Genomic DNA, 72,089 nt, shown 5'->3' on the forward strand with positions numbered 1-72,089 from the left:
AATTTGTATAGGATTTACATGTTATTTCCCCCTGTGAGGTGTCTGCTGTCATGCTTCTATGGCTCTATTATGCCAGAAAATGATTCCACATTGCTTTCAATTGCTTTAATATAAAAATCAATAAAATGAATCATACGGGGGATGTTCTTATAACAGATAATATGTAATAAACAAGAATATAAGAAAAAAATGAAGAAAAATCTTGACCGAATTTAATCAAGCATTTTTCCTCTTCTTTTACATTTCTTCTTAAAAATAAGTGCTACCTTTTATACGTCTCAGGGGCACAACTGTGTTACCTGTGTGACACTGCTTTGTCATCTGTAGTGGTCACTGTGTGACAGTGATTTGCACATGTGGGGCAGGGAAAGGACCCATCAGAGAGAGCCCATAGCATAATTAAGAAACATTCTGTTCATTCCACTGGTCTCTATTACCCTTTATTCTCACCTTGCCCTGTGTTTTTCTTCTTCATGAAATGGGAGTAGTTTTCAATCTTGGTGAGAAAATAACAATTCAGGTAACAGTAAATGACAGAAAAACCTGTGCACTGAGTCATGGGTACATGGCTCATGTAAGGGATCAAGCTTAGCCATTTTCAGGCCAAATTTGAGAGATAAAGCAAAAATAGAAATATGGCACAGATCAGAAGTTGCTACCTGCATTTGTGAAAGAAATTGGATGCTGTGGCTAGTTGGAGATTTTTAAGTTCAAAAGATTGTTTTGACTGTCATAGAAATTTTGTCTGCATAAACCACATTTTTGTTAATTGATTTTGAGTGGGGCATTTTTGGAGGGGTAATTTCCACAACAAACAGGCATGACTCAAAGTGGGAACTGGCCTTACCCAAGTGCACTTTTCTTTAAGTTCTTCATCCTAGCAATCATTCAGATTACCACCAGATGACAAGTACTTCATTGCTTAGAGGATGATGATAATGATAGGTAGATAGGTAGATAGATAGATAGATAGATAGATAGATAGATAGATAGATAGATAAATAAAACTGGTTTGGAAAATTGCTTCATAAGTATGACTTCATGTCATAGAAATGTTTTATAATGGAATAACAAGCATGCACACACTATCAAAATATTTTTCTATTTGGATTCTAGATTCTGTAGAAAATCTACGTATATATGTGTTATGGATTCTTAAGACTGATGTAATGATTAATAAAGTGATGATTATAAAATAAAATCAGATATAGGGACTAAAATTATATAAATGATAATGTAGAGAGAATATAAAGAATTAACAAAATATTTTAAAGTTTTCAACAGAACATACATTTCTGGTGTTTTTTTCTCTTAAACTCCATTTATTAAATTGGGCTCTTTTTGTTCTTCATAGTGTATAATGGATATGATTTTTTCAAAACATAGATTTGAGAGAAGGCAGAAGAAAAATTTAATCATTCTGTAAATAAAGGTAAAATTCATGTTTATTAAAAAACAGGTTAACTAAAAAAGAAGAAATGGAGGGAGCGTCTGCTAAGGCCATTGGAGAGGCATTTATGTGGGTGGTGGCCTTTTACTCTTCAATAAAACATGACTACTTACCATAGCAACCAGAGTGTTGAATAACACATGTGCTGCCTGAGATGCAGTACTTTAATAAAGAAATACTTGCAGTGAAGAATGAGCAAATGCATGGACACTTTTTTCAATCTCATAATAGAAAACAATATCTTTTTTGAAAGCATTTATATTCCCCCCCCCCTTTTTTTTTTTTTTTGGTACTGGGGATCGAACTCCAGTCCTTGTGCTTGCAAGGCAGGTGGTGGAACCACTGCACTAAATCCCCGGCCCTTATTTCCCTCATTTTTAATACCAGCTACTGTGTAATAATCAATACAATATGCTACAAGCCGTTTGTCTTCCTTTGTGACTGGCTTGCCTTTGAAAGTGATGACTTTTATTTGGGTGTTTGTTTCACCAGGATAAGTGTTGCATTTTGGAAGACACCAAGCTGCCATGTGGGGAAGGTTACTTCTCCTTTTCTAGAAAAGGGAGAGAAAAATGACTCAGGTTCCTGCTGTGGAACACATAGTCCAGATGACTTCCTGTGGTCTACCCAGGTATATTCTTGGATCATCTTCTAATTTCTTTCAAGTTTTATCCAGGAAGCAGGAGTTTAATGGGTTTACCGAATGTGTAAGCTAAATGACCTAAGTGGCAATGGTCAGCGGAGGACACTGCTCTCTGCTTTCAGCTGTAATTGGATCCCCCATGCTCTTTTGCTAAGCTCTTTTATACTTTGGTAGAAAGTTTAGAGTTTACAGCCCTCTGCTTTGCATCTGAGAGTCCTGAATTATCATGTTATGATACTACTCTCTATGAATGGTTTCAAAATTTTACATATTTTACAATAACGCATGGGATTATTCATGTATAATTACTACAAGTAGGTATATTCCACATGTTATAAAAGTTAAATTTTTACTCGGAAATCATAGCCAAGGAGTACTTTTTTTCCAATGAAAGTAATTTAAATTGAAGTAAGACCCTCTAATACCACCATCTGTACAAGTAAATTTCTTTCTGACTAATTAAATATGCATATCAGAGCCATGTACTGTACAGATGAACCAAGTTTTATTGAAGCAATATGCTTATAAATCCCCTAGGTATTAAAGATTAAGAACTAATGGTATTTTATATTCATGTAGATATAAATAAGCACAAAGAAAGATATTTGAGTAGTTTCATCTCTTTTGAAGTACGTTTTATCACCTTTTCCTAGTTAATTAATATTTTTCACCCCAAACTATGATGAACACTTTTATTGGTCTACCATTCTACATGGATTTAAAGCTTCCCTCACTATTCACATGTACCATGCATGTCTGGATTTATGAGAGGTGCCCACTCACTTATCTCCTTAGATTCCCAGGGAGCAGAGCAATGCAGTGAAACTGAAATCATTAAGTTGTCTGAATTCCTAACAGTTGGACTTGCCTCTCCATGAAATCACACTGCACAGCCAAGTGGAATTCATGGCCACAGCCCTTTATTGCATCATTATGGTTTATAGTCCATAGCAAATACAAATACAAACACAGAAAGGAGTCATAACAGTAGGATGCATCTGACCTACCGGCCCACCTTCTGGGGCTTTGCTTGAGTCTGCACATTCACTGCATGGAACAGAAGCAAAGGGAACACTCTGTAGTTACCCCTTGAAAGGCCTGACTGCAAGTCCCTAGTCCATGTCTTTGAACTAGTCATCACCACAGTAGGCAGCCCATCTCAACTGGGAAAAGCAGTCATTTATGTGAGTTCTCCCAGGAACAAGGCTTGGTGAGGGCTTGTTGATGTCAGCTTAAAAGTGATTTCCCACTGTGGGTGAGATACCCCAGTTGCTTTTATAAAACATTACTCTCTTCCTTACTGGAGCCAACCAGTGAGGTAGGCTCTTGATATGGTCTGATAAATTGAAGGCTACCAAAGTAAAACTCATTGTCAGGGACTTTTGCATCCCAGATCTGTAAAAATGGAACGTCTTTCTCTCAGATTGTTTGTAATCCTGAGGAATTTGGTAATCAATTTTCATTTCCTTCACATCAATAATTCCCATTAAAGTCAAATTAAATGCTTATTGGAACCCATTGGTTTTTTTGTCTTATTTCTAGTATTTTCTCATCTTTACAACCATATTCAAAGTTAACCAAATGTGCAAAGGGTATAGAACACTTTGTTTTATAATTTATTCTTTCTTGTCTTTTAGCAAACAAACAAAGCAAACAAATGAATATTTTCTTAAAAAAAGAAAATTCCAAACTACTTTTGGAACAGAAGTAACAAGGAATCTACTATGTATCTTACTACGTTATCTTTTACTTTGGGACATTTTACTTGTTTTCCTTATAAGTTAAAAGGGGCACAAAATGCAATAACTTTAAGAGTCAGTTTAAGATTTCCTACAATTGAAAATACACTTCAAGGTATAATATAAGAAGGGTGCATTGTCCTTTACACGCAAGCTGATTTCTTCTTGTCTTATTGTGTCCTCATTGGAACAATCGTGTTCTGAGTGACTTTCCATTACTGGTCATGACCTTGGTCCCGAAATTTTACCACTCTGCCACTAAAAGAAAAAAAAAAGAACAATGTAATAAGATTTTACTGAAGTTGAATTTATGAAAATTGTCTTTCATTTTGTCATGAAGAATATGAATTTTAGTCCCAGATTGTCAGAATTTGAATCCAGATTGCACCACTGGTGAGCTATGAAACAAGAGCAAGTTAATGATCTCTCTGTGTCTTCATTTCTGGACCTTAAAATAAGGATAATAAAATTACTCACTTCCTAGAACTCTGTGTGAATTAAATAATGTTATGCATAAAACATGCCCAGAACATTACCTGACATATTGTAAGTACTCAATTACTGTTGGTCATAAGCATGATGACCATGTCTTTCCTTCATAATTTCTGTAAAAATGGCCAAATTGACACCTTTTATGCATGTATATATTCTTTACAGCACCGATCACACTTACAGGTTTGTGTTTGTTTGTGTTTTTGGTTAACACCAATCCCCAAACCATAAAGTCATAAGGATAGGGATTCGTCATTGCAGCCACTGATTTTAGCATAAGTCTTGATTGAGAGTAGACTTTCAATAAGTATGTTTTAAATCCATAAATTTGTTTTCATTTAAAATACTTGCTTGGAAAACACAGGAGTTAACAACCCTATTCCAGCCCCCATATTTTTAAAAGATTTCTATTCATTGAAGTCTGAATAGTTTTGGAAACTTCATCACATAAGAAGCTTCCTCCACTGCTTTAGGGAGTCCATTTTCCTGTTGCATTCCTTGATCAAATTTTTTTTCTAATTTAACCCCTTTTCTGTTTCAAAACAGGTCTATTACTGTTCCTGTACAGAAAAGAAAAGCTGCTTACCATACGTCACAGGTCACAGTAATTTCTAACAGAGTTAAATAGGTGATTATTTGCTCTTTGCAAATATACTGAAATGTGCTCTTACAAAATGACTATAGATTCCAAAGTCCATTGGTTTAAAAAAAGCAAACTTCAGTATATCTAGGAAAATTTTAATCTTATAAAAAATGTCCAATCACTTTTCTACCATCACGTAATCTGGATAAACAGATTCTCTCTCTCTCTCTCTCTCTCTCTCTCTCTCTCTCTCTCTCTCTCCCTCTCCCTCTCCACTTAAGGTTCCAGAATCTGTTTGCTGTAGGTGAGGTTTTATTAGAGACTGCCAACAAGGCTCCAGTTTCACTCAGTCTGAAGTTCTAAAGTCTCTCAGATCTATTAAATAATATATTGAGCACAGACCCTAAAATCTAAGACTCTACGATTAGTCTGTATACTGTCTGCCTTATCCAAAAAAGTTGGTTATATGGGACAGGAAGAGGTGATCATGGATTTTCATGTTTGCTTCATTTTCTTCAGTGATTAAATCTGGCCTTTCTTAAGTAAAAACAATTCATAGTTGTTAAAACACTTGATGTTGGCTTTGGGCTTACTGAGTATTGTACAATCTTAGAGCTCTTAGATTCACCATATACAGTCAACTCTTCCTGATCCTCTTAAATGCATCGCGTGATCCCAGTGGCATTCATTTTAATTACGTATATAGTGAGTAGGGCTTCACACAGAGTTGATGTTGTGAGCTGTCCAGCTATCCAGGACTAGGAAGATTAATAAGAACTAGTGAGGAGATTGGGAGGGAGTATCTGCTAGAAGAGATTAAAAGGCAAACTATTACAGGAGAGTCAAAGTAGTTGAAAGAAGCAGCAGATAAGTTGCTCTCTTAAAAATATTTACTTTCCGCAGGCCTTTCAACAAAGTATGAAAGCAGCTCATACTACCTTTAGCCTCTAAATATAAAGTAGTAAGAGAATGAACATATCTCTAGTTTGCACATTTTCTGCCATCAAGTTTCAAAATGCCTCTCATGAAAATCTGAGTAGTAGAAACTTGAAAACTTGTCTTCTTCATAAAGTACATATTTTCCTCTCATGGATTTCAAATGCACGGTTTTGAATACCTGCTGAAGTAATGTTCAAACTCTTTAGCTACTCTAAATTAATGGTCTTCCATCACAATGCACTTTTTTATATTCACAGATATAAACCAGTATTTGTTTAGAACACTCCGCTCATTCGCTACTATCTTCCAAAATCATAGATCAAGTCAGAAACTCATTAGTAATCAACATTACTGTAGATCTTTAAACATTTACCATAGGAGAGAAACAAAAGTATGATTTAATGTGGAAATTATTTCAAATTTCTGGAATACTCACTTTTCACTGTATTTTCTGTGCTAGGTTTGTGTTTATTTTTGTTATTGCAGTGTTTCTTTTCTTTCTTTTTTTGGTACCAGGGATTGAACTCGGGACCTTGCGCTTGTGAGGCAGGTGCCGGAACCACTGAGCTAAATCCCCGGCCCTGCAATGTTTCATTTTTGTTTGTTTTGTTTTATTGATGATGACGACTGATGAAGAAGAAGAAGATGATGATGATGATGATGATGATGATGATGCTTTTACTGAGCTCTTTCTGGACTACAGCTTGTTGTTACCAAAAGGATCCGAGAGCCTGAATCTAAATGAAAATCCACTTGCTTACTAAACGTGGACTTACGGGATCAAAGCCAAGAAGCACACTGCAGCATTTGCCTTTGTCCTCCAACATGAATCAGGTTTTACCACTTCACTTTTTTTTTTTGGTACCGGGGATCGAACTCGGGTCCTTGCGCTTCCGCAGCAGGCAGCGGCGGAAACCACTGAGCTAAATCCCCGGTCACCACTTCACTTTGAACACTCTTAATGTAATATGTATATTTTGTTTAACTTCAGGAAATGAGCAACTATCTTCAAATTTAGATATGTTTTCGTTTTCAGCCTTGGAGGAAGATGGTGAGGTATGGGAGAAACTAAAAGCTTTGGCTTGTACTAAAATGGGTATATTTGTACTTACTCATGACCTTTGCAAGCAAAACTATGTACACTTTATAAAATTATTTCAGGACCTAAAATAAAGTAAGTCTCCAAAGAAGTACTTTCTAAATGCCAAGAAAAATAACAGAATGTTTGTGTTTACAATTCTTCTTCAACTGTTTTATATATAGAATTTTAAAATAGATTTTGTTTATGAAAAATAGCCATTTAAATTGTATGAGGATCAAAATGTATAATAGATAATGTGAAATAGGGAAAAGAAATCTGAAGGGGAAAGGGAAGGGGAAAAAAGGGAGGGGTTGGGGAAAGGAAAAAAAGGGAAAGGAATAAATATGAGAAAATGAAAAAAATGGAAACAAAGTCTTTGTAAATAGGGGGAGGTGGAGGCGTTGAAGGGAGGTCAGGGGAATGGTCAAAAAAATAGGAACCAAGATATATTATGTAAAGATACAAATTCCCAATGATGAATGTGATCATATGTACACCTAAAATGTACCAATAAAGTTAACGTATAAAATAAATAAATAAATAAATAAATAATAAAAATAATAAGGCTTGAGGGGAAAATAAATAAAGTGCACTAGCATGAGATGCTGCCACATAATTCTGTCTTCTATTTAAAAGTGTTATTTTGTCTCCTAGAAATTTTATTTGAAGCAGTTATACTACATTAAATTTTCTACTAGGAAAGGATTGAAATTCCCGAATTTTAAAAAAAATCAACATTCTACAAGCCTAAGAAAGCTTATACATTTGGGAAATAACAGAGGCATCATTTCCTTGCGAGACTGAGATATCATTTAGTGCTTACATTCTAGTTCCAGCTATGTAGTTGTAACTTCATTTCCTTTCAGAATGCTAGAAGAATATAATGAAGGCTAAATCTAAAATAATATCTCACCTTATCCTCAGTTTTTCATTCTAGAGGTTAAGAAACAGGGCAAAAACTATTTATATGACAACATATAGGCATTCAATTAATGGAGAAGCATGGCCATCAGGTAACATATCCCCCCCAAATAAATACTATTTCACTTCTCTAGAGAGCAAGACCTTGTTAGGCTTAATTACAAATCCACTCAGAAAAAAATATTCTGATTGAAACAGATTAGGATTTTCTAGCTGAAACTAATTTCTTGTTTTAAGGATTAATATCCAGATTATGGCTATTTTTAAACTGTTCATGAGAGCAACATCGGTAAAAACAATACAGATTAATTTAAAATCATAAAAGATGTCTCCTATTTCTGGCCAGGAACAAGCATTGGTCCAAACTTAACTTCTCATTATAAACAACTAAAAAATGGAACATAATATATACAATAACACATCTTATGAACTGGACATTCTGTATTACAGGGCTATGATTTCTGAAAAGAAAAAAATAAATAAAAAAGCCTTGTAATCACTAAAAGTTTCTGCATAAAAGCAGTTTCTGACCAGGGTACTGAGAGAAAAACCCAAACAGACTACCGAGGTCTCATCAAAATAAGTCAAAGATTAGCTTTCCAAGAGGACAACAATGCTAGAATTTTCAAGGCAAAATACACGAAAAGCGAGAGATACAGAAAGAGCTTCAGAAGTCTGTATAAAGACTCAATATTTTAATAAAAAAATACCAAAAAAAGTTTTGAAAAGAAGTATCTCAGTAGCCTATGAGATAGTACGAAGTGTTCTAGCATATGTATAAATGTGACTGAAGTGAAAGCAAAGGTGTGGGAACAGAAAAAAAGTACATGAAGAGATAATAACTAAAAAGATAAACCTGCAGAGAAAGATAAACCTCCAGCTCCAAGAAGCATATTAAACTCCCAGAAAGATGGACACTTAACAAAAACAGACTAAAGCACGTAGAATCAAATTCCTGAAAATTGTTGTCATGGAGCAATTCTTAAAAATGGTGAATATATATATATTATAGAGGGAAAAAGATAAAAATAACAGGCTCCTTGTCATAATAGCAACAGTACAGAAGACAGTGATGACATCTTTAAAGTGCTGGAGAAAAGATATAGCTCGGCAATCCAATATTCAGTATCAATTTAAATATGTCAGAAATAAAGAAGTAATAAGGATATTCTTTGGGCAAATATACTCGAAAGAACTTATTGCCAGTAAGTCTTTACTTCAAGAAGTTACAGGAGCTTCTCCAGAGAAAGAAAATATTGTAGATGGAAATGTGAACCTACATAGTAGAAGAAAGCTGCCTGAAATGGAAAAGATGTGAGTAAACATCCACATTTTAACCATTTATTCAAAAGAATAATTTATTTAAAGGTCAAACTATATTTGGGGGAATTTGTAACATGTAGGAAAAAATGTGTGTCAATACCAACATACAGGATGTGCTGCTGTAACTTAACTTTAAGATTCTTACAAGCTGAGTAATAAAGTATAATGTTATCTGAAGGAAGCCTATACAAATTAAATATGCACCTTTTACAGTTAAGAGAAGCAGTAAATGTATAAAACAAATACAGACAACTTATAATTCAATAGAGGAAATAAAAGGCATTTAGAAAAATACTCAAAACAAGACAAAAGGCAGGAAAAGATAAAAATATAGCTAGAAGAAATGAGAAAATAGTAAGATTACAGATTTAAACTCTGCCATCCCCATCATATTTCTACTAAATGAAAGAAGACAAAAGAGTTCAATTAAAGAGATTCTCAAACTATATAAAAAGAAAGCAAAATTCAGCTATATGTTTTCTATAGGAAATATACTTAAAATATAGAAAGACATCGACATAGATGCTAAAAGCTTGATACTGTGGAAGTCCTCATATTGAGACATCTAAAATGACTATGCAGTATTAGTATCAGACACTGTAGTCTTCAACATGAGAAATAGTATTAGAGATAAAGGGAGATATTTCATAATGACAAAGAAGATATCACAATCCTAAATACATGGGCAACAAGAAACAGAGCTTCAAACACCAGAAGTAGCTTTTTTCAGCAGCTTTTTCAAATACATACTAAATAGTCTTGGGGATAAGACATTGATGGACCATAAAACTGGTCTCTAGCTTTAGAGGAGTAAAATAAGACAGAGTATGTTCTTTTATCACAATGGAATTAATTTAGAAATTATACCTGTAACAAAAGCTTACTTCTAAAATCACTAAATACTTGGAAATTAAATACCACAATTGGATACTGCACTGGAAATCCTAGTTAGAACAATGAAATAAGACAAATAGATAATACATGTACAGTCAAACAGAAAAAATCAAATTGCTGTTGCTTATAAGTAACAGCACCACTCACTCAGGATTTTAGATGAATTAATAATTAGATTAATAGGAAAGCTTGCATAGGTTCTGCATATGAAGTCAATACACCAAATTCAAAGTTGCTCCTGTACATGGTCACAACAAGTAACAAAAATGTATTGAAAGAATGGCTGCTATCAAGAAATCAACCAATAATAAATGCTGGCAGGGTTGTGGAGAGAAAGGAACCCTTCTCCATTGTTGGTGGGAGTGCAGACTGGTGCAACCACTGTGGAAATCAATAAGGAGATACCTCAAAGAACTGGGATTAGAGGTCCCATTTGACCCAGCTATTCCTCTTCTGGGTATCTTTCCAAAAGAATTAAAAGTATCATACCACAGCGATATATGTGCACCCATGTTTATAGTGGCACAGTTTTTAATAGCTAAAACTTGGAAACACCCCAATTGCCCATCAACTACAGACTGGATAAAGAAGATGTGTTCTTTTTTTATAAAATGGAGTACTACTCAGCCATAAAGAATGAGAAACTAGAGACATTTATAGCTAAGTGGAATCACATTGAGGCCATACTTTTAAGTGAAATAGGACACACATGTGTAAATACCGAACAGTTTCTCTTGTGTGAAAAACTAAAAGTGTAAATAAGGATCAAAATGTATAATTGATATTGTGAAATAGGAAGAAAAGTTCTAAAGGAGTAGGGAAAGTAGGAGGGGTAGGGAAGAGGAAAGAAGGGAAAAGAAAAATATGAGAAAAGGAAAAAAATGGAAACAAAGTTTTTGTAAATAGGGAAGGGTGGAGGGGGTGAAGAGAGGGCTGGGAATGGGGAAAAAATAAGAACCAAGATACATCATGTACAGGTACAAGATCCCAGTGATGAATGTAACTGTATTGTATACCTAAAATGTACCAATAAGCTTAATGGAAAAAATGTATTAGAAATAAAAATTTATTTTTAATTATAACAAAAATTATGGAATAAGTAAAGATAATTGTAGTCAATTATGTACATGACTTTATGGCAAAGAACAATACATTATTGAAAAATACAATAGCCTGGAAGAAACAGATATCAACAAAGTTTATGACTAAGATGGCCCAGTAAAATAAAGATGTTAATCTACTCTAAGTGTTTCTAGAAGGAAAAAGAGAAAGGGAAGCCAAAGAGGAAGTCATTAGTGCATTTCAAATTAATTTCCTAACCACAAATCTTATGCAATTTGACAAACTGATCATAATTTAAAGAACCAAGATTAATCAATATAACTTTGAAGAACAGAAGTTCTTATACTTCTATAATAATTAAGGAATTAGAATAGTGATGCAGAGATAGACAAGTGGTTAAATTAAAAAGAACAGAAAGCCCAGAAACAGATTTGTAACTATGCAAAATTTAATATATATCTGTGGCAAATTTATAAATAAATAAGACAATAGTCTATTACATGAGTAATACAGGAAAATTTGGGAAGATATCCAAAGAATAAAATTTGGATCTCTGCCACATATTATACACAAAAATATAAGCAGAAACTAATCTTTTAAAAATTTGCATTTGAGTCAGTAGGATATTACATATTTAGAAGGTAAAATTGAGTATAATTTCTTAAAAATGGAGCCAAGTAATACAAACCGCAAAGAAAAATAGTAAATACTATCACATTAATTTTAAATGCTTATAATAAAATCTATAATTAAAGTTAAAAAAGACAGTAAAAGTTAAAGCTGGAACAATTTGAGCAACAAAATAAATAAAGAAGTATTGGGGGACCAGGGATTTAGCTCAGTGGTTTCCCCGCCTGCCTCTCAAACGCAAGGTCCCAAGTTTGATCCCCCGTACCAAAAAAAAAAAAAAAAAGCAATACTGGGTTACAATCCAGAACATAACATAAATATTTTTTATTCCATACTGATATACTTCAATGATGGAGCAAACAAGTACATGAGGAAGAATAGACACCTCTCCTTTGCAAAAGAATTTCAAAGGAGTTGAAACATAAATTTGTAGTACTGCTTATAGTGAATTCTTTCCAAAGAAAACAATATGGAAGGGGAGGAATAATTATCCTACCTCAATAGTGATAATTCTAGTTGATATTTTGTACCCTCCTTTTTATTTCATTAGTACGTGCTTCCAGTATATGCAGTTTACAATCATCTTGGGGAGAAGGTATGTATACATAATACAGCTTGGTTCTTTTTTTTTAACTCCCCTTCCCCTGCCCTTCCACCTCTCCTCCTCCTCTGAGTCTCCTTTCTCCATTTTTGTTCCTGTTGATATTATTAATCTTATCACATGTTTATGACATATAAAGTCTACATTCATTGAGGTTATTAGGTTCCTATACATGGCATATCTTTATTCTACTATTCCATCTTTATTCCCCCACCTTTTCCTCTCACCCACAGTCTCTTGGACCTCTTATTTGCAAGAGATTCATCCACTTGTCTCCTTCTACTCATTCTTTATTGTTCTCTTTATTTGTATTTTGCCTTACTCAAATGACAGATACCATATGGTATTTTAGCTTGTGCATCTGATTTATTTTATTCAACATTATATTTTCCAGGTGCATCTATTTTCCTAAAAATGTCTCAAATTTGTCCCTCCTTATGGCCAAGCATTATTCCATTGTTTATAGATACCACATTTTCTTTATCCAATTGTCTGTTGATGGATGTACAGGCTTCCTGAATTTAGCTATTATGAATTGTGCTGTTATAAAAAATTGATATGAATGTATCCATGAATATATATGGCTATAGTATGATGTCATTAGCTCTTTGGGGAAGACACCTGGAAGGGGGATAGCTGAGTCATATGGAGTTTCTAATTTTAGTTTTTTGAGGAATTTATATATTGATAATGGTTGTACTAGTCTACATTACAACCAACGATGCAAGAGAGTTCCTTTTTCACCATAGCCACACCAGCATTTGTTATTTCTTTTATTTCTTAATGATTGCCATTCTTCTTGGAGCCTTCTTAAGATTTTATAAGAATGGTATTTGTCATCCCTGGTTTTCCTCCCCCAAAGCTATAACCAAGTTTCCCCATGAGAAAAACATTATATAGAAAGGTTCTCTCCAAAATATTTGACCAATTCATCTCAAAAATTTTAAGGGCGTCAAGCAGGTAAACAAACAAAAAGTCAGAAATGTCACGGATAAGATGCGCCTAAGGGACATAATGACCTAGTGTAATGTAATACCCTGATACCCTGGGTGAGACTGTGCTGCAGAAAAGGAACACGAGGCAAGAGAGTTGGAATAAAATGTGGACTTTCCCTAATAAAACAATATGAGTTCATTTGCCTGTGGTAAGTATATCAAACTAATGTAAACTATTCACAATAGAAAGAACTACGAATAGTGTATACAGGAATTGTAGTACAATTGTCTTAATCTGTTCATACCTCTTTGACAAAGTACCATAAGCTGGTGTCTTATAACACTAGAAATTTATTTCTCACGGTTGTAGAGGCTAAAAATTCCAAGATCAAGATGGTGATGGATTCAATGCTTGGCACGGGCCTGTTTCCTGGTTCACAGACAGCACCTTCTTGCTGTGTCCTCCCATGATGAGAAAGGGACCAGAAAGCTCCCTGGAGCCTTTATCTTTTTGTAAGGTGTTAATGGCACTCATGAGGTCTCTGTCTTCACTACCTAATCAACTCTCAAACTTGGCCTCCTAATACCCTCACAGCAGTGACTAGGTTTTAACATAGGAATTTTTTTTTGTCAAATGGAGGGTGTTAGGGTTTGCATCTGGAAGTCTCCAAGTCCCTCATGTGTTTGAAGACAGAGCTTTTGGAAGGTTATTAGACTAAGTGGATTATAGCTGATTTGCTATTAGGAGGTGGGGCCTGCTCAGGAGAGGCAAGTCACTAGGGTAATGATGATGTATCTTTTAGAGAAGATCCCCAAATTGCAACCCCAAACCCACTTATTTATCCCAAAGTGCAACACTGCAATTAAACCTGAATACTGAAGTTCTAGTTTAGAAAAAGTAACTTGTACATTAACATCTTTTGTCTCAAAAGAAAAAGAATGCCTGAGTCATAGGTTCTGTCACCACTGCCCTAGGGAATGACCTAGCGGGGTTTATCTCCTTCCCCAGCTCCTCCCTTTACTCTCTCTGCTTCCTGGACACTATGGATTAAGCAGCTCTTCCTCTACCATGCTCTCTGCCGCGCCATTCTGTTGTTGAAACAGGAGCCAAAATAAATCTTTCCTCACTTGAATGGTGGATGTCAGGTATTTTGTTCCAGCAATAAGGAAAGTAACTAAGACAGAGAGCCTCACAAAATCAGACCATAGTAGCAAACTCTACTTAAAAAAAAAAAAAAAAATCTGAAACTGTTTTACCATAAAAGCTTTACTTAAAAAGAGAAGACAGTCATAGTCTTGGAGAAAAAAATTGCAATATGTGTGACAGATACAGTTTAGCATCCAGGATATACAAGACATTACAGCAAATCAATAAGTAAAAAGTATATAATCTAAAAGAAAAAATGGCAAGGAACCATGAATTAACAGAATAGACAACCCTACTGACCATAAACATGAAAAGAAATTCAATCTCATATTCATGAGGGGAGTGAAAATTTACAATGTAATAGAATGGTGCACATGCATCATATGGTTAATTTTTTTTTTAATGTGTCCATGTAAAGGGATATGGAACAATGGCAACACATGATCTAATTGTACAATAAAAACTGGGTCAAACATTCTGGAAAGCTGCTTAATATTTAATAGAGTTCTGACTGCACCATACTTTCAACCCAAGAATTCAACCTCAAAGTATGTGCAATACAGTCATTTTCTTCCAGGCATAGTTTTAAGGAAATTATCTTTTAGATCTTCAACTTTTGTAGTAGTTTTATTGGAGTTGTGAGTCCTTAGGAGACAGCTTGGCTTATTCTCTTTTCTTACCCATGCATAGCTTCACAGTCTTTCTTTTCAAAAAGAAAGGACCATCCTTCCCTCTTTTGAAAGTACTGTGATGGATTGCCCTAGGTCTTAAAAATCTCTGAGTGCCTAGGAGACATTTCAGGAATGCAGAGCTCATGAAGAGTCCAAGGACTAAGCACTAAGCTAGGTAAAGAAACATTGACGGGGAAGCAGTTCCTGGTTTCTTCCAAGTGACAAAACAAGACAAAGCTGTGTGTTTGTATCTATCTTTTCATCTATCCTTCTTTCACTTTATCTATCTTAGAAACAGAATTCAAAAGTGAGAAGGTTGTCATGGAGATAGGAATGAAAGCACATTTACTTGAATTGAAAAATGAAGTCATATATTTCTGACAGAAAGTAAGTCTGATAGCTGTTTGTTTTGACAATGAAGACTGGATATGACATTTAAGTTAAATGATAGACATTTTTCACAAATTAGATTAGCCAAATCTACTTCAAGGTTTTGACCAAAATATATTTAAACTATGAGTACAAAATATAATAGGCTGAACATGATCCTTTATAATTCTTAAATCTGGACTTTAAAAGCTAGATGTTAACTTTAAAATGTGTAGGGGGATACATAGTTTTCAAATAAGCCTAATATATAACAATAGAAAACCAAACTAAGGAATTCTGGTATAGTCTTATAATATGATAACACACGGTCAGTCAGAATGAATAGATTTACATGTATATTTAAGAGCCTTAAAAATATTGGGTTGAAGGAACAACGCAAACTATGGAATACGTTCTTTGAGAATCTTGTCAACTCGTATTTATTGACCAGCTACTTAGTAGCAAGTATATTTTAGGTGCTTGGGAAGTACTAATCAAAAGACAAAAACCTCTCCTCTTAGGAGGCTCTGTTTCTCCTGTAGGTGAGAAACAACTCATCAACAAATACGTGATTCTGGAATTGTTTATCAAATGATGGTAAGGATGTGGAGAAGGATAGGGTGTGCCATCGTTTTAGGTAGAAGGGGAGGAAGGCCCTTGGGAGTTACAATCTTCAATAGCTTAGAGTTGGCCTCACTCAGATGGTGGCAGTTGAGAAAAGACGTGAAGTACGTGAGTTCATGAGTGATGCGGTGAATTGAGGGAAGCAAGCTATAGGGAAAAGGAACCAGAAGCGGAAAGGCCAGGAGAACATTTAAAGACCATGTGGCTTAGGCGGGGTAAGCAACAGGAGGAATTTAATCCATTTGCTCATGGAGGTAAGAGGTTCTAGATTATGAATGAGTTAAAAGAGTCATTGGAAGGTCAGGAAACTATCTAATTCCACTTGTAAGAGGCCCACTAAATAGAAGTTAAAGAAAAAAAGCTATAAAGGTAGCAGACAGGAGTTCAGTTCTGTGGTTTGAATATGTCTAGGGTGTAATACTGGCCAAAACCCTCCTCCATGCTCAAGACCCATTTATATTCATGGATTTTGACTAGGCTAGAGAGCAAATCTTCAGGTGAGAGTGGGAGGAGGATACACCACATCGACTATGTCAACACTGAAGTCTGTAATGGTACCAGCTCATGCATGTGGGTGCCAAGGGCAAAAGAAGACAGCTTTTAACAAGACTAGTAAATAGCATAGCCTTGGACAAACTCTTTCAGAAAACAAAACTTCACAGGTCTTTTTATGGAACCAGATGACCTTCATAACAAAATCTGACAATGATACTGCAAGAACAGAAAATACAGGCCAATTTCTCTAACAACATACCTGAAAAAAAATCCTTAATCAAATTATTAGCAAATTGAATCCAATAATATATATAAAGGATCATAACATCACAGCTCAGCATTTGAGTGTGGATTTAATTTTTTAAATCTATAAATACAATTCACCTTAAAAAACAGGAAAAAGTTAGAAAATTATGAACATCATGATAGATGTAGAGTGATATTTTTATAAGATTGAACACTTACTTGTGGTGAAAAAATAACAACTTTGCAAATTATAAACAGAATGAACACTTAATTTAATAAATAGTATTTATTTTAAAAATCTATAGAAAACATGCCCGATGAATTTTTGAAAAGTTTTCACTGGGAGTATTCTAAGACAAAGATGGGTGTTTACTCTTTTTTAGAATTCATCGAGCTGCATGCTTATGATCTCTGCTCTTTTCTATACATGTACAGTACTTGTAATTATGAAAAAAATACCTGTTCCTGAGGAAACTGAAAAAAACACTAGATTTTAGTTTATTTGAAACTTCAATAGATTAAAAGTAAAAATGTTAAACAAAATTTAACCACACATTTCCAAACATAAAATTCATCACGAAGAGAAAATCAGTAAGATAAGTTAGGGCAAATCCTGACTGTGAGCTGGGGATAAAACCTGAGTAGCGAACATAAAGCCACCTGTTCTAGATTCCCTCCCTGGAGTAAAATACCGCTTGTATTAGTCTGTTCTGCTCACTATGACAAAATACTACACACTAGGTGTCTTAAACAACAAAAATTTATTTCTCCCAGCTTTGAAAGCTGGAGGTTCAATATCAAATTGTCTATAGGATTGATTTCCTCTGAAATTTGTCTTCTTGGGCCAGGGATGTAGCCAATGGCATAGCACCTGCCTGGCAAGTGCAAGGTCCTGAGTTTGATCTCTGCTACCAAAAAAAGATAAAATCTGTCTTCTTGTCTTTTAGATGGCTGTTTTGTCCTTTGTCATCCAATGAAATTTGCTATATGTGCTCATCCCTGGTGTCTCTCTGTGTTTCCAGTTTTCCCCTTCATGTAAGGACTAGTCTGATTGGATCACGCCAGCCCACACATTAATTTAATCACCTGTTCAGAGACCCTATCTTCAAACAGTCACATTTGGAGATATGAGGAGTGACAGCTTCTACATGTGACTTTTATAATGGGACACAATTCAGCCCAGTAATGCCCCATCAAAGTGGGAAAATAGCCAACACTGAGAACAGACAGTTACTGCAGTGTGCTCTGTAAGTTGGGGCTCCAAGTGCACTGCATTGTGGGACTTCCCATTGAGCATCATAAAGACAGAAAACATTCTCCTCCCTCCATTTAAAAGTGACTTTGTTACTGTAATGATTTTGTGAGACTCAAAAGCATCAAAAATCAGCAGTGATAGCAACATGATCATAGGGAGTTTGAGAGGAAAAAGGGACTACAGGAAAAAGCTCTCCAGAGGACATGAATCTTGACTAGTACATGAGAGACAGAGGCAAGTGGATTGGGTAAGGACAGAAGAGGGCATGTTATAGGACAGAGATGAAACTAGAAATATGAGGAGGGGGCATGAGCAAAAACAATTTGTCACTAGTGGGACATTTTGGACACTTAAATTAGTTATGGACCTTAATGATTATCCTTTGATGGTGCCTTGTACAGAGTTTATACTAGCTCACTAAATATCTGTCAAATAATAAATATTTGTTGCATAATATTTGTTACATGAATAAATTTAGCAGTGACTATGCTAGTAATTAATTTTTGTTGCCAAAATATCTGTAATAATTGTCAGCCTATGGTTTATGTTACTTTATCAGAAATAATTCAAGAAAATCATTATTCTTCTGTCTCTGGAAAAGCTAAATAGAGGTTGACCAGCTCTTTGGCACCTAGAGGAGAACAAGCTAGAATAATAATCACTTCAGAAACTATAATGAAAGGAAAACAAAAATACCTGACAAGCTCAGCTCGTGTAAGACTAGAAATTCCCCACAGTAAAATATATTTTTTTATGTCCCAATCCTTTTGAAATATATCCTTATCTTTTTCCTTCCATTTCTACTCTGTTTCTATCTGTATCTGCCAATTGTTTTTCTTCTTTTTGTATCTATTAATAGGTGTCCCCTTTGAAGTGGGTGTGTTTTTCTAAAGTTCTCCCTTCCCTTCCTGTCTCTCTTCCTTTCTTTCCTGTCTAATAGTTTCTTTATACTTCACTTTTCCCATAAGCTACATATTTTCCCATTTAGATCAGACATCATGTAGAAATCAGAAAGGCTTAAAAACTACTCTATATTTGTTAAATAAAACTCACTACTTGTTAGTTCTAAAGCAAGTACAGGTATAATTTTACATAATTGTAAGGAAATGTTTAAATTATTATATCCCAAAGGCCAGAGGATGGTCTCCCAATGTCTCAGGGTAAACTCTACATCTTCAGGAAACTCTCTGACCCCTAGGTTAAAATAATATCCTTTCCTTGCCTAGTATATACTAAGAAAGTTAATAAAACTCAGCTATGACTGTTTTCATTGCATTAAATGATTTTTTAAGTAAGATTTAAATTCTGTAAAATCACAGATTCTATCACTGCTGTTCAACATGGAAACCCGAGAACATATGAGTGCCTGGAACACTTATTACTAAATTAATGAACAAAGTAAGGAGTATAAAGTTTCAGTCCACCCTATTTACATCTTTTCAAGATAGCCATCCTTTCCTAATCTTCACAACTCAGCTAAAACTTTTCACCTCATTCCACATTTCCCTAAAATGTGAAGACCAGAAATGGACTTTTGAAAGTGTGACAATGAAGCCATGCCCATAGACAGTGGATTCTGAGATAAATTCTATACATTGTAAAAGTTTCTTTCTGTGACCTCATCTTTAAAATGTAATGTGCTGCACCTTTCTCTATTTTCTCTTTACCTCTTGATGCTCCAGAAATAACTTCTCCAACAGTGCTCTACATACCATAGCCACTTGGATTACCTACCTGTTAGCCTGATGTGCCTCTTCTCCTCTTAGTGTAGTGCTGAAGAGCGTTGTTTCCCATTGTCATACGGCAATGTGTATTTTTTCCCTGAAAGGGCAAAACACCAATAAATGAAGATAAATTGTTGGCTTTGTTCCAAAACAAGCTTGTTGTTCTAGGACCCCAAACTGTCTTGAGCATCATTAAGAAGCAGCAGGCCACCCAAGGTTGTGCATCAATTAGCAATTAGGTCACACATTGGGTGGTTGGAGGCACTCAGCCTTTGGCCTTGTGCCTCACAGTGCTCCCAAGCAGGGCACTGGTATCCAGACATTGCCCACTCCATTGTATCTTGTTCCTTAATTGGGATAACTTAGAGATGCTAATGTGCACAGGCAGACTCTGTTGCTCCAATTAGGCCTCATTAGTGGCTCTGATAGTGGTGACCACTCCAACGTGATATTTGCTCTTGGGAAGGGTTTGTGAGGTGCTCCAAGTTTCTGCAAAGAAGATACAGGATGCATTTTATATTCTTTCCTGCAGTAAACTCTTTCCTTCAATTTTCTACAGCCACTGTCAGTTAGACTAGCATTATTTTCCATGTCTCAGTTATAACATGATTCCTGCTACCTAAGGTAGTAGGTGGACATTCTTACAGCCAGCCATGTGTAGTGGACTGATTTATGGCCAAGTGCTCAGATCCCCCACTGCCAATTTCACTTGAAATACAGAAATTGTATTCAAAGACAGACCTGTGGTGCCCCAAAATAATGCCATCATCCTGAAACCTAAAGTGTCCCACAGCAATTTACAGCTGATTAGAAAGTAAATGATTGAAAACAATAAACTCAAGAAATGCACAGGGAATGAAGAATGTTGTTATTTTTATTTTTTGAAGCACTTGTCAAGGAGATTTCCAAAAAACAAACTCTGAAAATGCTTCCGTTAACTCCTCACAATGGCAAACCTTTGTTGGCATAGCTAAACTGTGGAGAGAGAAACACACACACACGCTAACAACACTTCCCATAGATGTAATCCCTGCACACTTAGCTGAAAAGGAGTTACAATGTGATGCATCACTAGGGTCAATGGCACAATTCCATCTGGATTACACCGTGGTTAAAGTTTACCCCACAGATGTAGCAAAAAGACCCCAATCAGGCCAGGCAGGCAGGGCAATATTTTCTGCCCTGTGGTGGAGGCAAGACTGAGAGAGAATATTATTAGAGCAGCCTGCTGTTACTTCCTGAGTTCACTGTAAGGACATTATAAGTCCTGCTTTAATAATTTTAATTTTTTTCTTAAGAATGGGACAGCATTCAATAAATACATTTTAATAAATAAGACTGGAAATGAAAAGGGCACTCATTAATAAGATATTTTTAAATGGTGGATCAGAGTGTTCTTTGCTTGCAATTAATTGTCCTAAAATACTCTTTATTCTTCTTAACCATACTTATTCCAACAGCTGCCTAAACTACTGGCACCGCAGTATGTATCAAGACATTTGCTACCTAGAGATCCTTTAGAAGAATAATAAGGTGGGGCTTTGCTAGTGGCCATTTCCATCACGTGCTTTTTCCTCTGGTTACTTGCATCCTTCTTACTGCCCCCTTGACTTGTATGAGTAGCTGCTGCAGTGATGGCAGGATGTCAATGCCCCCAAAATTGAACCTGTGATTTGTTTTTGTTTGATTTATGTGCTTGTAGTCAATAAACTTTATAAAGGAAAGTATCAGACTGAACAATCAATCAAAGATAAACAGATTCCTGTCCTTTAAAAAGCATTTCAGCCCAGTAGGTGAGTGTCTCATTCATCTTTTGCAGGCACGCTCTCGGCCTTTCCACTGAGACACAACTGACTGCTCACTACAGGCAGCTTTTCTACCAAAGGGCTGCCGCAGTGGAGCTGAGATTTATCAATTTCATGGCACCAGTGGTCCTGAAATGGTATCATTTCCAGGATCTAAATGGTTAAGCATGCTGTTTGCATGCCGCGACCTGGGCTTTCAATCTACTTGAAAAGAGAGAAGGATGACTGGTTTTAAATGCTCTGGGTTTATACTGTACAGTTCTATAAAAATTCATATTGCGTATTTTTTTCCTATTCTGAAAAGCAAATCCCTTCCCTACAAAAAAGAATTCCCTCTTCATTCTATTAGTGGTTTCTGAATCTTCCTTCGAATAAGGCAAATGTCATTCTGCATGTTTTGCTTCTCTGCAGCACAGATGGTGTGCATATGCAGATTGGTAATTTTCTAATCAATACAGTGGCACTTGGGAATATCTGTAAGTATTGTAATAATGCATTAGTCAGGAGTGATGTTGAAACACACTGAGATCATACACATAAATCTAAGACACCATGTCTAGACACTCCAGGGAAGATGAGATGGCATGGGTTAGAGCAGGCATTAAGGGAGGGCAATATTTCAAATATGATGGGAAAATAATGCAATTTTGAGACTTTAATAAAACCATTGGGGAATTAATTTCAGTAGGGGTACATTCTCTCCCCAAACATTCATGTGCTTGTGTTTGCTTCATGGACACTTGTAATGAGATACTTTTCACCTGTTATCTCAGGCATAAACAGAGAATGGGATCTGTGAATTGAGCTAGATTTTTTTAATGTACTGAATATGAAAATAATCCCTTTATAGGTAGTGCTTTAGCTGTACAAAAGTGCATTATGCAAACAACACACAGACAGAATAAACCTTGGAGATTCAGAGTTAGAAGAGCTTATAAATTAATCTCCTAAGCATACCTTGAGCATGCTTAGAGAGTGTATTCAATCATAAAACTTGACCAACTGAACCTGCAAAGTTTTAATAAGGACAAGTTCAATGATGAAAAATGAAAATGATGTAAAATGTATACCCTTTTCACACTACCCAAAAGTTATGGCCTGGTGTTACTCTCAGCTGCCTGTGTTGCCATTTGCCCTTAAGCCTTTCATTTTAATTAATGGTCTGTTTAAATTCTGCAGGCCAATAACTGTCCCAATGTCAGATACTCACTCTGACACAATGCCATTATAAAAATGGTAACTTAAATGTAACCAGAACTGACACCTGTATTTTTAAGCAGAAAACAGATATAGAACGATACAACCCCCACCCCCAATCATTCCCATAAGGGTCAAGTAGTAATCCAGCAGACTCCTGGTCCAAAAGACTAGTTGCTCTGTCTCCCAGTTGTCATTTGTGGCTATTGCTGCTTATGTGAAGTCTGCTCAAGTCTCAGACCTGCTCTGTGCTTCTAACCCTCTGGAGGCTTTTCAATTAAAATGCGAGAGAAGCAAAAACTAGATGGAATCAACCCAATTATCTCTGTAGCCATAGAAATGCATATGATAAATGAACTCCAACCTTTTCCTTTCCCATGACAACTTGGGCTCTGAATAGAGGTGTGATTTTTTTCTTCTTTTTTTCTTTTGGTGAGTGTGAGGAAACATGTGGTTTTCTTTAGTACAAAGTGAAACGCCACTTACTTGGCAGAATATCTCAAGGCATTATACTTCCAGCAACTGTACAGTTTGGTTCCATGAAGGCTTATGCTTAGATTTTTTTTTTCCTCACACTATTGTCCAGAGGGAAAATACACTGCAACATCTCATTTGTAGAAATCTTCTCTTGCAACATTAGTGATTCGTTTTCCTATTTTGCTGAATTTCAGATTTGTATTTCTATATATGTTGCTCTACATCATTATTTCAAATGCTATTTTTTTGAAGGAGGAATAAATACATGCACAAGCAGACATTTACCTTGTTTTATTTCCTCAGTCCTTGACCTACTTCCCTCTTGATGGAAGGCTATTTCACCCACCTTCAGAGCACTGGACACATCTTGTGAGAAAGGGCAGGAAGTGCAGCAAGAGCAGAGATCAATGTGCAGTTTTCCATGTTCTAGATTCACTTCTGAGATCATTGACGCACATACAGCAGTCACCTGGTAATGGTGCTTGGTGCAGAGAATGACCATGGCTGCCCTCAAAGTACCTCAGGAAGCAGAATCCACTCAAAACACAGGAAATAACTGCCTTCTCTTTCAAACTGAAGAAATACATAAGATTCAGTGCCACATTTCTTCTAGAGTTCTTATTCTACTCCACTGTTTTCTTTTAAATTTAGCAAGCTTTTCTGCCAAATGCAGAATACATGAGTCCATGTGTCATGTTTTCTTCATTAGTCCATCTACAGTTTGCAATACTGCTGAAATTTATCCCAGTTGAATTCTTAGTCACATAACAATCAAAACCTAAACCATCATGTTCTTTCACTTTTTCCCCCATCCTATTCTAGGGCCATTTCAATTCCCTAGTTAGAAATTTAAACATTTTATGATGGCTATAACCAAAACACATAAGTGTTTAAGAATATGTCCTGGCAAACAATAACAAATCCTTTCATTTGACTCACATTTTATAATTCACTCACTCTACCAAAATCAGATTTATCCAAGTGTCAGTGTCTCTTGGTTCCAGATAAATCTGTGATGGTGATAATGTGTATTCACTTTTGTTTAACATTTTATAGTTTACAAAGTGCACGGAGAGCATGAGAAATAGTGGAGTTGATTGGTAAGAAAGGGGAATAAGTATTTGTGCTATTTATGATTATGAAACAGCATTTATATGTGATCTGATGGGACAATGCTGGAGGCACCAGGCTGGAGATGGAGAATGAACATTTTTGTGAAGGGTTGAGAATCAGAATATCAGAATGAAGACATCTGGAAAAGAGATGCTGACCTTCAGAGTTGGGGTCAGTGACTATTATAAGCAGAAAATAAAGTTATAGTGTTCCTCATAGATAGATGGAGCAAAAATATTTTTCAGGAAACAAAATTCATGTATGTACTTGTAACTGGACTGTACATACATGAATTTTGTTTCCTGAAAAATATTATTATTAGTATTTGTGATTCTCAAGCCCATCAAATCAGTTTGACTGATATAATGATAACCTTTATGGGTGAAAATTATTTTTCCCCAAAGGAAGATTAGTATGATAGAAGTACATAGGGAAGGCTTCCTTAAAATGTCTGTATCATCAGTCAAAAACCCTGATTCTTTGGACTTAATCATTATCCTTATTAAATTACAAATATCCCTGCAGAAGAGAACATTTTATTAGTTATGTATATTCCAGTGCTAATGGCATTACTAGATCCTTCCTTACCTAGCCCCAATCTTAATCCACAGGTCTTAAAAGTCAACAGCAGAGAATATCGCAGAAGAATGAAGAGTGTGTCACCAATTAGAGCTGAGTAGCTGAACTGGCAGAGAAAAGGAATGAAGTTACAAACATAGGAAGCCAGTGAAACTAAAAACTCACTTCTTTGTTTGTCAGTGATGCTTTGAGTTACCCCTGCTTTGCCCTTGTGTTCCCTGAAGGACTGTATTGCCAAGATACCTTTTTGTATATACTCTCTACTTCACTCAAAACTCAGAAAAGCAACCACAGCTGTTTACTCACTGTGGGACAATATGCCCAGGTTTGAGCACAGGGTGAAAAGTAGGATTTCTCAACTTGTGCGTTTGACAGGACTGTTACTTTTCTTCTTTCTCCTGGGTTCTTGTCTCCTCCTGTTGTCTAGAGCAGATCAATTTATCATCAGTGGCAAATTACCTAATTAACAAGTCTTAGATTCAGGAATACTCACCTGACCCCTTTAGAGAGAGAACCTGCCAGTGGATATCTCTCTATTTTTCCTTGTAACTTTCCTTCACTCCCAAGTAATGTTAAATACCTGAGAATAAAAAGTCTTAGTTAGAACAATGCTGAAACTAATTAGAATTCTTTCCAAAATATAATTTTTCTATGGTGTTTTTATTTACTGTTTATTTTTACTTTTATCAGTACATATTTGTAGTACATAATGATTGCATTCATCATGGGGAGTTCATATGTGCACATAACATACTGTTTTTGTGCCCTCTCTTTGTTCACTAATTGTGTATGACAAGAGAATTATTTTCTCTTTTCTTTTCTAGTATCATTGGGAAGAATAATAACTGTGCAATATGCTGTTTCAATAATGTCATGCAAAAATAATATTTTAACATGTCCACTTTAAATTACTAAAACAGCCTGGTGATGTGCGTAAGCCCTGGACTTACAAATCAAAACAGACCCAGGGCAAGGTCTGCCCCACCTTAGCCTACAGTCTTCCCAGGACCTAGGACTCTGCCCTGTAAGGTGAAGAGCTTAGACTCTGGGCAACAACAAATCCCAGTGCAGGCCGATCTCTTGTGACCACCTGAACTGCCACACTCAGATAGATTGTGCATTCTAGTTCTGACTCCAAAAAAAAAACCTTCCTTGCTGGAAATGTCTGGCAAGGGCAAGGAAGCAGTGAGTGACAAGATTCCGCCACACTGCCACCCGATGATCTCAACATGCTCCTTGTTCTGAAACTTTGATTCCCACCTACAGATAATTTGAATGAGTTATAAGAACATGCATATACATATAAAATGGAAAGTTATAAGTTATTTAAAAATTATCAACAGTTCATGTATTTGAAGTAAAGCAAATTCTTATCCAGGCATAGTGGTGCACACCTGTAATCTCAGCACTCTGGGAAGCTGATGTAGGAGATCACAAGTTCAAGCATAGCCTGGGCAACCCAACCATTTGGCAAGACCCTGTTTCAAAAATATTGTTTAATGGGCTATGGAAGTAGCTCAGTGCAAAGACTCTGGGTGAAATTCCTATGATCACACACATACACACACACAAACACACACACACAGAAGTAAAATGAGTTCTGGTGAAGTCAGCTTTATTTTGGCCTGTAGCACATAGCTTATTTTTATGTATTTTTAATATTTGAAAGTTCTTCCCCATCATTTAAAAATATTTTATCAATCCCTCATGCTTAAAATCAAAAGCCACATGGTTCATTTCTCTTTCCTAATGCTAATAGTACTGTGATAAAATAATACCAACTAAAAAAAGCTCTTTTTTTAGATTTAACTCACAATTACGAGATTTTTGGATAGTCCCATATGTTTCTAGATAAGACATGCTTTTGCTAATAAGTTCACCTATTATCAAGAGTTGTGGCAACCAATGTGTAAGCTTCATTTTATACATGAAAGAACTACCATTGTGTAGTTGGCATTAAATTAGGAAATCCCATGTGATCACACCATATCAGAAGTTGGCAATGACTTTGCTTTTGAGGAACCTAATTATCATTTTGTCTTCTTTTTTTTTTAAGTGTCTTTTTCTCAATGGGTAATATACCCTGTAAATAATGTTGTTCATTTTACACTGAATACCATTTAATTCCCCATTATCTCACTTCATTAGCCAAATGTCCTGTTTAGGTAAACTCTGCATATGAAGCATATTAAAATGTTGGAGAAAAGTAATATTTAGAAACAGCCTTGAAAATTAAAACCTTGCAAAATAGAAGTCAGGGTACATGATACATATTCAGTGCATTCCAGGCTATTTCAGGGACATAGTTTTATTATGATTGACCTTCAAAAAGAGCTTGGAACAGTTTTCACATATACTAAGTAAACAATGAATGCTAGAATAGAAAAAAACACTAGGGAAGGGCAGCAATTAGTTTTTCAGGAAAGGGTTTGAATATATTCTAAGGCCTTGGGCCAAATGAAGAGGTCTTTGAGGACCGGAAGAATCCTGTGTTCCACCAACTCATATCTATATTCACCGTTGCCCTCTCCTCTAAAGAAATAGTCTCTGAAATACAGTAAAATGTGAACAAGGACTGCCTCCAATGGCAGGGAAAAAAAAAACAGTTGTAAAGAATAGTCTGGACAGTGGGTTCCAAAGCCTAACCACATTAAGAGTTTATGGAGGGTACTTGGCATTACAGATGACTTCACTTCCAGTGCTGCCTTCTTTACACTGCCAGTTTTGACAAAACAGGTTTTTTTGTTTTTTTATTTTACAACAACTTATGCCTAATTCTGCAGGATCACAAGTCACTTTTTAATGCACTGTGAATACTTACTGGTAATAATAGAGCTGATGGCAGTTTACTAGATCACTGGTTATAATTTGGGACAAAAACTGCTACACTGACCTTCATCTTGCCCAATGTGTTCAAGGCTGGTATGATCAGAGGATCAGGAATGCAATTGTCTCAATTGTGAATTCTTACCCATTGCCTCCCTTCGTGAATGTGGAAATGGCCACCGGGTTTTCCCATTTCAGGAAGGGCTTTGGGATGGACCTTTATTGGCTGATAACTGAAGATGCGAACATTGCATTCATTAGTCTGATCAAGCTATTAATTAATTTTTAGACTATAGAACAAAATGTGAAACATTTTATGTTCAATCCATATTTGTCTTGCACATTACAAATATATTTTTATTTTTTAGTTATGTAGGGGAGGGGAGGGAGATAATAATGCCCTTGGCATAGTTCACGAAAGTAGCTGTGACCTCCAATCAGTTTACTGCATTTCAAAACTGTTTCCAATCATAAGGAAAGATTTCTTTAAAATATACTTGTACATTTCACCTGTGGATGTCTATAACTTCATCCTCAGTATGTTCCCAAATTTGTGCTGGCATTGAAAGGACAAAACATTATACTGGTGGGTTTTTCTACTAATTATTTTTTTGAAGGATTATTTTCCCAACACAAAAGAGCTTTTTTTCTCAATATAATGCAAATTGAAATCCTATGTGTATTCAATAGTAAATAGACAAATTTTATTTTTTATTTCCACTTGAAGAGTTACATTTCGTGTAAAAGTTTACAAATGATGGTTTTTATTTTGATTTTTTCAGTATAAAAAAGTTGCCTTGATGGCATATTATGATGTAATGCTAATTGCTTGTAGGTTAGTTAAATGTCAGTATTGAAACTTAATCTCTAGCTGCTATATTGTAGATATGAACAAATGTTCACCAAGCATGTATTTTGTATTTTGTTGCATTGTACACTGCAACTAATAAGCCAAGGAATTGACATATATTAGGTGTGTGTAGTGTTTCTAAAAACCACAAACTAAGAATGATAAATTGTCAATATAGTTTAGTATTTGCTAATTTTACTATACTCTTTTGTTATGTATATGTAGGGAAGTCATAAGGATTATAAATTCAATTTGAGTAAAGTTTAAAACCATATATTTTATGATAAAGGGCCTTTAATTTAAGATGGCCAAAGCACTGATATTATATATTTGCTGTAAAGAGAATTATAAGAGTTTTATTTTTCTGATATTAAAAGTTACTTAATAAAGACTTGTTTCCATTAAAAAAAAACAACAAAAGAATAGTCTGGAAATGAAAATGTACAAAGAAATTCATTTCAATCACTATAACAAAAATGGTCCCTCTTTGTCAATCTGAAGTGGTCCCCTCAACTGGTCAGGAGTTCCAAGAACTGCTGCTCCCCTGAAAGTCCAGAGAACAAGGGACAGCAGATGTTGCAGAGGCCTTCCAGCTGCAGCTATTGAACACTACCTTAAGGAGTCCTTTGAATTGCTTTTCATGATCAGGTCATTGGAGAATGACCCTCACATAGTATGAAGTGAACTATATATTCATCAGCTGGTGCTGTACGGTCATCCCACATATCAGAGGGGAGCTATTCCCAGAGCACCCTCCTCCCCCAGTGGTGACCAAGGCTGCAGATGCGCAAGTCCCTTATACAAAACTTCTTAGTGTTTGCACATAAACTACACACATCATCTCATGTACTTGAAGTCATTGCTAGATTATATATAATACCCAGTGCACTGTACAAGCTATGTAAATAGTTGTAAAACTGTACTCCCTATGGAACAGTGACAAGAAGAAGGCTGTGCATACTTACCACAGGCATTTTTCCCTACACACTTTCAGTCAGTGATTGACTCAGCAGGTGCACAAACCACAGGCTCAGAGGGCTGCCTGGAGTAGAGAGCATCATCGTCATAATACTGCAGCTCCTCATTAGGTCTGTCTGTGAGGAAGGATGATGCTTCTTACCCTATGGTATATCAGGTTCAATCAAGTGCTTCATTTGGCTAATGAGCAAGGTGGAAGTGGAAGCATCAAGTACCATTTTTGAGTAAAAGACATAAGGGTCTTCCTGAGGTCACAGAATTTTTCTTTTTTCTAATGAATCTAACACTGGTTAAAAAATTAAATTGGAATACCTAAAAATGTCAATTTGGGGAAGAAGGGGGTAAGTATATCACAAATATTGTATGGAATATATTTCTGCTAACATATCATTTGGTGTTTATATGAAATTCAAATTTAATTAGTTTTTTTGAAAATTGTTGTTGTCTGTTAAATTTGGCAGCCCTAGTTTGGCAGGATCTCAGATAAGAGCTTCTCCATTGGCCTGGGTTCAGAATAAAGAGCAGGTGAGCAAGGCCTCCTTGGACTTGCAGCCAAACTGGAATGTGATTGAGTTGAGTGATCTTAACCTACACAGAGTTGAGAGCCATTTGTTTCTGAAGTGCAACCTACAAAAAGCTGACTGATAAAAAATATCATACTTTGCTCACTAAGATGTCAATAAAGCCTAACTAGGAGAAGTTGGGAGAACATCTCTTTTTGTTTCTACTTTGAATCTTTTCCATATACACTCTTCACATTAGTTTTATGTCTGCATCTATCACCTGCACTGTTCCAGAGCCAGCTATTCCACACTGGTTTGGTCACTCCTTGTATTATCAGAATGGCTTATTAATATCACTCAGTTTTCCTGTTTGCAACAAATGTGAATTTAGTTTCCATGGCTAGAAGTTTCTTCCCCCAACTATAAAAGCAAAATTCAACCAACTCTAGAAATACTGGACATTGCATATGACTTCTTTAAAATACTGCAAAAATGTATTCTGGATTTGTAATGGTGTTCCTTCATATCAGACACATTAACTTCTAAATTGATAGCCATGCACTGGCTTTACTGTGATAAACAAGGTGGACATGGCCACTGGCCTGACAGAGTTTACAGTCTAGAAAGGGAGAGGAAACATAGACTTCATTTAAGAACAACATTAAAAAAGGTTTGGCTGTTTTCTCTCCTGTAACCATCATTCCTGCAAATTTACTTACATCTTCCTTTTCTTTAAGATTTATATTCAGCTTTCATTACCAAATACCTATCCTTGTATCTGCAGCAGCTGGCGATTAAAACTTTTTAAAACTCTTCTGCTAATGTGAGCTTTATAATTTCACTTTTTAATGCCTCTTTAAACAAAATATATAATTTGTTCCCTTAGGGACTATATCATATTTTATTCTTATACATGTTACTTTGAATAAAATATGCTCTATGAAGGACTGCTTTCAGTGGAGGGAGGGCAGACAGAGGGCTTAGCAAAGTAAGTAAGTAAGTAAATAAATAAATAAATAGGCATGGTCCTCACCTCCAAAGAGCTAAGGTATTTAGGTATAGTCTTCTAGGAAAAGTTAAAACCAAATTAATTCTGAAATAGTTAACTAAAGATATTTGTTACAATTAGTAAATGTTAAGAAAGTGATTAAAATAAAGGTGTATGATTTCAAAAACTGTAGAACACTCAGTAGACTCATGAATTCACAAAGTAGAAGATAATATGACTTTGAAGGACAATCAAGAGTTTTTTGAGGAATAAGGGAAGAAGCAGTGTCTCTTAGGAAGGAAACATGGCAAAAAAAATTGGACTGAGAATGAGCAGAGAGGAATTTTGCAATAATAAAGAGTACCACCCCTGGTATGTAAGGGGCTGCTGGTAAGAGGCCTTCAACAGCAGGCTCAAGAGTTTGTGCTCTAACCTATGTTTATAGTGGCACAGTTAGTAATAGCTAAAACTTGGGAGCAGCCCAATTGCCCATCAACTGGTGACTGGATAAAGAAAATGTGTTTTTTAAAAAATAAAATGAAGTACTACTCAGTCATAAAGAATGAGAAAACAGAGAAATTTAGAAAATAACTAAATGGATGCACACTGAGGCCATACTCAAGAGAAATAAATAGAGCACACATGTATAAATACCAAATAGTTTCTCTGGTGTGAGAAACTTAAAGTGTAAATGAAGACTAAAAGGTATAAGAGATAATGTGAGATAGGAAGAAAAGGGGCAAAGGGGAAGGGGAAGTAGGAGGGGTAGGGGAAAGGAAAGAAGGGAAAGGAATAAATGTGAGAAAAAGAAAAAAACAGAAACAAAGTCTTTATAAATAGGGAGGGATGGAGGGGTTGAAGGGCGGGCAAGTGAATGGGGAAAAAATAAGAAGCATGAACTCTCAAAAATGAGATTGAAAAAGACATTAGAAAATGGACTGGCATGCCCTGTTTCTGGATAGATGGAACCAACATAGGCAAAATGTTCATACTCTCAAAACTGATATAAAGATTTAATAAAATTCCAATAAAAATATCAACAACATTCCTCACAGAAGTAGAGAAAATAATCTTAAAATTCAATTGGAATCAGAAGAAATTTGGAATAGAAAAAATAAATTCCTGGGCAACAAGGACAAAGCAGAAAGCATCACAATCTCAGATTTCAAGTAAAATAGAAAGCTCCGTATATAAAAACAGCATGATACTGGCACAAGATCATATATCTTGAACAATAAAACAGAATACATTATACAAAAAAAGCCCATCTGGTCTTTGGTAAGGTGACCAAAAAACATATGCTGGAGAAAAAAATGGGCTCTGTAGCTAGTGGTGCTGGGAAAACTGATCATACACATGCTGAAGATTGAATCTAGACTCATATTTCTCACCATGGACTAAAATAAAATAAAAATGGATCTAATATCTAAATATTATAACAAAAACATTTAATCTGCTGGGAGATAAAATGAGTAAAACTACTGAAAACATAGGCGTAGACAAGGACTTTCTGAACAGAACTTCAATTGTACAAGAAATAATATCAGGAATCAACAAATGGGACTATATCAAATCAAAAAGCTTTTGCACAGCAAAGAAAACAACAGAATAAAGAGACAACCTACATAATAGGAAAAACTTTTTGCCAGCCATATCTCAAAGGACTAATATCTAGAATATATACATACATTCTAGATATTAATGGAATACATAAATATATTTTAGATATTAATAGAATATATAAATATATCTAGAATATGTAAATAACTCAAGAAAATTAGACCCCCAAAATAAAAGTCTCAATCAACAAATGGGCAATGAAAATGGATAGATTGTTCTCAGAAGTACTTGAAAAAAAAAATTTCAACATTCCAGCTACTAGGGAAATGCAACTTAAAACACTGAGATTCCTTCTTACTCCAGAAAGAGTGGCTACTACCAAGCAACGAAATAATAACAAATGCTGATAAGGCTGGGTGGAAAAGTGAAATCTTTTATATTGTTGATGGAAATGAAAACTATGGGAATTCCATGAAAAACTCCACCAGTAGGGAGATGCCTCAGAAAATTAAAAATAGGAACTTCATTTGACATAGCTATTCCCTTTCCTAGGTATCTTTCCAAAAGATTTAAAGATATCATATTACAATGATACATGCATGTCCATGTTTGTAACAACATAATTTATAATAGTTAAATCTTGGAAGCAGCTTATATTCATTCAGCAACAGATGAATAGATGAAGAAAATGTACTATTCATACACACTGGAGTACTACTCTGCCATAAAGAAGGATAAATTTGAAATCATTTTAGGAGAATAGATACACCTTCAGATCATAATGTTAAGTAAAATAAGTCAGACAAATGAGCTCAAATATAATATGGTTTCTCTTATATGAGAAACCCAAAGTATAAATAAGTTACAGAGCAAAACAAAAGGTAGATTATAGGAAACAGGCATAAACATCTTTGACAAAAGAGGAGGGAGGGAAGGGATAAAAGAAAGCAAGGTGTGCTGTGTATATGTACCAACTTCCCGCAATGAATGTAATCATTATGTACAGCAAACACATGCTAATAAAAATAAAAAATAAAAAAAGTTGTTCTGACACATGTGGCCTTTATTTTTCATAGGACAAAATATCATTTTATATACACCTACTTTTCAGCACCTTCTGTGTGTGCTTGTGTGTTCATAGGGCAGAATGGCTGATTAACTATTCAAGGCTTTTAGACTGATTTCCATTCAAAACTACATTTTTCTGTCATGTATTTGCAAAGTACAAACTGTATCCTTGTACATGTATTAATTATAAGTGGCAGAAGACACTTTCTGAAAAGCATACAGAAATAGGAAGATTTATTGAGAGAATAAAGGGATATCCTAGAGAATCAAAGAAAATCTACACTATGAAAATGTCAATGATGCCTGTGGCATAGGAAGTGCCCGGACTTTTGTGGCCATGAGATTGATTCTCCTTATCTCAAGTCAGTGTTCCTTCTTATTGATCATTCCATTTTTCTTTCTCTTTGGGTATATCAGTTGATTCCATTCTATGGCAGAAGCATTCATTTCCATTTAACATCTTTAGTTACAGGAGAAAGTGCCAGTTACAATTCAAATGTCAGGGAACGAGTTCCAGTGACACAACCTGACTCAATTCTAAGCCTTGAGCCAATCAAATGTGATCAAGGGCAGAGTTAAAATTGTATATAATCATTAATCCCACGATAAAAATGTTATTACCAAGAGGAGATGTCACTAGAAAATGTAAGGATGACCCATCAAAATAGAACATATCTTAGACACGGAAGTGACAATCTCAACCATCTTTAAAGTAGAGGGAATGTATAACTTTAACTAAAAGAACTCTTACTACAAGGCAATGCTAAATCACTATCCAAGCTTAGGCCAAATTGAGACAGTCCTGACAGGCCCTTAGACTTTCACAATCTCACATCGTTCTGCCCTGCCACCTTATATTTAAGGGCCTGAATTCCATCTTAATATGAAGGTGAAAAACATACAAACAACAACACCATCACCACCAACAAAACCAGAAGTGACTTGTGAACAAACAGACCTAAATAAATGTTGATCAGGGAGAGAAATTTGTGCAGAACTAGATGTTTTCTCTCAGAATGGTCCTAGCTATGGGCTCATTGCTCAACCTGAGCATGTGATAGAACTGCTTATCTAATTGAAAGCAAGAAAAAAGCAGATGAAGTTATCAGCTTGTATAACACATTGGTTGTTGCTACTATAACATTGGTTACTGTAATAAGTACACATGAAAATAAATTATTGAGACTGTGACAAATGAGATTATAAAGGTTAACACATTGATACAATTGTTTCTTTTCAAGCTACCAGTAGGATTCATCTTTGAACTGGAAATCAGAAAGTATAAATCATCTCAAGAATTTGAAATGGCAAATGTCAAGTATTAATAGTTACCTACTTGCATCTATGTATGCTCTTACATTAAGCTTTTTAGTTTACCGAAGCATGCATTTCAACTGAAATATAAACTTGTAGATTTAGGAACACTGTCTTAACATTTCTTTGGCTACAAATCCTCTTCTCAGGATCCACCCCACCACCTTCACTCATTCATTTTACCTAGGATATTTCCTACATGCAGGAATTTTCCAATGAAGATTATTTATTGATAGATTCATGAAATAAATATTGTACAAAGTATTCTTAGGTGGTATAAAGCAAAGTACATTGAGTAACAGATGAAGAAAAATGTAAATATAGCAAAATAAGTGTGGCCTAGATTATTAGTCCATAGATAGAAGATAGATGAATAGAGAAATAAATAGATGATAGAAGGACAGATAATAATTGTTTTACAAAAAGACTATAAAGAAAAGGCATCAGTAAGATTGAGAAAGTGCTTAGATACTGTGAGTCTAGAAAAGAAACAAGCAAAAGGTAATAGAAGTTTTTAAACTAGGAATATGCCAATACTAAAGGCCAAGTCTAGACAAATTATTGAGATTATAAAGTGATAGGTCTTATTCTTAAAAACTTGATGCAAATTTTATCTCTGCTATTGCTTCCCTTTAAATTTACAATGAATAGGGTTGAGCGCTTTCCAATATAAATTGTGATCTACTACAGTGAATAGACTTAAAATTTAGAATAGAGGACATAAGTTGAATTTGGAGTTCAAAGATTTGAACTTTTATCTCATCTCTGCCACTGCCTATGTGATGTTGGGCAAGTCACATAATGTGGCTTTCAATGGCCACCTCTAAGAAAAATAATGTTTGCCTAAAGCTTTTTCTTTACATTTCTTTCCTGTTCTAAAATTCTCAGATTATAATCTTCATATGGACTCTAAATTTGGCTTTAAGGACTGCTTTTCTGTGGTAATAGAAGGCTGATGATTCTGTGGATACCTAGACATCTTATGGAACTAAGGTTTGCCTCATAAGTGGAATAAATCATTTTGAGGAGATGACTTAATAGTTGTTTTTTTAAAGCTTGCAGTAATACAAAATAACCATAAATTTGTTTAGTCCATCATGAGTATAGTAATAAATGACTTCACAATATTTCTTGATGTTTTACTTGCATACATCATAATAATCTATCTCAGCATGGCAATTCTGTCTCCAGTGGAGCATCTGGCAATGCTTGCAGATATTTTTAGTAGTCACAACTGGAAGGGGGAACTATTGACATTTTGTGAAGCAGAGACCAGAGATGTAGCTAAATATCCTACAGTGTATAGTCCCTCTCTCTTCTAAAAAGGAATTAATCATCCAAATTGTCAATTGTTATGAACTAGTGAAATCATTTCTCTTTGTCACTTTTCCTAAGTCTATTACAAATTAATCTTTAAAACATCATGCAATATAGTCATTTTATGGATGTCCCATTCATATAGTCTTTACATGCCCATCCTTGGAAAGTTGAATGGCTGTGCTCGAAGCTGTCGTTGAATCTGATGTCTCCAGAGGCTCATGTGCTAAAGGCTTGGTGCTCAGCTTGGTGAGTGGATGGTGGTGGAAATCTTCAAATGATGAGGTCTAATGGAAGGTCTTCCAATTATTGAGGTGATGCCCTTGAAGAATACGATGGGACCCCAGGCCGAGATTCTCTTTTCCAACCTTAAGGGGAATCATTTACTTCTGCCATGTTTGGCCACCATGATGTACCATCAAAAGCCCAAAGTGATGAGGCCAAATGACAATGAAGACTATGTGTGCCAAAACAAGCCCTTTCTCTTTATAAGATGATTAACTCAGGTATTTGTCATAGTAATGAATGCTGATTAAAACAAATGATCACATCATATTTTTTCTGATTCTAGATGGTAGGGCTAAGAAAGAATTGAGAAATGTACCTACAAGATGATCTTAGAGTTCTGTCTACACTCACAAACTAAGTAATTAAATTAATTTCAAAAGGGGTTTGGAGTCAGTAGAACAACTGCCTTTTTTTTCTCTACTTCATTTTTCACCTCAGAGCAGGTTATTTTGTCAAATGACACTAAGGCTTGTGAGGGAAACTAATGAACTTATTCAAGACACACAATGTGAAATTAATGGCACAGTTTGAAAAAAATTAACTCTCTTAGACAAAGTTTGTAAAAATTGATCAACATGTTAGTAGCGGCTATGTGTTCACATTTTTTAGAAAGTCACTTTGAAATATTCTAACAGCTTACAAAATTTTGAAATGAACACATTTTTATGAACTTAAGTATTCTTTTCTTTCCTAATGTTCAATTTTTAGTTTCTTCAAATTTGATTCACGGTTATACTCTCTAGAAAACAGAACCATGCAGCAGCAAACTTGGGCTAGTGATAAAGTGATCTGCATCAGCCAGCTCCATTTGTCTCTTTCTTCCCTTTTTGTTATTATTTATTGGCATTTTGCTGCTTCAAGATGTAAGTTTTAAATATGGACATTATGATGTTTTTGAATCAATCTGGAGATGGCAAAGTGCATCAAGAGCACAACAAAAGAATCACTGAATTTTAATTTTAAGAATTATTTTTTGAATTTTAATATAGGTATGGAATGGAGGTTTATTTATTGAATTTGAAAAATTAATTCCTTACAGCTTTGTGTATATTTTGCTTTGTCTGCCCCTGGGCTTCTACATATTGGTGTTTCTTTTTTTCCTTTTTAATATTTCAACAGGTGAGGCTGACAAGAAGGCTGATGGTACTGTTTTACACCTAGAGGTCTTACAGAATCAGGACTGCATTCGCAAGTGGAACAACTTTGGGAGATGGTTTAATAATTGCCTTTGGTAGGACTTGCTTTGCATTCATTAAAAACTCCAGACCAGGCTGTTTCCTTGATCTTCATTTCTTTTCAGTTGCCAAGCAAGCAAACAAAAATCCCTTTCCTACAGCCGATTAGTTTCTAACCCAGAATATCTTTGGCTAGAGTGCAAATTTCACACCACAAATATCTCAACATTTCAATGTTAGAAATTGGTAGACACGTGAGTAATTTCTGGAATGTGTCACTGGTCTAGTTTTTCTTGTTTTTAAAGTAACTGACTCACTATAGAATTTTAATCTTTTATACCCATTAAAATTTTACTGTTAAAAGTAATTCTTATGTTCTTTTTTAGGTGTTGAAAAATATCATGTTGCCTAATTATCTTTGATGTAGGAAATGACCAGAGAATAATTAAGATAAGAAATCATTATTTTATTATTTAAAAAACAAGGGAATCGTAAACCCCTGTCTAGTGTATAATTACAGATTTTGCTACCAATCTATTTTCCTCTTTTAGTTTTTTACCGTATACGAAACCCTCAAAAATGCATCTTGTATAGAAAGTAGACAGCCTGTATTCACTGTTCCTTGTCGAGGGAATGACCATAAGAATTGTTCATAGGCATCTAAATGTGGAGATAAGTAATAAGCAGGTATTGACTTCTGTTGAGATCAATATCAAGATTTGTTGACCCAAAGAGGTTAAAATTGACCAAAGAGAAGGACAATAAATCTTATTATTGACTAAAAAGCAGGAGTCAATATATATTCTATTATAAACATTTTTCTTTTGGTATAGATGATGGGGTGGAGCCATTTTTAAGAATTTAAATACATATAAACATATGTTTATATCATAGTGGTGGCTAATACAAGCTTCTTAGCTTATTAAAAATATAGCCATTCACATGATATAAATAACATACTTGGTTCATAGTTCACGATGTTCTCTTCCCTGAATGTTAGGTTCTCTTATCCTGATTACTTTGAAATTAAATTGTGATACACACACATTTGCTTGTTAAAATTTTGTTTGGAAGACAAAAATGCAGGTACATAGAATTTTTTAATAGAATGTAGTTATATGCACATTCACACACATATTCTGTGTCTCCTCAATATCTTATATTTTCATGTCATAGAAAGACTTTCTTCCTGGCTACCCACTGCTAAAATGATTCTGCCTTCAGCTGAGCTATTATATTTACTAGATAATCTAAAAAGTATGTTAAGATCAAGAGACTTTTGAAATATATATTTCAAATGTTTTTTTCAAACCAAGAAATATATGCAACCTGGGAATTAATAGGTCATTTCTGAGCTTTTCTATTTACCACAAACCACTCACTCACTCCAAGTCAAATAGAGATTTTATTTTTTCATAGTGGCAAAAAGTAGAAATGGGAAACAATTTTCCATTGTTCCAAATAGCTCCCATGTTGATAAGAAATCAGACTCAGTACATTTGGGTTGAACAGAACATGCTGGGTTACGCTAAGTCTCTGTTTGTTCTGTAGCTTTGCCTGAACTGAGGTCTGCACGCTCAAATATAAGAAATTGTGGAGAAAAATTCAGCAAGGACATTGATATTTCAGATTTCTAGCCCCAAATTCTCTCATGCAATATGAGTCCACCTTCCTACCTCCATCCTTAGTCTCATAGTGATAATGAAGGAAAAACACAAAAGTTTCTTTCCTTTCTAACCACCTCCCAAAAGATGGTACTTTACAAGGAATATTCAATTTTATAAATGCTCAGAAATCTGCAAGTTAGGGATGAAACATGAGGGATGCCTTGAATACCTCACACTATGGGGTGTCTCCAATTCCTTAATACACCCCATTGTGCCTCGCGGCTGGAGAAAGTACTGCACAACCCATTTCCCCCTTTAACTGTGAATTTCCTCGCTTCTATGGGTTTAGATTTTAATGGTTGAATTACATTTACATCTACTTGTGCATTTGCCATCAGCAGCCAAGTTCCAGCCTAAAGCCTTTACTAACTTTGAGAACAACTTTCTCATAAACAACCTCATTTAGTTTGTCTATAAAAATTCACAGAACAACTTTTAAGTCTAAGAAGCTGCAGAAACACCTTTGTACTAAGTGGCAGCTCTTTCTGGCTATCTTTACTGATTTTAAAAACTTCACAGTGAATCATAGCTCAAAACAAATCAGTAATTAAGCTGCAATGATTCCAAAGCCAGTGGAAATATGGCAAAATGTTAGTTAACCAGAGGTATGGATGAGTTGAATTAAGATTTTTTGTGATCATTATTGAGAAGAAAAGAATTCTCCAGTGAGAACACATCTGAAGGATACTGAAAAGCCATCTAATCATACAGGAGTAAATGATATTATTGAAATGCCTCTAGATCATGTACCAAAACTTCTGCATTTTTATTTTAAACCTGGGAAAGTACAACTTGTAGTTAGAGGATGTTGCTAGGCTATGACACCCTTCCCAAATTATATTACCCCTTATACAAATCATATCTATCTATTTATTATCTATCTATTTATCTAGTCTATTTACATACATGGATGAAAACTACAGAACTAAGAAATTTTAATTTGACTCTTTGATACTTTTAATTATTGCTTAAATATGCAAACTTACCCTGTGTCTTCTGAATCCTCTATATGTAAAGACCAGAAAAGGACACAATTCAAGCTCTTTGTCTTCTTGTAGATAGGTTTATAGGGTCCACCTGAACTTTCTCCCTTGCTCTATTGACCAGCAGATCCAAGTCTGCCATGAGTGTCTGCTGGTGGACTTCCATGGTTACAAGAATAGCAGGAGGTGGGCCAGGGATTTAGCTCAATGGTTTCACATGCCTGCTGTGCAAGTGCAAGGACCTGAGTTCGATCTCTGGTACCAAAAAAAAAAGAATAGCAGAAGGAGCAGCAAGACCATCCTTACAGAAAGGAAGAATTATCTCAAATGTCTGGCAACTCACAACACCATTTTATCATCAAAAAAGGCACTTTCATTTCTCCTGCTAATAACACAATTCTACAAACTGGGTAACATTATAAAGAAAGGGCTTTATTACTTATGGTTCAAGGTTGGTTCAAGGTTGAAGGGCTGTTCAAGATTCAATTAATTCAGTAAGTCACCTCATGTTTCTTGATACTCAATCTTGATTATGTAAGATCCTAACACTATCAAGGATCTAAGAATTGCCTCCTTAGTAGATAAATGTTTTCTGTACATAAAAGTTTAAAATTAATTAAAGAAATATTTGAGAGAATCAAACAGTATTAATATGCATATGTTAAGAAAGCTTGCTTGAGTTTTGGATATGCGTAATTTTTAAGAATTTTTGGTCTATTAAAAATAGGTAAATTTATGATTCAATTTAAAATGTGTAAATATGTAATTGGGTTAAGCTTATAAATTTAAGAAGAAGAAATTTTATTTAGCCTCTACTGTAATTACCATAAATTTGTAAAGTATTAAAATGTTTAAGAATTTAAATTTCACAGTATTTCTAGGTCTAATTTATTAGAGGCAACAGAAGTACTTTAAATATTCTGGAACTTTTTTGCTTTTAAATCATACATATAAAGTATCTAAATAAGAAATCAAATATATTTAATTTATAAATTTAGTTTAAAATGTTTAAGGGAGTTTAATTAACTTAGTTTGTAAATGGAACTAAACATTAATCAAAGGCCTCATAAAAGTGATTGCTAAATTTGCTAGACTTATAAATACAAGATTATGGAAGAGCTAAGCTTTTACATTTTTAAGTCTAATAGTTCAGATATATTTTTAGCTCTAATAAGCCTCAAATAATCTTTTATGCACATAAAATCTGTCTTTGAAAATATTAATACTGACAGACTACACTGACAAAGCAAAACACAAGGAAGCATTAAATTACTGTGATCTTGAAGGCCTCCTACATTTGTTACATACAAAAAATGTCTTCAAACACTCTCAACCTCAGGCAAGTTTGGTAGTAGTGGTCACAGAGTCAGCCTCTGGAGTCAGATCCATGTAGTCGGTGCCCCAGTTGCTGAGTGTACTAGTTCTGAAACTCGGGCTAATTGCTAAACTTTCTAGGATTCATTTTCCTTGTTTGAAAAATGGAGATATCAATAGCTCATACACATTGTTAAGAGACTTGAATAAGATAATGCTTACAAAGCATTCAAAAAATTACCTGGCACCAAAATAAAAGCTAAATAAATGTTAATTAATACAATTAGGATGAAGAATCAGCTTCTAAAAGAACAACTAGCAGCCTGGTTTTCATAGAATGTTCTACAGAAACAAAACTTGATAATTAAAAATTCAATGAAATCCTTTCTAGAAAGTTTTCCACCTGGTAGTGGACAGGGAGAGAGTATAACAATTTTATTTTCTGTTGAGTAGAAAGCTCAGTAATCAAGTATATAAAAGAGCACAGTTTATCAACAGTACACTCCTCATATTAGTATTTTCTGACAAAAAATTCTTATGTATTCACCCCAAAGGAATTGTCATTTTATAGTGCAGTCCAAAGTTTTATACCTTTTCAGCCAGCTCATTCCCAACTGTACTATTATAAATTGAAACAAGAAAAGAGTAATATTTCAATAGCTAAAATTATGCATTTTAAAATTTTAATATTATACTGCTTTAAAAATAGAAAAATGAAAGCCATATATTTAAAACAATAATTGATATGTTAAGTTAATGAATATAATTCTATAAAAGTTTATTATTCAGCTATCACATGACTAAAAACTATGGCTTACTGCTATTATCTAGCATCTTGAGAAAGTATTTTACAATATTGCTAACCTAGGAAAAGATCAATATTCGAAACGCAGTCTCTACTGAAAGCATAGCAAGCATATTGCTTTCCCACCAACATCAAGTTGAAAAATTCTATGTCAAATTCTTGTAAGTTAGGGACTATCAGTATACATAGCATCATTTTGTACTGATAAAAAGGAGGAACCATTTTGATGCTCCGTAATTGTATTATAGAAAGTAATACTATGAAATTTCCAAATATGGGTGGTAAAAGATACTGTTTCTTCTTCGTTAGTCTCTAGCCAATGATTTTACCTTGAGGGAAGCCAGTTGCCACATGGTAAAGACATGGAAGTAGTCCTAGGAAGAGATCCATGTGTCAAAACATGAAGAAAATATACCAAATGAGTAATGTTTAAATTATCATTCATATGTTGGGGAAGGTTGGATTGGGAAGATGGTCTATCCCTGGAAAATGCAGTCACAGCAAGGTGAAAAGTCTTACGGAGTCTGAGGTTAAATGGGGACTAGAGCTCATCTCTCCAGCTCTCTACCAGTCAGTTGATATCTTCTTCCTGAAGTACAAATTGTTAGCATTGAAAGAAATGTTTGTACCTTTTAAACATATTTGGGAGAATACAAACAAGTACACACAAAACCTCATTGTTTGTTCTCTTACATCAACAATCTTTTTTGTTGTTGTTGTTACTGTGGTGGGACAAAGTGTAAATGTCCAATAAGCTTCATTTGGGGAACAGACTAATGAACCAGAATTTTGCTCCACTTCAGTTGGTGAACTGCTGCTTTTCTATAGGCTTTTCTTAACAAAACACATAACCTGGCTTAGTTGCAACATGTTTCTATTTTATCTCTGTCTTGACAAAATCAGAATCCTCAATTCAATGTAATGCACCAATGAGAACTATACAGATGTTGGTATCCTTGCATTTCTTAAATAAAAAATTGTTTTGAGGAAGGCGAAAGGAAAGAATCATCAAACTTGATCATCTTCTGTGCCAAAATGTCTAATTCCAGGAGGAAACCACTAAAATGAGAGAAAAGATATAAATAAGAAGAAAACACAAATCCTCTTATTCACTGTAATATTTTTCTCTAAATGCAATGTCCTTATCAGATAAACACACTTGTGATGAAATTTTGTAATTTATTTTTTCTAAGAAGATAGAAAAATCTGCTCCATTTTCTGCTTTCAATTAGTTCACTGCTGGGACCAGCGCAAACCCAGGCTCTTCTTAGGATTCCACAGATGGTGTTGCATATGATTTAAATGGCCATCACTTTCTTCTTTGTGATCTGTTTAAGTCCCACAAAAACTATTTAAGGCATATGCCCTCTTTAACAGGGCAACAGTGGGAATACAAAGAGCCTGGTGATTCACTCACAGTAGTTCCATGATATAGATAGGATTCTAAGTTAGATCTTCTCTCTGCCTAAACTCTGTATTTTCTTCTCCAGTACCTCCCATACTGCTCCTCCTTTTGCTGCCTTTGAATGTTTCACAAGGATACCTCAGCCCACTTCTTCTCTGAACACTACTCCCAAAGCCTAAAATGGAAAAGCAAACACATCAGAATTAGTGATTCAAATAAATGTTGAGCCATGGCACCAATTATTGGCAACCTGCCTACACCTTTGAGATGTGAGTGATTATTCAGCCTACACCCATGACCTAAGAGAGGGGCTCTTGGGAACCTGGTGACTCATTCCATGACAAGTCTGGGCAAATAGAAAGGCCCAGGAGGTGCCTGCATATAATAATCAGGAGGTATTGACTTCTGCTGAGGTCAGGAGCAAGATTTATTAACCTGAGAGATAAATATTGACTGAAAATTTGGACAGTTCCTCTTTTTCTTCCCAGAGATCTGGTAAATTACTCAGGCTGCCACTCAGACAATTGGAAACTTAGAATTTTCCCCCAGTTTTATGTCCATTTTTAGTTATAGACCTCCTGAGGGAGGAAAATCTTTGTACTTTATTTTAGAGGGATATTTAAAATCCTGCTAATTATTGCTTCATTTTTATCTATTCTAAGACTCTCTGGCTAGAAGTCTTTTATTACACAGTAATAGGTTTTCACATCCTTGGGGCTTTTTTTCTATAGTCTTCAGTGTCTGGCTGTGAGTTCCAATTTTGATTCATCTCATGTGATGGCTTCTATTCTTTACCCTTCTAGTTTTCTCTCATCCTTAAGAAGTGGTTTACCTCCTGTGGAAACCCCTCCTAGGCCTGCAAATTGTGCAAGAGATGCCTTGGGAGAGTTGTGTTCCAAAAGCCTCTTGTTGTGACATGCTTATCACCAAGTTATAGGAAAGCCTTTTCTCCTCAGTTAAGTTATTCTCAGACACCTCAATCCAGAGGGGCTGATTTGGACTGTCAAACATCCAGGTCCCTGCCCTTTTGCTTCATAGCTGGAAGTGGTTTGAATTTGCCTTCAGATATTAGCCTAATTTATTCTCTTCTCTTTCTCAAGATACAGAACAGTCACCTCAGATAGCCTGCTTTCCTCTGCAGACATCTTTGCTTGATATTTCTTTTCTTTAAGCTCACTTCCTTCCTGTAAAGTTGGAGGGATATCCTCACATTATATTAAAAACTTCACAATGGCAAGTCTATGAGGTTTCAAAAATGTACACTCTTCACTTAAATATGCTCCTCTCTGATAAAAAAAAAATCAATCCCTTCCACAGCCTGTTCTTGCCAAGAATGAGTACATATGTTTAAGGGCCTTATCTCCTTGATTCCTATAAATTACTAAAAGTACTCATTCTAGTTACTTTGAAATACCTTTGAAACATTTCAGGTATTAACACAATATAACACAGCTTTTGAAGTTTTATTATTTCTCAGTTCTGTTTTGTATTGTATATTTAAACTTTAATTGACTTCTCTTCTTGAGATGATTGTGTTTGCCAAAGACCTGAGTGGAAGAAGCTCACCTTTCTCTGTAAGCATTTTCCTTCCCCAGACTCATTCCTTGTGAACCTGTTATGGATTTTTAATTGAAGATGTTTCTAAGGTGCTGTGTCTTCTGATTCTTCCTGAGAGGAGCCATCATGATTTGACACAACTGGAGCCATCAAAGGGCATGGAGTCCAGCGTGCTGCTAGGTGGGAAGTCTTAATAGAAATGCTTAATTGTGGTTTGAGCTAAACCTACTTCCCAGTAGTAACACATTTTCTCAGCAAGTAACATTTTAGTGTGGGACACCTATGTAGCATCCAAAAATAGGTTTTAGGCAGCTTTCACTTGAGGTTTGTACAACACTCCTTCTTGCTTTAATGCTTGGCTTTGTGCTGTTGGCCACCAAGGTTGAGGGAGTGGAAATGGAGTAGTACTGGCCGTCAGCGATGACGTGCTTAATGTGCCATGCAAAATTGTGAATGCAGAACATCTTCGGGAATGAAAAGAGACTGATTCTCAGGGCTTAATTCACATAGAAATCCGTCCCTCAGGAATGAGTTAGTGATACAATCAACAGCAAGAAAACCCTTAAAATTCTCCAACAAGTAATCCAAAGTACCTGAAAATCAATTTGCTGCCACAAGGTGGCGAAGTCACATTGATGTCCTTCTTACTGCTCTATTTCCACATAGAAACCTTTTAATGTCAACTATCTGAGGACAAAGGTATCATTTTTACATTTAAATAAAAACCACTTATCACCAAGATTTACAAACCATTTCAGTGCATCCAGACAGCTATCTGGGTATAGTGCATGAATAAGTTAGGTTGAGACTGTTGAATAAAAAGCCAAAAAGTGCATTCTGTTTTCTTACAACTACCTGACAGAACCAGCGTTCTCTCCACAGTTAATGTCCATATTCTCTTTGGATGTACTTGGATGCATGTGACATACTCTCCCTTAAAGCATACTTCAAATATTAAGAACAGCAAGCCTTTAGGATATGTTTCAGAGCATATCATAGAACCTTTGTGAAATGCAGGTTACTCTGGATGCAAGGTGGGCATGAACAAGGATGCAGATGATACTGAAAGTGTTTTCAGTGTCATTGGAGGAGAAAAGGGGCAATAGCTGATGCAGCCCTGGCCATGTACCCAGCGCTGCTGCTCCTCAGCACCTGGGCTCTGTGCAGAATGGTGATTTCAAATCTTAATGCACCACTTGTGCTCTTGTGGATTTCATGAAATTTTGTGCATTGGTTGCATCATATTTGAAATTATTTGAGAATAATACTGTACACCAAAGTATTGTTGAGGCGATAAAAATGGGTAAATTCAGGTACACATAGCTGCTACTAGGCCAGAGCACATTGTGGAAATTAGATAAAGGTGCTCCTCTGGGCTCACAGTTCCTTTCTTTACAGTGCACAGCATAGTAAGTGAAACTTTGGCTACAATTCAGCTAATTTACCCCAAATCTTGCCTCCCCTGTGCAAGAAATACCCTGCACAATTGTGAGTCTAGTATATTTATGTAAAGCACTAAAAATGAGTCTCAGCAAGCAAGTAAGGAAAACCTTCAAAAGGTCCTCACTATCATCTTCATCACCACATTCTTCCTAGTTTTCTTACTGTAGCCTTGCTATGTCTAGTTCATTCTACAGAGGTATCATAAATATATTAGAAGATGTGGTAAATTAATATGTTGATACACGGAGAAACTTTGATGAAAAATTACTAGTATAGGAGAAAGACTTTGAAAGCAGTACAGAAGTTGTGAAGAGTGGGAGCTTTTTAAAATTCTACTTTCTCAGCCAGCTCATTCCAGAGCAGCACTGTCAAGCACAAGGTTCATTTCATGGCTGGACCTGGCTACACTTTTAAAATGGGAATTTTGCTTTAGGTAGTGCTTGAAGACACCAGGTTTGTAGGACTCACCATGACTTCCTGATTCCTGAGTGACGGTTCTTTGTTCAGGTTCCTGATGTGTCCACTCACTCAGATATCAATTTAGAATGGCTACTGTACCAGCCGTTAATAACTGTCATTATTGCACTTATAGAAGAATCCAGGCCAAGAACCACTTAGCAGAACAAGCTTGGACAAGCCACAGAGTTCCAAGGCACCTTTTATTAAAAGAGCATTGTTATTTGCTTTAACTGTGGTATTAGGAGCAGTGCCCATAATTTATGTTGGATCAAGTGCATAGTATGTGTAGACAAGACACCTGACTAGGGAACTTTTAAAGTCTAAATAAAACAAGACTTGACATAGGAAAGGTGAATAATGAAAGAGTTTGGTTTTTACAGTTTATGTCCTGTTTAGAAGATCTTGATTGACATTTCAGAGGAGGAATATTTATGCCATGTCATAGACCACACAATACAAAGCCTCTGTTTTGTAGATTTATTCTCAGAATGTGATTAGTGGCATGTGCATTAACTTTGAAAAATCCATCTTTCTAAAATATTGATATAATTTTAAATGGGGGAGAGGATTAACTTAGAACTTACAGCAGGAATACTTTTTAATGATGATGTGATTAAATCAGTTGTGTTGTTTTGGAACAACCAATTTTCTACTTCTTCAAGGGAGATGTGGGCATTTGTTTACCAAAACAAACATTTCTAAACTAGGAGTTTTAAACTATAGTCCACAGACCTTTTGACATCATCTTTTTGTGAGGCATGGTTGAAATAAATGTGTTATTAGTACAAGAAAGCAATGACTAGTGTAAACAAAAAATACTAGCTTTTCTTATGTTTGTTTGACACATGGTTATGGGGCTGTTGTAGCACTAAGCCACTTAAAAACTCATTGATCCAAAGTATAGTATTTCTAGGGCAGGTCTTGTAAATTTTTTCAGAACAGAGTCATATTGGGTACTTTATGACAATCTCTAATGCAGTCACCAGTAATAACCTGGAAATGTTCACAGAGCAAGAGTAGGAACATTCGTATGGGCCCTGGGATGAAGCTAAAGCGCATTTATAGGGACAGTTTCAGATTGGAAGCTGTGCTAAAGGAGTCACCCAAAGGCATTCTGGGAGCCCCATGTTGGCTTGGGCTCCCTCTACTGCCCTTGATAAAAACATAGCAGCTCGGGGATGTGTATGTTGCAGATTGGAGTTAGGGGTCCCAGGATCTATACCCAAACCTCACCAGAGCAGATTTGATTATCAGTTTTACACATTAGGCTTCTGAGTAGAAATCAATTATTTCAATATGTGAAAGAAAACAAACTCCTGCAATAGAAAGGGTTGGAGTTGAAAAAATGGAAACAGGAAGATGAAGAGAAAATGGAAGTCAAAATAAGGGGGCTAATCAGGCCATATCCTTCAACATAGTGCTGAGAATGGGTGAAAGTAGGTGGAAGCCAAGTCAGAGCATGTTGACAGCTTTATTGTGATTTAGGATAGAATTAATTGGAATGGTGAAGAGCAAGAATAGAAGAAAAAGAAGAGGATGGAAAGGAGAAGGAGGACATGGAAGAGGAGGAGGAAGAGGAGGACAAGGATGTGGACAAAGAGGTGGAAGAGAAATTCTCCCTCTCATTATAACACAGCCGTTATCAGAGCTTTCATCCTGCTGGCCTACCACACTGAAGTCACACTTAAGATGACAATATCAACTCTTTATATTTCCAGACCGCATGTTTACCTACAAATGTGGGACTTATCATCTCCTATAATTTGGTGATTCAATTCCTTAGAATAAATCTCTCAGTATAGATGGACAGAGAGACAGAGACTGATAGAGAGAGAGAGAGAGAGAGATCCTATTTCTTCTCTTTCTGTGGAAACCCCTGACAGACATACTAGTTAGCACAGAGAGGATCAGAGCATACCCGTTCCTTGCTAGTGCAAAAAGAACATTGCTTCAGGGTTTCTATGGCCCAGGTTCAAACCCCAGCACCACTATTTATTGGAGAAGCTTGGTGTGAACTATTCACCTCATTGAGCTCCCATTTTCTCAAGTACAAAAACGTTAGTAATGTTATTTATCTTCTTGGAATTGCTTTCTGAAAAGTAAATGGTAATAGAAAACTTCACCCCTGTTGGACAGTCATGTATAAAAAGTACAGAATACAAGAATCAGCATACACTAAGTTCTCAACAAATAGGGAAGAATGGTGATTATTTATTTTATCTATAGTCTTAATGAGAATGCAAACTGTTTTACAAACTATTCAGGTCTATAAATTTCAATCCTGTTTCAATTCATGTTTCTAGGTACAAACAATTACAACTAGCCTTTAGTGTATATATAAAAATGACCTAATATGAATTCCACGAAGCACTGGTACTATGAAATTATTGAAGAAAAAAGGGTCTTAGTTTCAAATAATGGTGACAGTCTGCCTACTCTAACACCATCTGGGAGATTTGCATTTTACATTAATGTATTAAAGATTGAGAAGTTCTGCAGTATGATTTCATTTGAGCAATCTAATCATGGTAGTCATTTGGCCTATTTACAGTCAGTCAAATATTTTTCTCCTTGTCAACGTCCTTGTAGGTCTTGCTTTCTTAAACTTTTAAGTTATATGTGGTCATGTGAGCTTCTTGGGACAAAAAAGCATGAATGGAGTGATGTGTGACATTTCCAGGTGGAGCCATTGGAAGCCATTTCTCTTTCCCTGCTTTGGGCATTGCTGAAGTATAATCCAGATGAAACTTCTGTCAGTCTAGGATGCTAAGTGACAGTAATGAGCAGGGTGTCCTCCTCTACTGAACTGCTTGGCACACAATACACATAATTGAGAAATTAGATATTTTTTTCATTGTTCTAAGGCAGATTTTGAGGTTGATTTTTTATTGGAGCATAATTTAGCCTACCTTGTGTAATGAAGAATTTTGGAAATAAAAATTGAGTCTGTGCTTTAAGAAAACTCTATAATATATGGCATCTGTTAAGTAGTTAGGCTGCAAATTTATTTATAGAACCTGAAAAGACAGCAAAATGTTTTGCAATATCAAAATAACATAACCACAGGATAATCTTTCCTGGAATTCCTATTGGCCAACATACTTTGGAAAGGATCCATAATATTCCCTACAGCACTTTCCTTTCTCTTCTAATGTGAATTATTTCCAATAATAAGTATATAAATAAAAAGTAATAAATCATAATACAGAAGGGAAATGATTATTTAATAGTTTCTTTGTAATCTCTTCGGGTTCATGCCTCCTGCTGTATGTTCAAAGTGCAGTGCTTTCCCTCATCTTTGTCTCTTTCACCTTAGCTTATTTTTCACAGTTTAATTAAAATGGTACCTCTTCAATAGAGCCTTACTAGATTCAACCAATTCTGATTAATTGCCCACTCCCATTACATTTGAATTGTACCTCATTTATAGCATTTACCATCCCCTCTCCCCAATAACATGATTAGTTTGTGCATGTATCTCAACCCCATCAAATCCTAATCTCTTTTCAATTTGGAACCACAGTTTATTCATCTTGTTATCTCCTACAAGGGTTACATAGGATTTTAATTTTTTTATTAGTACATGTATAGTACATAATGATTGCATTCATCATAGAAAATGAGTATGATATATATATATATATATACACATATACACACATATTTGACACATCTTAATTCTCTTTTTATCCTTTCTCTTCTCCTCCTTCCCACTACTTCCATCTGTTGGCCCCCTTCTCCTTTTTTTTTGGTACATATTTGTGGTACATGGGGATCATGTTCCCCACAGGGACTCGGTGCATGTACATATGGCACAGGCACATCAAAATCATCTTTTCTTTTCAATCCCATTTCCCTCCCCTCCCCCGTCTTCTCTGATGTCTTGATTCCCTTCCCAAACGCTAAAGATCCATCTCACTATTTTCTATTGTCTATTTTTTATTTTGCTCTCTATTTGTATTTTGGGCTTCACATATAAAAGCAACCTTGCGATCCTATTAGATAGTAGAAGGATATTTATAGAATTAGGTAAAGGTGACGAGAAAAATAATGAACAAGAAACAAAAAATAAAAGATAAAAAGGAGAAAAAAGAAATAATATGGAGACTAGAAATAAAGAAAAGAAAGGACAAAGAGTGAAAAAAAATAAAGATGTAGGAAAAAGAGAAAGAAAAAGATATTTTAAATTAAAGAAAAACCAAGGAAAAAAGACAAAGAAGAATTCCCCAAACCCCAAGAAACTACTGAAAAAGAAAAATCAAGAGTGAAAAAAAAGAACCTCTATTTTTCAATGAGTGGTTTCCTTTCTGAATCTGCAATTTTAGATGGAATCGATTCTCAGTTTTGTCTGCCCACCCTGAAGGCCTGTGGTTTTGTGAGGGGCACCTGTACTCCAGAGGCCCCCTCAATTAACCCAGGCTGTAGCAATGTCCAACCTGAGATGTGTCCCTGCTCATGTCAGTAGATAAGGAAGGAAATCAGACCCCAAATCTGTGCTAAGTACAGGCAGTTGGGCGAGGGCTCTTATACTCACTGCAGACACTTTCCACCACAGAGCAACTCAAGCCAGGCCTGGCCTCTGGCCAAAGGGGTTCCTTCCCAGATGAGCTCAGACCCCTCAAAGGGTCTCATTCCAGCCTGCTCCTTGTCTGGGGCTGTCTCCTGTGGCTGTCTCTCAACTAGGATTCAAGCTGGGAATCCTGAAGTGAAACTGTACCACAGCAATTTTGAGTCTCAGATTCAAACACTCAACCCTTTCCCAGAATGGTGTCCAACTCTGCACTCTCTCCAGAGATATGGTGGTCACCTGCACTGGGGTCACTCTCCAACTGTTGCCTGCCTGTCAGAAGGACTCTTGAAACTCTAGGCTTTCCCTGCAGATCACAAAAACTTCAGGCCCAGTCTGTAGCTGGCATTTCTCCCCGGAACCCCTAGCGCTCTACTTGCTTTGGCAGAATCAGGCTGCAGAGAAAGTCAAGACTGTTTCATTCCCATCTCTGCATTGTGTTCTGTCTCTTCAACTTCTCCTAGTTTTTCATATCAGTTCCTTCCTGATTCTCAGTGCTCTCTCTCTCTCTCTCTCTCTCTCTCTCTCGCTCGCTCGCTCTCTCTCTCTCCCCCCCATCCCTCTCTCCCTCCCTCTCTGGATCTCTCTTCTCTGTTTTTTCTTTTGTTTTTTTTTTCTCCAAGTTGTTATTTTCCAAGATCTGAATTTCAAGTCACAGAGAGGCTGAATTGCTACCACTCGGTACTCTGCCATTTTGATATCTCAACAGTTTTCTTTTGAGGTAAAATGTAGTGGGCTTCCTTGTTTAATAGGTGTGATTATCTCTCCAATGCAGACCTCTTGATAATTCACATTTGAGTGTGGCCAGAAGGGTTGAGTCAGGACAAAGCAGTCCATTTCCTGCAGTAAATCTCTCTGCCCAATGAAGGCTTTCCTAATTATGTCTTCCAATTAGCTCTCTATTCAGTACATGGTTCAGTAGTTACTCTTCATACATCCATCTTCCCTTCTCAGGTAGACTTCTTTCCAGCTGCTGATGTCCTACCTCTCTAAACACATAGACATTACCAGTAGTAACCATTCCACACCTGTGGCATCCTCAGTCCCTGATTTCCCACCCAACTCAGCATGCTCCAACTCATGGGATCATAGGATTTTTTTTTTTTGGTACCGGGAATCGAACTCAGGTCCTTGTGCTTGCACAGCAGGCAGCAAAACCACTGAGCTAAATCCCTGGCCTTGTAGGGTTTTACACTTGATCTTAGCCAAAAGGCCGAGAAGTGATCTGGCCTTATAGGAATTTAAATTTAGATTAACTTCTATGAATTCTTGCTGAGTGGAATTATGCTAGGCACTAATAATAAAATTATTAATAACAATAATAACTAAATTTTGGAGCACTTGTAATGTACCAAAGCTGGATTAACAAGTTTATAAGATTTTATTTTTTATATTTAATCTATATAGGAGGTAACACTTCATCTATTTTATAGACAAGAAATTTAATGCTTAGAGAGGTAAAGTAAGTTGACTATGTTCACTCCACTGATAAGCAACTGCTATCCTTGATACTTGTTCCAGGTACAGATAGGTAAATATTTACAATTATACATATGCTTCAGTTCTCTTTTCTAGTCCACTGTAATCAACCTCCAAATTTGGCAGATTTAGCTTGGAATACACAAAAGTAGGATTTGGGCTGCAGAAAAAAGAAAGGATGAAGGTATTGTAAAAGGCAGAAAAAGACATACTTGGTAGAAACAAATAATAAAGTTATAATCACCACCTTCAACCTTACCCTCTCATAAATATGGAGAAGAGGGGCTGGGGATTTAGCTCAGTGATTCTGGCGCCTGCCTCACAAATGCAAGGTCCCAAGTTTGATCCCCCGTACCAAGAAATATGTATATATATATAAATATGGAGAAGAGGCAAAGAGCAACAGAAGAGGGAATTGAGGTGGAGGGGAGGAGGAGGAAACAAGTCTTTTGTGCATGCTGCACATTTTTCTGGGCCACAAATGAGAGCGAAGCTCAGTGATGTCCTGGCTTCAGAACTTTAGGGATGTTGGTGGGCAAAATATTCAAATAGCGTCATTGGATATTAGATGTCAGAAGAGCTAAGATAAGCTGAAGATTACTTTTTAATAAAAGTAGCTTTGGAAGTTGTCTTTGTCTCTTATCCTTCTTATTTTCTGTATTTGTTGGAAACCCTGCCATTAGCATTAATTGAAAGAAAGTACCCAGTATGTTTAAATCTTTGTCAGGGGAAAAAGACTCTTTCAGATCAAAGAGCCGACATTACACTCTGATGAAAAGATAATCCTATTTCTGTGAGTCACCACAATTGATTTCTGTCTGGTGATTTTATTCAGACATGACAGAAAGTAACTGCCTCAACAAGTCCATGCCTAATGCCTACTATGTGCCATCCGTGGGCCCAGTCCCACAGGAAAAAAGGACTAGATAAAATCATTCCTTCCTCCAAGAGCACAGACCCATAAGGTGGAGACGCATGACACATTTCAGTCAGTTAAGACATATATGTGTGTGCTCAAAGGCTGCAAAGTAAGGTGGTCCTAAGTAGTAGTGGTATAGCTAGTACAAGAAAGGCTACAAGAACAAATACAAAATTGTAAACAAATGTACTCCCAATATGGACAGAGACATTTCAATTTGTTTTAAAAAAATAACTTTTTAACTATCATCCATACATAGTAGATACTAAAGACTGACTGTCCATCAGATGGCCATGGCTTCCCCCATACCCTACTGAAGATGTGAAAGTGCACAGGAACACTAGTGAATACAAGGAAACCCTAACCAGTGAGCAAGATGAGCCTTGATGTGCCTCATCCAAAGAGGCTTTGGAATAAATTTTATAGATAAAACCGAGGTTCTAATATGTATACCAGCTTGTCACTTGCTGCACAAATGAACAAGCTGAAATTCAAACACAGACCATCACAATCTTAAAACTGGCTTCTTTTGTTCTGTTGTTCTCCATATTACTCATTTTCCTGGCCATATCCAAGAAAACAGCTAAAATTGAATCGCAAAAGGATAAAATAAGTAGACATCTTCCAAACTATTTCACTTGACTATCATCATATCCTCCTGTAGCCAAAAGAGCCCAAAGCCATGCAATAGTAATACTGCCCCTGGAGGACATTTTGTGACCTTTGCCTTCTGGTGTTCGTTGACAAAGCCAGAAGTGCTATATGACATAGGATAATCAGTGACTTTTTTTCCTATCTCATCCTTCGACCCTAATTAATTTATTCAGGGATGATCAATCCCTAAACTAAACTGAGTAAGAGAAAGCAAGTCACCCTGAAAGTAGTGATGGAGCTGTCAAATCAGTGTACTCTGCAATGTGTATCATTATTCAATGAAAGCTTTTATGTGGAGGAAAAAAAAGAAGAAAATACAGGCTGGAAATCAGGAGATTGTAGGCCCTCTGGAGGCTCAGTTATGGCCCTGGCCAGGGTTCCTTGAGGTACCCTGTGAGGATGCTTATGAATTCTCTTTTGGCTTAAGCCAATCTGCTGTGTGTCAGCCACTTCCAATGATAAGTGTTGATCCAAGAGGAAATACATGGGTCTCAATTGTGAAGTCAGTGTGCAAAGTTAAGACAAAAGGCTGATTAGCAATGGGATTTAGAAAAACAGGACAAATGGTAAGGTACATAAGAGATAGGATGGTTTGGGAAATTATGGTCCAAAGATGGGGCAAGTATTCTTTTATGCTACACTTCTCATATGGTAGCAGATATTTCCTGAGTAGACACAGTTATTAGAAAATGTGATATGGACCAACCACCAATAGGTTATTTGACACCTACACTCACTAGGGTCTCCTTTGGATTGAAAGTTGAAATAGGTAAGGTGTTTACCATGGCAGCCAACAGCAGCATACATGGAAACAGAATTTGAATCATGATTGACAAAGACATTCAGTAAAGTAGAATGGGAATGAAACCCAGACTATAAATGAAAAGATAGGTGATAGATTTTAATTTACAAAGAGGAGAAGATGAGAACTCCTTGCTGTGCTTTGTTACTGAAATCGGTTTAAGAATGACGGGCTGGATGATGATAAATTGTCAGCTGCTCATCTTTGTTCACATCAGTCTAGTAGTACGGCATATTGGAGATGGAGCATGGAGATTGGAGTCCGACCACACAAATTCAAATCCTAGGTCTGCTAGTTGGTAGTTTGGAACCATGGGCTTTACACTTTGTAAATATGTAAAAATGAACCGGTGACAACCTGACACCTATTGTTATGCAATACAACCAACCTAAAACTTATTGGCTTAAAACTTTCCTCGCAGGTTTCATGGTTCATTTGGGTATTTTTTAGGGTCTCAATTCAGTGATCCTTCTGGACTCAACTGGGCTTATTCATAGGCCTATGTTCTGAATCTAGTGTCTGTGCTCTTAAACCATTATGCCATGTGGTTTCATAAGCTGTAACCTGCCAGTCTTGGCTTGTATCACTGACATATTTTAGGGTCACCTGGATGGAAGCAAACCCAGGATGGTTTGAGTGAGAAAGACCTCTTCCATGTACTTTTTATTCTATTAGCAGGGTATTTCAGGTTTATGGAGAGAGAGAGAGAGAGAGAGAGAGAGAGAGACAGGGGGAGGGGAGAGGAAGGAGAGAAAATGTGCAAGGCCCTTCTTGCCTGGGCCATTGGTACAATGTTACCCACGTTGCTCTATTGGCCAAAGAAAAGCTTAAGTTCATCTCAAATTCATAGGGTAGGAAAGAAACTTCACAGAGTGGTATAAGAATCTACAATGTTATACTGCAAGGAGTATAATAACAGGAAGGGCTGTTTGCGTGGAAGAGTATTTGACATTTGATTTATCCCAGTGCAGATAGTAATAGTACATCCTATCTGGTGTTAATTTGAGAGTTCAATGAATATCTGTAACACATTTAGCATAGTCCCTCGTAGATGATCGGTGCTAGATAAGTATCCGTTTTATTATCATCTTGATATCTTAAAGGAGCCAGAATGGACAACACATTTGCCACTTTCTTTGCACGGGGCAACCATGTTATAAGAGTGGATTTTTAAAATTATATTTTCAAATTCAATCCAAAGACTGTATCCATTATTGAGAAAGCTGACTGACCTCCAATTGTTATAAATACAGAAAAGGGGTTTAACCTCCAATTCAATTTTTAAATTTTTAAAATATGTTAATGTAATAATGTTGATATTAATAAAGACAATATAAAAGCACTCTTCTTACTATTATGAAAAAAATTTCATACAAAATAATTAGAGAATAACAACAGTTAATATACTGTGTACCATAATTTTAAAAGAATGGCCAAAATATTACTCAGAGTAGAAGTCATAGACAAAAAAGACTCTCTTACAAAAAATAAACAAAAGATAACAGCACAAAACTTTCTCTTCAGTACAAGTTTAACTAGCATGATTTCTGTCATATAAGAAACTCAAAATCTATATACATATGGGAAAAGAACAAAATAGAACATAGAGAAATAGGAAGTAGGGAGAAGTTCAAAGAATCCCACAAATTCTCTATTCCATTTCTATTCCATTGTTTCAAAAATATTTCAATATAAATCCAGTTCCATTTTTGTCAGTGCCTTAATGTGCCTTTCTGGGAGAGTAACTCATATGCCTAGGCATACATTTCTTCAATTGTACAGGGCAGGTATGGACTGCCTGATCTTAATTGTCTCCTAATAGCTAACCATTGATAAATCCATGCCCATTTTATCCCAATAACAAAGAGAATAGGAAAGAGGGAATCTTTCTATTGAATTTATTGTCTTTAATAATAATAATAAAGAATGCTATAGAGAAATGGGTTGCTAGAAAAATTTTCTCAAAGTCAATTTGTTGGAAGAATAAATTTTTCTAAAAATTATCTGACAGATTTTTCATTTTAGTAATTTTGATGCACTTAAAGAAGTTTAGTGAGCTTTAATGAGTCACTAAGTCTTGTAATTGTTTTTCCAATTTTTGATGAGTACTAAAGGTTTCTTCCCTTCCTCATTTATAAGTAGTCAATTATGTCTGTTCTGTCCATTTTTCTCAAAGTTAATTATTCTAAAATCAATGTTTCTGACGACCAGTGAACATTATTTTATAACTTTTGAAACTTGGTAATTTTTTATAGTTTTTATCTGCATTTTTAGAAGAATCTTACTGCTTGTTATGTAATTTTGCTTTTTTAAAATGTTTAGATCCATTTTTAGGCAATGATATTAATTGTGCTTATTTAACCCTACTTTGTGTTCCATTTGGTTGCACATTTCTTATGTATTTCAACAAATTATATGGATAGGCCAGCATTCTTACTATTCAAGGTTGCTGCCATATTGAAATTATAATAAAAAAGAAATCTCAAGTCATTGCATGGCTCCTCACATAGCTTTAAGCTCAAACTAAAACATGCCAGCTAAACAAAGTAGAAAATGATGCATGGGTAAAACTCTTAATAACAGATGATTCCAGGACCCTGCTATCTTTATTGAAGAAAGGAAAGAAAGAAATACATGCCAGTTTCTGTGACTTAGTTGATTGTCCCATTAGTTTGGTAGTTGAAAGACTTCAGGATTGAAATGTAAGATGCAGAATTTCCTAGGATTTAGGTGTATGTAGTGATCAACACAACTTCAACAATGTCCAGTGACTTCATTTTCCATAGTCATATTTTGCAATGTCACATTTGTAATTCTGCAGAATCCTCAGAGCATACAATAGTTACAAAAAAATGCCCAATTGAAATAGATTTTATGAGTGTGGCTTGAGCAATTTAGCATAAAATCATAGAAGTATTGCTAAATTAAAAGCAAACATGATTGAATAATAATGCATCAGAAATTTAAAATAAACGTTTTTTTAAAACTAGAGAAAAATCTTCAAAACCTTGGAAAAAGGAGAAAAAAAGCATTAGCATTCTAAACATCTTCCACAATGTTTCAGCATTAATAATACATGAATAGCCAATTACAAAAGAATAGTCATGTTTGATTATTTTTTACCAGTTTGGCTTTAGGCAAATTGTTTTCGATCAACTTGGCTGCTAACAAATAGGAGCAATGATCCAGGCCAAGACCCTTTAAATGTGGCTAGGATTAGTTCATGGTACTGTAAACAAGGCAGAATTTCATCTGGGTCTATGAACTCAGCTTACCTCAAATTCTTCAACTTCTTGCCCATTGCCTCATAGAATCTCTTCAATTCTGACTACACAATGGTGTCTGGTATTGGAGTTTGGATACAGAGCCTCTGCCTGAATTTTCATCTAGTGAGAACTACTCTGGGAGCTTAGCTTTCTGCTTTAATCCTTCATTTTCTTTCTTTTTCCTTTAGGACTAAAATAATTTAGGATGCTCATTAAAGCTTTGCCTTCTGGTCATTTCTAGTACTCATTGAGGCTGCTAAGTCAGGGATTCCCCTGGTCCTTTCTGGCTCCTGCAGTCCACCCTGGGCCTCAAAATAGAGGTCTGTAAGATCTTCTCCGAGCTTTCTGTGGGCCAGGCAGTCTCACAACTTCCCTCAGGTCTACAAGAGTCACCCAACTGGCAGCCATGTTTGTATTAGATAACCTTTCTACCCCACTGCCCAATCTTACCATATTTAAACCAGAAATAAACACCTGAAAAAGTAAGGAGAGATGTTTCTTTTCTAAGATTTGGAAGGCTGCTGCAGTCTTTGTGAGTTGTGGAATATAAATATAAAGTCAGATTCTAGGAATGGGAAGGAATGTTACACTATAGCAAATAATTGGTTAGAAAAAGCCATCTATGAAATTAACTATTCAATCAAATTTTTATCTGTATCTCTTTTATACACTATAACTAGAAACTGGTAGGTACTGAAATCAAGCAAGACATAGGCAACTTCTCTTCGGGGACTCCTGAAGTCTAGTTGGAAAGATCCAAAATAACCCCAAATAATTACCAAAAGTAAAACATACAATCCGTTAAATGTAAAAATTTCAATGAAAATTACAAACGAAAGTCTCTAGAAAGGTCCAGACAAGTCAAATAGATATGGATGGGAAAGACTACAGATGAGGTTCTATTTTGTATAGAAAATGAATCAAATAGCAACCTAATTAAAGCAATCTTAATGATTCAACAAATATTTCAGAAACTTGTGCCATCGCAGACATTAAACAAAAAATGAAAATAAAATAAATATCTCATTTTTTGCCATAGATTATTTTATTTAAGGAAAGGTACATATATTCAATATGTTTCCTCAAATACACACACACATACATACACACAAACACACACACACACACATCAAAGTTAAAAATAAGTGAAAATTACATTGCTGGTATTTTATTTGTATTTTTAAAGCACAAGATTCAGATTTCTGAGTGGAACTTTAAAATTTAAAAATCAGGAAGCAAAATTTAATAGTAAGAAAGTTGAAAAATACTTCTTGTGCACCTTCATTAAAGATTAGGCATAAAACTGCCCGTACAGAGCTTAAAGTAGAATATTTCTTCAGCCTGATGCACTTTATTCTCATAGAGATCTTCTCAGATTGGATTATGTGTATACCTAAGGGTATGTGGTTGTGTGCTAGCCCACAATACTGTGAAATAAATGCATCACATCTTCCTGGAGTAACAATTTTATCTGATGATTAGAAAGTAAGGCAAGTTAAGTAATTTAATAGTAAGTAATTGAAGACATAGTTTTATATTAAAGTATATATAGAAAAATTATAGAGCACAATGCAAAATGCTCCTGAAATTTTATGAGAAAATATGAGGCATCAAATAAATTTCCCTAGTGGTTGGCTGTGTAAGCTGTTTTCCTACATAGCACAAGGAATAAGGAAGGCCACTGACAGGAGTCTAGAGCAAGTTTATTCTTGTTAGAGGTGTTCTGGGAAAAAAAATTTTACAGTATCATTGGTCTAATAGAGTATTTCATCTATGCCTATGCATCCTACCTTTTACTTAACTTTATTATTGGAAAAAATGATTGATCATAAAGATTGTTTTCAAGGTATTAGAAACAGGTTTGACAGTCCATTCTAACTGCTAACAAGATCTTTTGGTTCTTTTTGCATAGCCTCTGGGGCTTGAGGCTGGTGACAGTACCTCCAACCCCATCTCCATCCTGTTGAGTTGGTCGTGGGTCCCAAACAATGTTTCCCAGAGCTGTGGGTAATTCCAGACAATCAGTTCAGTCTGCACCATTAACCTCCAGGGATTAGTAGCTCTCTGTGCAATTGAATGTTCCCAGATTAGTCCCTGTGATGAGCCACCTGCCAGGACTCAGCACATCATAGGCAAGCTAAGAAGCTAGAAAAAGATTTAAAGCTCAAACTTGAGCTGAGCAATCAGGATATTGTTCTCCCACAACATACACCTACTGTAGCATGACCTAATTTCTCATTCCCAGTTACTTTTTTCTCTCAAGTTTTGAATTCTGATTTACCCAGTGGAATTTGTTTTACAAAAATTAATGGAAGAAATTTCAACTTCCCTATCATAAAATTTGAAAACTGACTGGAATCCAACATATTCTTTGAACTTCTATTAAGGTCTATTGTTAACACGATGTTATTGAAATAGGAGTTCTTGGCCTCTCACAAGGCGACCTTTCATATGTGTGACAAAGATGCCCTGCCAAGAACAGGTAAGCAACTAGGGAACTTTAGGTTCTGTGTGGAATTTACACAAAGTATACAAATCAAAAATCCTAGCTTGACTTACTGTACATTGGCATGATAATGTATAAAGTAGTCTAAAGTTATCAATTTATAAGCTTAGAAAGGGATAAGAATTTTGTTATCAAATTAAATGGCATAAGAGGGAACAAATGTAACCCATTCTTACTTGAAATTACCTCCCCCAAAACAAGACAAAATGTATGATAAAATAGTTTTCAGTACATTAGAGCTCAAGCAATAAGGACAGTAAAGCCTGAGAGTTAGTAAACAAATGAGGATGCCCTGATTTACCCAGTGCCCTGCCTTATATTTTCAGGGAGACCAGCACATAGAGAAGAACCTCAAGTAGGAGGAAGAGCAGAGTAGCTGGATTTTGCCAGAAAGAATACTAGAGAAGAGGAGCGATATAAACAGAAAACTTCAGAAACATCAGAGGGTTTTCCTCACTATTGGTAAAGTTCCAGTCATTGCATATATGTGAGGAATATCACCATGAAAAAGTTACTATTGCCTTTTCAAATAAGGGAGGTGCACTTAGACAAGCCTAAGAATAGAGAGGTAGGGTTCTGGGCCATTGTTAACAACCCCAACCCCCACAGCTAGCCTTCCATAAGATTTTCTTATTTCAGTCCTGTCCTTCACTAGATTGCTGCCTTAACAACTGAGGCTGTCCTGAAGCCCAGAATGAATCACAGACCTGCTTTCAGACCAATCATAGGCCTGCAGCCATTATATAAACAACATTCCTGACCTACTTCTCCAGTCCAATCTAGGAGGACTCCCTCCAGTATATTGACCCTCCTGTGCTGCAGTACAGGCTCTGTTAACAAGGCATAATGCCAATTATGTGTTAAAGGTGCATTGTTATGAGTGTATAATACCCATGTTTATTTTTTGGAATATTTCTATAAATGAATTATTATTTTAATTTTATGAGTTTTATTATAGTAAACATTGACTATTTACCACAAAAAAATAAAGCATTCAATTTTTAATATTTATTGAGTGTTTATAAAAAAGATCAAAACTTTCAACTTTGATTGTTTTTTGGTGTACAAAATTTAAAAATAAATATAGAAATACATTCCTATTTGAACTACAGTGAAAATACCAATAGAACTCTATAATAAAAGTAATTTTTACCTCAATTATAATACCTAAGGAAGTCTTCACATGTGACAACAGCACATTTCATATACACATATCCCTTACATTGATAGCACATGTGTTTTGTTTTTTTGGCCTTTTTGCAGGACATAGTTGACATCTCATTGGTCTTGCTGTTATGTCAGGAAGTTCTTATTATATTATATAATGTGTAGTTAACAGGAACATAAAATATCAATAAAATAAAGTATTAAATTCTTAGCAGGTATTCCGTATCTAGGAATAAACATCAAGATTTTCATATCAGCTGTGTATTTGCTTACAAAACCTAAAAGATAACATTAAAAATAAATTCCTATGAATATATGAACTACAATGAAAATACCAAGAGAAATCTACAACAAAAATAATCTTTCCTTCAATTGTCACACCCAAGGCAGTCTTTACACATGACAACTGAATGTTCCACCCGCAAGTAATGCTTATATTGACAGCACATGTGCTCAGCTTTCCTTTCCTGTGTGACATTCCTTTCTTGTCACCTTTCTTGTCTTTTTTTGTCAGGAGCTTCCCACTATATTGTACAATGTATACTTAGCAGGAAATAAGATATCAATAAAATAAAATATCAAATATATAAAGAGTGCTTAGAATAGACATAACATTTTCATATCAGCTATTTATTTGCTTACAAAACATAAAAGATGACATTAGAACCAGCTTGCCACCAGCACAGGGTGAGGAGGACACCCCGGGCAGGCCCACCAGCTAAGAGCTCAGCCAAACAGAGCCAGGCGGGGCCAAGTGGGCTGACTGGGACCTGCTTGCTCTGGCTTGCTCCACCGGCTTGCCACCAGGACATCGTGAGGAGGACCCCCCCAGGCAGGCCCTCCAGCTGATGGCTTGGCCCTGTGAGTGCCTCCAACAACACTCCCCCTACCCTGCTGGCCTCTGGCCTATTGGCTGTGCAGCTACTTGGTTACACACTGCAGAGGCACAGGGGGACATAAAAGCCATTGTCCTGAGCACCAAAAGTGAACAACAGAGAGAGTGGCTGTCTCAGACTCCCTGATGAAAACAACCCCACTGGAAAAGTGAAGGGAATCTCTGCAATAAAGCCACATGAGTCCATCGTGATTGGTAAGTTGGAGGGATCATCGGCTCCCATCAGAAACTGGACTCTCTTCAGGGGAAAAGCAGCTGAAACCTGCAGTAGAAACTTGCAGAGTGCAACCCTGCAGGAGGACAAGGAGCTCAACTTGGGACTTGAAAACAGAAATCTGCCTGAATCTCACGGGTCTGGGACTAGCTTACTGAGACTCATTGACTTATAACTGCACACTGCTACCCACGTTGTCTATTGTGACAGCAGAGACATACCCTGAAGGAGGCCCTTTATTTGTTAAAGGTGATAGATTAATAGCTACCACAAATAGTAATTCTTTAAGAGGTATTTGATGCTATGGTGTTGCTGATTGTATGACTTGGGCTAAGGTGTTGTGATTGATCTAAACAGCTTTCCTTCCTGGTATAATGAAAAAGAGATAGCCTCAGAGTCATTAGAGACTCAAAACCTAAAGACCAGCTATATCTGGAAGGCACCTCTGAGAAGTAATCATTCCATAAGGGTTTTAAATACATCAACAAATATACTTACAATAAACAACTTCATAATATCAACCCATGAACTAAACCAAGGACAGTACCAAAACAAAAATGAGAAGGCATTTAAGCAAGTCACAAACCCAGACTTCCACCACACAAAAGGCAATTTCTTGGGGAAATGAGTTGCAAAAGTCTGATAATCAACCACCTGGACACCCTGAACTGATAGCCCAGGAAGTAACAAAACAGATGAATGAGGCTGTAGAAAAATTCAAATTAGAAATAATCTCCCAGATAACTAAAGAGATGGTGAGCAGAGTGAAAGACATGATTAGAGGCTCTAGAACAGAAACTAATAAAAAAAAAAAAATAGATGAGCTCAGAAACATGCTGGAAGCCAGGAAGGCCCAGCATAAGAAAGAAATGGAAACCATGATTGCCCAACATAAGAAAGAAATGGAATCCATGAAACAGGTATTCAGGAGATTAAAAATGACATTGAAAGCATGCAGAGCAAATTAAGAAAATCTGAAGATAGAATATCAGATATAGAAGACAGGATTGTGGGTAAGGACCATGAAAACAGAGGTTTCTTAAAAAGAGTAAGGGACCATGAGAAATCAATTCAACAGCTGCTAGATGATGCAAAGAAGAATAACATAAGACTCATAGGAGTCCATGAAAAAACAGGAGAAAGTACAATTGACATAAAAAATTGTTCACAGAAGTAATAGTAGAAAACTTCCCAGAGAGAGGTGGAGAATTGGACATACAGATAAGTGAGGAACATAGAACTCCACCCAGCCATGATCAAAAAAAATCTACACCTAGACATATAATAGTCAAGATCCCAGAAGCCCAACAGAACAAAATCCTACAAGCAGTTAGAGAAAAGAAACAAATCACCTATAAAGGAAAGCCCATCAGAATCACAGAAGACTCCTCAACACAAACCCTTAAAACAAGGAGAGCCTGGAGTAAAGTATTTCAAGCCCTAAAAGAAAATAACTTCCAACCTAGAATGTTGTATCCTGCAAAATTATCTTTCAAAATCAATGGGAAAATTAGATACTTCCATGAAAAAGAACACCTGAGAAATTTCATGAACACCAAACCAGCACTCCAAACAATTCTAAGCAATATCCTAGAAAAAGGCAACAAAGGTCACAACTCCAGGAGGCTCAACAAAGGGAAGCCACCAGACAAGGTAAGAAACTAAAGGGAAAAGGGGAAAAAGAAATAAGAGCCAACAACAGTAAAACATCATGACAAGGATGAGTCAATATCTATCAATTATAACTATCAATATTCATGGCCTCAATTTACCAATCAAAAGAAGTAGACTGACAGAATGGATTAAGAAGCAAAATCCAGCAATATGCTGTATAAAAGAAACACATCTAACTCAAAAAGAAATTCATGGACTGAAAGTAAAAGGATGGAAAATGGCTCTCCAAGTGACAGGAGCCCAGAAAAAAAGCAGGAGTAGCAATCTTATTTGCAGACAAAGTAGATTTCAAACAAATACTAATTAAGAGGGACAAAGATGGTCACTACATTCTTGTGAAGGGAACAATCCAAAAGGAAGAGATGACAATCCTAAATATATATGCACCAAATATGAATGCCCCCAACTATACAAAACAGATATTAATGGACATGAAAAACCAAATAAACACTAACACAGTTGTAGTGGCAGACCTCAATACCCCACTAGCACAAATAGACAGATCATCTAGACAAAAAATTAACAACTAAATTCTAGAACTGAACCAAGCTGTTGAACAAATGTACTTAATAGATACTTACAGAGTGTTCCACCCCACAAAATCAGAATACACATTCTTTTCAGCTGCACACAGGTCATTCCCCAAAATAGACCACATGCCAGCTCACAGGACATGTATAAGTCAATGTAAATGAATTGAAATTACCCCCTGCATATTATTAGACCATAGTGCACTAAAATTGGAGATCAATAACATGAGAAACTGCAAAACTCCCACAAACACATGGAAATTGAATAAAACCCTCCTGAACAACCAATGGGTCACAGAGGAAATTAAAGAAAAAATTAGACAGTTTCTACAAATAAATGATAATGCCAGTACAACATATAGGAATCTATGGGACACATTGAAAACAGTTCTATGCAGAAAATTCAGAGCACTGAATGCCCATATTAGGAAAACAGGGAGAACAAAGATAAATAACCTAATGCAGAACCTCAACCTCCTAGAAAAAGAAGAGCATAACAAACCCAAAGCCTGCACAAGAGAGGAAATTATAACGATCAGAGCAGAAATCAATGCAATGGAGACTAAGAGAATGATACAAAAAAATTAATGAATCAAAGAGTTGGTTTTTTGAAAGAATAAATAAAATCAATAAACCTTTAGCCAACCTTATCAAAAAAAGGAAAGAAAAGACTCAAATCCATGCAATGAAGAATGAAAAAGAGGAAGTCACAACAGAACCAGCAGAAATCCAGAGGATCATCAATACCTACTTCGAGAACCTGTACTCTACTAAAATGGAAAACACAGAAGAAATGGACAGATTTCTAGATACATTGCCAAAGTTAAATGAAGAAGATATAGAAATTCTAAACACCCCAGTTACAATGAGTGAAATTGAAAATGTAATAAAAAATTTACCAACAAAGAAAAGCCCAGGTCCTGATGGCTTCATGGCTGAATTCTACAAGACATTTAAAGAAGAACTATCAGTATTACTCTTTAAACTCATCAAGGAAATTGGAAGGGAAGCAAGGCTTCCAAACTCATTCCTGGAAGCAAGTGTGACTTTGATTCCAAAACCAGGGAAAGACCCAACCCAAAAAGAGAACTACAGGCCAATCTCCCTAATGAATATAGATGCAAAAATCCTCAAGAAAATATTGGCAAACAGAATACAGAGGGTCATCAAGAAGATCATACACCCTGACCAAGTCAGATTTATCCCAGGGATGCAAGGACGGTTCAACATTCATAAATCAATAAATGTAATACACTATATTAACAGAGTCAAGGACAAAAACCATATGATCATCTCAATAGATGCAGAAAAGGCATTTGACAAAATCCAACACCCATTCATGATAAAAACCCTACAGAAAATTGGAATAGAAAGTCTTTATCTCAACCTGATTAAGGCTATCTATGAAAAACCAACAGGCAACATCATACTAAATGGTCAAAAACTGAAAACTTTCATGCTAAAATCAGGAACAAGACAAGGATACCCACTATCACCACTCCTGTTCAATATAGTTCTGGAAACATTAGCCACAACAATTAGAAAAGAGAAAGAAATAAAAGGAATAAAGATAGGAAAGGAAGAAGTTAAACTCTCATTATTTACTGATGATATGATACTTTACATAGAAGACCCAAAAAACTCTACCAAAACACTTCTGGACTTAATTGACAGATTCAGTAGAGTAGCTGATATAAGGTCAATACTCAAAAAACAATAGCCTTCTTATACACAAATAGCAGACTCATTGAGAGAGAAATTAGGGAAACAATTCCTTTTACAGTAGCATCCAAAAAAATGAAATATCTAGGAATCAATCTAACAAAGGAAGCAAAAGACCTCTTTGGTGAAAACTACAGCACACTGAAAAAGGGGATCAAAGAGGATATAAGAAAATGGAAAGGCATCCCTTGTTCCTGGGTAGGAAGAATCAATATAGTGAAAATGGCCTTACTTCCAAAAGTGCTATATAGATTTAATGCAATGCCAATTGAAATTCCAACAATATATTTCACAGAACTAGAGAAAACAATCCAAAAATTCATTTGGAACAAGAAGAGACCTAGAATAGCAAAAGCAATTCTGGGCAACAGAGACATGGCTGGGGGTATCACAATATCCAACTTGAAGCTATACTACAAAGCTACTGTGAAAAAAACAGCATGGTACTGGCAAAGAAACAGACCTGAGGATCAGTGGAATAGATTAGAAGATGCAAAAACAACTTCAGACATACTCAGCCACCTCATCTTTGACAAAGGAGCCAACCACCCTCATTGGAGGAAAGATAGCCTATTTAATAACTGGTGCTGGAAAAACTGGATTTCAACCTGTCAGAGATTAAAACTAGACCCATATCTATCATCATGCACTAAACTAAGATCTAATGGATTAAAGATCTAAATATTAAGACAGAAACACTAAACTTGCTGAAAGGTAAGTTAGGTGGAACTCTTGAAGATATTGGCATAGGAAAAGACTTTATGAACAAAATCTCAGTAGCATGGAAATTGCAGAAAAAATCAACAACTGGGATTTCATCTTATTGAAAAGCTTCTGCACTGCAAGAAAAACCACCAACAGAGCTAACAGAAAACCTACAATATGGGAAAAAAATTTTAGCAGCTGTAACTCAGACAAAGGGTTACTATCTAAAATATATAAAGAACTGAAAAAAAACAGACCCCCCAAATTTAAAGACCAATTCAAAAATGGGCATCTGAAATGAACAGACATTTCTCAGAAAAAGAAGGAAAATCAGCAAATAAACATATAAAAAAATGTTCAACATCACTGGTCATTCAAGCAAGGCAGATGAAAACAACACTGAGATTCCACCTCACCCCAGAAAGAGTGGCTGCTATCAAGAAATCAACCAATAACAAATGCTGGTGGGGGTGTGGAGAGAATGGAACCCTTCTCCATTGCTGGTGGGAGTGTAGACTGGTGCAACCACTATGGAAATCAGTGTGGAGATACCTTAAAGAACTAGGACTGGAGGTCCCATTTGACCCAGCTATTTCCCTGCTGGGTATTTTCCCAAAAGATTTAAAAGAGTCACACCTCAGAGATATATGTGTATCCATGTTTAGTGTGGCACAGTTTGTAATAGCTAAAGTTTGGAAACAGCCCAAGTGCCCATCAACTGGAAACTGGATAAAGAAGACGTGTTTTTTTTATAAAATGGAATACTACTCAGCCATAAAGAAAGAGAAACTAGAGTCATTTATAGCTAAATGGATGCATAGTGAGGCCATACTCTTTAGAAAAATGAATAAGACACACGTATAAAAACCAAATAGTTTCTCTAGTGTGAGAAACTGTGAGTGTAAATAAGTACTAAAAGGATTAATAACTAATAAATGATACTTTGACATAATAAAAGGTTCAAAGGGGTAGGGGTGGTGGGAGGAGATGGGGAAAGGAAAGAATGGAAAGGAAAAATTATGAGAAAAGAAAGAAAATGGAAATGAAGTATGTAAATAGGGAAGGGTGGAGGGGTGAAGGGCGCACAGGTAATGGGGGAAAAATAAGAACCAAGATACATCATGTACAGTTACAAGCACCCAATGATAAATGTAAATTTATTGTATACCTAAAATGTACCAATAAAAGAATTTAAGCGAAAAAAAATGATAACATTAGAAATAAAAAAACTATGTGAACTACACTGTAAATACAAAAAAGATCTACCACAGAAATAATCTTTGCTTCTACTAACATACCCAAGGCAGTCTTCACAGATGACAATTATATATTCCATGTACAAGTATTGCTTACTCTGATAGCACCTGTGTTTTGTTTTCCTGTCCTTTTTTGTAGGACACAGTCGATATATTTTTGGTTTTTCTTGTTGTCATAATAAGTCTTTTTGATGTTGCATCTGCTTGTTTACCTGTCAGCTCACAATTGTGTGCTCCACAATTTTTTTTGCAGAGTTCCCTGGGCAGAAACATTTTATTTTTTCTCTGCTATAAATGTTGTCTTATGAGTTCCAGTCCTAATCTTCTAAGGAATTTTATCTGTGATATCTTTCACTTGTTTTATTTGTAAACAATAAAACTATTTATGCCACACATGTTTAAGATTGAGTAAAACATAATCATTGGCCAACACTTTAAATTTTGAGTGACATCATAATTGCTGTATAACTCATCAATATCTATTCTGCCTTGGTTTTGTGTAAAAATTAGCATCTCAGGCTTCAATTTTGTCAAGGTTTTAGCAGAGTTAGAAACAAAGTAGCTGAGTCACTCCCTTCCGTTCCCTTCATTCAACTGTAAATGCCATACTACACTAATATACTCCCTTAAATTGCAACAACCATGAAATGCTGCAAGATGTTCATCAATAGTCATGTATTTAGATGGTGTGTAAATTGCTTTATCCATTGAGACAAAGTTCTCAAACAATGATCAGATAGCAGCCAGGTTATCAGTACTTTTTTTTCTTGGTAGGTGGTTTTGTAAAAAAAAAAATGAGACAATTTTGAAGGAAATAAAATGTCCTCAGTGTCATTGTTATTCTGCAAACCTCATTTATACCCATAAATCTTTTACATCCATCAGTCTTTTAGATTTCTGTGATAACCATAAGAAAGCCCTGCTAAGTACAGAAGACCCATGAATACTTTCAATTAAGCTAGTGAGGTGTCATAAAAAACCACATTTTTTAGTATGGCTATTGGTGCATACAGAATGTTTTACTTGTACTTCATCATTTGTATGCTTCACATCTTGAGGCATTTCATCTGTCACAAACAATTTCTAACACTGAATGAATGGCAGTGCTGGTATTTGGACCAATAGGTTTCACCCCTGCAAAGATCCTAACTATATTTTCTGATGTAGTTCTAACATTGGATCATTCCATTTGGTTACATGAACATTTTGTTCCATTTCAGCTAGTCAAATATATATTGACATTGCTGTTTTCTTTGTCATCTGAATCAGGGTGATCTTCATTCTCTGTGCCTGTATCAGTCAATTATAGCTCCATTTCACTGTCACAGGAACGTTGGCTCACATGGCCAAGAGCATCATCTATGTATGAGTCACCTGATGATTCATTTTGACTTCCTCTAAAACCTGCAAATATGGTTTTTCATGTACCATTGTACTGAATTGGGCTAGCTCTACTCAAAAAATAAAAGAAAACCTTTTAAAAAACAAATCCTAAGTGCACACTTGTTGCTGCTTTGGAGCTACTGTATACACCTTGCCATTTGTCTGCCAAGTGGGTGAATGCACAGATGGGTTCCTGCTGTCCCTACACCCAGCTACTGTGAGACACAACCACATTCCATTATGGTAAAATACATATTTACATGATGGAACGATAGCGTGGATGTATTTTACTCCTCTCATAATGCTCAGGTAAACATGTGCAAAAACTGTTAGATGAACATTATGTGAGTAAAGATCCTGGTTTGACATTTTTGCACAGGTGCACACACTTTGATGTTCACCTTACCAAGCAGGTAAACACAAATATTGCTTCCTGCATCTCCCAAGCACAACTACTGAGACATACAGCCAGCTACTATTTTGCTAAAGTACAAATTTATAGTAGAAAAGTATGGGATGGGTTTTTGTAACCCAGTGTTATGTCCCATGGGTTTTAAAAATAAAGGCTCACTTTGGTAGTCCAAAAAACCTGTTCCTGATTTATTTCTCCAGTAATGTGGGCTCTAAAATTCCTGTAAATTTGTTCAGGATTCCTAAGAGCCATAAACACTAGAAGCTGTTAGGACTGAAGCACTCCAAAAACAAGCAGCCAAAGAAGATAAGCAGCAAAGACAAGCACCCAGCAGAGTTGACCTACAGTGTCCAGCACAAGCTGGCACTGGAAGGTGGCAGTCAGCAGGGGCAGAGACCAACAGCTGGCTGTGTCACCTGTTGACATCCAACATTATCCAGTAT

General features: G+C 35.9%; 1 long non-coding RNA gene across 2 annotated transcripts; it reads right to left on the reverse strand.

The window, feature by feature from the left end:
* Positions 1-3,007: 3,007 nt before the first annotated feature.
* Positions 3,008-41,029, reverse strand: LOC147827677 (uncharacterized). Of its 2 annotated transcripts, XR_015452007.1 has the most exons (4): positions 40,516-41,029; positions 25,489-25,575; positions 19,835-25,418; positions 3,008-4,090 (listed from the first exon to the last, which is right to left on the reverse strand). It is a non-coding gene; the product is annotated as an uncharacterized LOC147827677 (long non-coding RNA). The 2 variants fall into 2 exon arrangements; XR_015452006.1 differs by having other exon boundaries at positions 19,835-25,575.
* Positions 41,030-72,089: the final 31,060 nt, after the last annotated feature.

This window comes from Heterocephalus glaber, unplaced genomic scaffold, assembly GCF_053883595.1.
Source record: "Heterocephalus glaber isolate CG9 unplaced genomic scaffold, H.glaber_assembly_v1.0 deba00001442, whole genome shotgun sequence".
In the NCBI taxonomy this organism is placed as follows: Eukaryota; Metazoa; Chordata; class Mammalia; order Rodentia; family Bathyergidae; genus Heterocephalus; species Heterocephalus glaber.